At 45.0% G+C, this 72,089-nt stretch overlaps 2 protein-coding genes, 1 long non-coding RNA gene and 1 pseudogene across 3 annotated transcripts; 2 read left to right on the forward strand and 2 right to left on the reverse strand.

Annotated features, from left to right (window-relative positions):
- The first annotated feature begins 2,377 nt into the window (after window positions 1–2,377).
- On the forward strand, window positions 2,378–7,127 carry LOC108511747 (L-type lectin-domain containing receptor kinase SIT1-like). Its single transcript, XM_026809618.2, has 2 exons — window positions 2,378–2,993; window positions 5,870–7,127. Exons 1-2 carry the CDS (start codon window positions 2,771–2,773, stop codon window positions 7,045–7,047), a joined length of 1,401 nt encoding a protein of 466 aa, XP_026665419.1. The 5' UTR covers window positions 2,378–2,770; the 3' UTR covers window positions 7,048–7,127.
- Window positions 7,128–16,878: 9,751 nt separating this feature from the next.
- LOC113463587 lies at window positions 16,879–19,005 on the reverse strand. Its single transcript, XR_003388057.2, has 2 exons — window positions 18,674–19,005; window positions 16,879–18,435 (listed from the first exon to the last, which is right to left on the reverse strand). It is a non-coding gene; the product is annotated as an uncharacterized LOC113463587 (long non-coding RNA).
- A 1,244-nt stretch (window positions 19,006–20,249) lies between these two features.
- LOC120107261 lies at window positions 20,250–22,513 on the forward strand (annotated as a pseudogene).
- A 7,929-nt stretch (window positions 22,514–30,442) lies between these two features.
- Window positions 30,443–31,917, reverse strand: LOC103699937 (protein EXORDIUM-like 5). The gene has a single exon (XM_008781925.4). It carries the CDS (start codon window positions 31,724–31,726, stop codon window positions 30,665–30,667), a length of 1,062 nt encoding a protein of 353 aa, XP_008780147.1. The 5' UTR covers window positions 31,727–31,917; the 3' UTR covers window positions 30,443–30,664.
- Between the last annotated feature and the right edge of the window lie 40,172 nt (window positions 31,918–72,089).

The following is a 72,089-nucleotide window of genomic DNA, read 5'->3' on the forward strand; positions in this document are numbered from 1 at the left end:
CTTGCAATAGTTTTAATTAGTCATCCACAACGTTTTAAATATCCAAATTATTTTAAAACCTAATTCACCCCCCCCCCTCTTGGGTTGTCTATCTGGGCAACACCGGGATCCGGCCGGCCGTGGAGGAAGACCACTTCCCTTTGTCGAAGATTCCGACGGGTGAAGAAGCTTGGATCCGAGGGAGTTGCTCACGGGTTCTTCCACCCATCTCGCCGGAAAGGTCGCCGGAGCCCGTCGGGCTGAGGTAAGCATAGCTCGTCCCTTGTACTTCCTCTGCTAGGGGTAGGGCGGTGTTGGATGGGGATTTTGGCCGACGGATCGTCGGGGAAGAGTCCGAAACAGGGTACCCCTGTTTCGGCTCCTCTCCTCTGGAACCTGCCACCGTCGGCCGCCGGGATTGGCTGAGATCCATGGCATATGAGGGTTGTATCGGGACTATGGGTTGGTCGAGAGGGATTTCTAGGGTTTTAGAGGGGATGGGAAGAGGTGGACCGAGATCACCTTCCTCGTGATCCCATCTCCTTTCCTTTCCCTCGTTGGTTGGCCGCCGGCCGACCACCGTCTCCAGTGGTGCCACAGTTGAGGCCGTCACAGGCCGGCCGTCGTCGCCAAGGATGGGCACCCTAGTGGCTGTGCCATCCTAATTCGAGAAGAGTGGGAGATGGATCGGCTTCCCTCATTTTGAGGAGGAAGAGTTTTCTCTCTCCTCTCTTCTCTCTCCTAGGTTCTCTCTACTTGGATTATTTCTCTCACCATTTTCTCTCTCTAGATTGGAGTTTTCTCTCTCTAGTTTGATACGAGGAGACCATTGTTTGTAAGGATTGCTGGATAGTCGTAGGTCAATGGAGGGTTTTGGGTTGTCAGATACTCCGGATAATTTTTTAATATTGTCTTGGTTCTGTAGGAGAACAATCTGTTGGACGGAAGGACGCTGAGCAGGGTTCTGCATATCTGGATTTATAGATCGCCGTGAGGACGGGTGATTAGTCTGTCTGAGTTAACAAAGGTAAGAATCCTTGTACGCCAATCCTACATGATATACATATTTCTGCACTATATAGTTTGATATGCTATGATCCAAACAAAGCAAAATAGTTTTATATTTAATTATATTTTGATCGTGTTGGCTTGTGACTGGTATTATGATGGATGCATGTATGTGTATAACCTATATCTGCATAATTGAATTTATGGATGTGGTGGTATGGACTAACCATGTTATATTGATTGCCCTGTCACGGGCTGGAAACGTGACCATGGTTAGTCTAGGTTGGAAATAAAGTAGAAAGGGAATGGATGTGTGTTTGTGAATTGATTGAATGAACAGGGACTTTGGGCTTATCTCGTTATTATTGATTGCCCCATCACAGGCTGAAAATGTGATATTATCGATTGCCCCATCACAGGCTGGAAATGTGATACTATCGATTGCCCCGTCACAGGCTGGAAATGTGACACTATCGATTGCCCCATCACAGGCCGGAAATGTGATACTATCGATTGCTCCGTCACGGGCCGGAAACGTGACCGGGATGTAGCCCAAAGTCGGAAAGATAATTGATCCGGATCAAGTTAACATGGAATGGAAAGAAAAAGCATTGAAAAATAGTTATAGTGATTTATAAGCTATTATCTACTATATCATTCTTATGTGGCTGGACTTTCATTGATGCTTGATGTACATAATTATATTGATTATTTGAGTCTTTTGGAAACTGTTTATGATTTCATAAAATGTGCATCGATTTGTCGTGGTTTCAAACTCATATTATTATTGTGTTGGTATGGATGTGTAGGGATTCTTACTGGGCTGTAAAGCTCACCTCCTTCTTCTTCTTTTTCCTTACCAGAGTTGCAGGATGCATAGATTTGGATGGGATGGGCGCAGAGTGCAAGTACCAGAGTCATTAGTTAGTTAGTTTGTTTATCCTTCTTTGATGTTGATGAACATTTGAAGATCTTGTAATTGAACTAATTTATTTATTTGGACATGTCGGATTTGTCTATTTGAATTATCAATTTCTTGTGGATTTATTGGAATTTTTGTTAATCATAGGCCTTGCATGATCTTTAGGGCACTGCTCTAGAGCTCATGCGGCCGGCCGCGTACCGAACCTGGGTGCTGGGTTCGGGGCGTGACAGTGACGGTTATAATTCTGCAGGCAAAACCCAAGCACTTAAAAAGTTAATTGGCTTCTTATTATTACCTCATTGAAAGAATAAATACTTTTTCCTTTTTTTTCTTGTGATTTTTGTTTTTGCTTTGTTTGCCTGCTGCGTACAAGAGAAGCAAATGTTCATGGACACACATCCTAGAAATATCCGTGACACATAGTAGAGGTGACAGCTGCAAGGAAGAACGAGAGGACAGAATTCAAAGCATGCCTAGGCTCTCTGCTTGTTCCCTCACCAAAAGGGAAGTTACGTAATCTTTAAATCAATGACCCACTTGTTGATATGCATGAACGGGGGGTCGGACATCATTAAGGATGACTAAATCGGGGGCAATGCTATGCTGCACCATTGCTCCATTTTGCATCCAACATGGCAGGAGGGAATTGGTGCAAGTTACGAGGAACCATGTCGGACGAGGAACTTAATGGTGAATGTGCCCTTTGCTCTACTTCCTGTTTCTCTCCTCGCTTTCCAAGCATTTATGATCCATAAAATGGTAGGCAAGGGAAACCAATGGCACTTCTATGTTATTAATATCATAAGCAGAAGAGAAATCTCTCATATTGTCGAAGGCGAGTAAAGTTAGACCCGAGCCATGTTTCCAAAGAACATGTTCTTCTTTCTCATCCTTACACTCGCTACAGCATCAGCAGAAGATGACGATTTTACTTACAATGGATTCGGTTCTGCCAAACTGCGGTTAGATGGCATCGCAGAGATCACTCCCAATGGCCTCCTAATGCTCACTGACACTAGACAGCCAGCCAAGGGCCACGCCTTTCTCCCAACTCCCATCCGTTTTAAGAACTCGACAACTGGTAAAGCTCTCTCCTTCTCAACTTCTTTCGTCTTTGCAATGATCCCTAAGTACCAAGACTTGTTTGGCCATGGAATTGCGTTCGTTCTTGCACAATCGGTAGATCTGTCTTATGCCTTACCTAGTCAATTCCTTGGACTTTTCAATTCAAGCAACTCATATTCTTCAAACCAAGTTGTGGCCATCGAGTTCGATTCAAACATGAACCCTGAATTTGACGATATTGACAATAATCATGTCGGAATTGATGTTAACAGTCCAAAGTCTATTAGTGTGAGGCCCAATAGTCCCACATCGGAAAGACTCATTCCAGAGCCTGGGCATATGTGGAGTGATTGATTAAAACCCCATTTGATTTTGATGAGCTCAAAGCATTTGAGTATATCTTGTGATTACTAATGAATTCAATTGAGTGTTTCAGTGAAAATCCTGTCCAAGTGTCTCTAGATTTGGTTCATAGTATTTTGGATGAGGTAAGAAGTCTGCTGAACCAAAGTCTGAGACTCGAGTCGACTCCCGAGTATCACGAGTGGACTCCAAGCGTATCAAGTTCACTGGCACGAGCTCGAGTCGACTCCAAAGAAGGTAAGAGTCGACTCTCAGAGGAACACAAGGAAAAAGTCAGAGAACAATTTTCGGACTCTGAGATTCGAGTCGACTCCCGCAGTACGCGAGTCGACTCCGAGACTGAGCGACCATCAACAGACAGAAGACCATGTTACTGCCTCTGAGATTCGAGTCGACTCACAGACAGCTCGAGTCGACTCCGAGACAAGCTTCACGTCAAAAGGCAGAAGACCAACTTTCGGAAACTGAGAGCCGAGTCGACTCCAAGAAAGTTCGAGTCGACTCCAAGACTGGATGAGCCAAAAGACAGAGAATCGGGAGTTCGGGCTCTGAGATTCGAGTCGACTCCCAGGACAGTCGAGTCGACTCGAGTGGACAAAATTCAAAATTGGATCCACGGACTTCAGTGGATGAGCCGACTCCAAAATTGCCAGGTCAGCTCCAGAAGTTGGCGAGTCGACTCCAGGTCAAGACGAGTCGACTCCCAGTCAAGACGGCAACTTTAATTCAAATTTGGAACAGTTGCCGAGTCGACTCCGGAAAAGCGTGAGTCGACTCCTGCTACAGCCGAGTCGACTCCTGATCGCGCGAGTCGACTCCAACCCACCAACGGTCATATTGTCAGGCTGCGCAGAGTGTGCAGAACGGCCAGAAAAAGCAGAGTAACGGCTAGTTTCCGTGGGGGTTGGCTTAAATAGCCACAGAGGACTGTAGCAAGGCAGGGAACAGATATTCCACTCCAAGCATTCAAGTTTTCAAGCTCTCCAAGTGCTCTTAAACGAAAAAGGGAAGATCTGCATTTACTGCTCCAACAACTTCTTCCCAACAATCAAAGCTTCCTCCTCCTGCATTCAAGCCGACCACTCTTTCAAGAGGAGACCGGAGTTCCAGAAGCCATACCTCTTCACCAGCTTAAAAGTGTTTGAGGGCTTCTAACTCCTTTACGATTATATTGTTTTAAATCTGCTTTTTGAGAAGCTATTTTCTGTTTTCTTCTATCTCTTGTATTTACTTGATTCAATCGGGGGATTGAATCAAGGGGTTTAAAGTTGGTTGGTGAGCCAAGTTAAAACCAACGTGTGTAAGGGTTTGATTGTGAGCCCGGGAAAACAATCGGGGTTGGTTCTAGTCGGTGAGCCTGGGAAAACCGACCGAGTTCGTTGTGAGCTCGTAAAACAACAAGTTTGGTTGTGAGCTTGCAAAACAACCGGCTGTAATCCAAGGGGGTTATAGTGAAATTCCCAAGTGAGACTTGGGGAGTGGACGTAGGAGCAAGGGTTAGCTCCGAACCACTATAAAACTTTGTGTTTGTAGTGCATTGTCTCTCATCTTCTTCCCCGCACATTACTCACAGCACTAGGCTTTAATTAAATAACTTGCTATAGTTTTTAATTAATCATCCACAAAGTTTTAATTAGCCAAATTATTTTAAAAACCCAATTCACCCCCCCCCCCCCCCTCTTGGGTTGTCTATCTGGGCAACAGCATATGAGGCGGGTGACTCCAAATCCTGCAGACGCGTTTTGGGAGGAAAGCAAAACCGGAGAGGGGTGAAGGACGCTTGCGCGAAGCCCCAGAACCGGACAATATCTGGCAGGGGAGCCCCGTGTTGCCCCCTCATATGGCCACACGTGGGCACTAGGTGCCTCACGTGCTTCGCAGAGGCGGGGGCGTGACATTTGGTATCAGAGCCGAGGACGGCTCTTGTCCGATGGTGGGAAGGGTGTGAGGCCTAATAGTCCCACATCGGAAAGACTCGTTCCAGAGCCTGGGCATATGAGGCGGGTGACTCCAAATCCTGCAGACGCGTTTTGGGTGGAAAACAAAACCGGGGAGGGGTGAAGGACGCTTGCGTAAAGTCCTAGAACCGGACAATATCTGGCAGGGGAGCCCCGTGTTCCCCCCTCATGTGGCCCCCACGTGGGCACTAGATGCCTCACGTGCCTCGCAGAGGCGAGGACGTGATAATTAGCTCCTCGCATGCAGCTTATTACACAAATGATGACGGAGGTGGGTTCAAGAACCTGAGCCTTGTGAGTGGCAAACCAATACAGGCCTGGATAGAATACAATCACTTGGAAGGACTGCTTAATGTATCGTTGGCACCTATTGATGTAGCCAAACCAGGCGTTCCATGCTTGTCTTCAAATGTAACTCTCTCTTCCTTGATCTCAGACTATATGTATGTCGAATTTTCTTCTTCGGTAGGACCATTTATAACATCTCATTACATTCTGGGCTGGAGCTTTAAGTTGAATGGAAGGGCTCAAGCACTCGATCTCTCACGTCTTCCAACCCTCCCCCGCACAGGGTCTAAATCGAGCTTAGAGTCTTGGAAGATTGGGTTGCCGATAATCTTGGCAATACTCTTGTTGTTAATAATCGTAATTGGCATAATCCTTCTTGTGAATAGTAGGATTAAATTCAGAGAGGTGTTTGAAGATTGGGAGGTAGAATATGGACCCCAGAGGTTCTGCTACAAGGACCTATTCTTGGCCACCAAAGGCTTCAGAGACCAACATCTCTTGGGAGCTGGAGGTTTTGGTAAGGTCTACAGAGGTATGATGCCAAACACTGACACCCAAGTTGCAGTTAAGCAGGTCTCGCACGAATCAAGACAAGGTATGAGAGAGTTCATCGCAGAGATTGTTAGCATCGGCCGCTTGCGTCACCGGAACTTGGTACAGCTCCTTGGTTATTGCAGGAGAAAAAGGGAGCTCTTGTTGGTCTATGAATTCATGTCCAATTCTAGTTTGGACAAGCACCTATTTAACCAACCTAAGCCGATGCTTAGCTGGGGACAAAGATTCCAAATAATCAAAGGTGTAGCTTCCGCGCTTTATTATTTGCACGAAGGATGGGAGAAGGTGGTTGTTCACAGAGATATCAAGGCCAGCAACATCCTGCTAGATGATCAGATGAATGGAAGACTAGGTGATTTTGGCCTGGCAAGACTCTATGATCACGGAAACGATCCCCAGACTACACATGTAGTTGGAACTTTGGGTTACCTTGCGCCGGAGCTCGCCAAGACTGGCAAGGCAACTACAAGCACCGATGTGTTTGCCTTTGGTGGATTTTTGCTTGAGGTGGCTTGTGGAAGAAGGCCAATAGAGATAAGAGCATCAGAACAAGACATTGTGTTGGTAGATAAAGTTCTGGAGTGCTGGAAGGCAGGGACTATTTTGGAGGCAAGGGATCTTAAATTGGAGAATGAATATATTGCTGAAGAGATGGAGATGGTGCTAAAGCTTGGCCTCCTTTGCTCACACCCTAACTTCAGTTCTAGGCCTCCTATGCGGCTGGTGATCCGAATACTGGAACGCGAGGCTCCCCTTCCTGAGATGTCTGAAGATGGTTGGAATGCCGAGATTTCAGGTTTGGGGAAGGAAGGCTTTGATGATATTGGCATGTCAGATAGTTCACTGTTAACCATGTCTGCCTGCTCAGCATCAGCAATGGGATCTACTCTCTTGACAGGCCGTTGATAGTGGTAAATGTTTGTAAAAGTAATGCTTAAAGTATATCTAGCTTCATGCTATGAATGGTACAAATGCTTTTTATTGCAGTGTAGTTGTTTGCCGCAATTCAAGATTAAAATAGCAGCACCTAAATGTGATGCAGTTTGCTGAAAAAAAGAAATCCAGTAGATAAACAAAAAATGGAACGTTTATGCTAGAAAAGAATTTTCTCCAGTGTGGTGTAAAGTAGCATGCCTTGCATAGGTCAACTTGAGGTTCTCGGCAACTGTAGCTAGATATATGAGATGATTTAAATATAGATACTTATTTAGATTCCACTAACTTGCTCCAATGCATCCCCTTAATCTTTATTTAAAAGAGCATGAAGTGGACACTTGGGACAGAAATGAGCAAATTGGAAAACGAGCATCTCGAACTCCTAGTTTAACAGGATTAGTCTCACTGTCTCAGATCCCTTTATTTCTGGTGAAAGATATGAGCTTCTCCTTCTCTCTTTTTGTTGCTTTTTGTTTCCGGTATTGTTGAGGGAAGAGGAGGGCTAGAAGTCCGCCTAATTTATTTCTCACGGAAAGAAATACAATTAGAGGGATATCAGAAGGGAAAAAACAAAGAAACTACTAGGATAGACTCAAAAGATTAATAACTTGTTTAGAATTCTGGGCCTGTTTCGTGTTAACCAAAAATTTCCAATAATTAAGGAGTTTGTGTTGACCATTGTGGCCATGAAATCTAAATAAACGGAGTATCTCGGCACTCCACTGCAACAATTCCATGAGTCAGAAACTAACCTAGTCGTTGCAGAACTAATCTATCCATTGGAGAAGAGATGGAAAGGAGTTGTCAAAAATTTCCTCTGGTTATGAATGGAATGCTTCTATGTGAATTAGTTTTACAGTTTCTATAAAACTTTTCCACTCCAAGTCTTCATGAAAAGATGAGGGTCTTCTGGCAAAAAAAAATCAAAGTTTTATTACAGAGTCCAAAGATCAGCAACAGAAGAAAAAATTTCTGGGGGTAGCCTGCTAGATGAGAGAAAAAGGAAGCAAAGTGGTAGGTGTCCTTATTCTGCCTCAATCAGATAGATTTTACATTGAATGGTCATATTCTTCAAATCATTTTCTAGGAGTCTACTTCTGATTATTTATTATACACACTTACCTATAGAATATGTAACAGACTCTATCACTTAGGGTCTTGGATAGTCCAATTCTTACTACAAGATCTCCAATAAGCTCAATTGCCTTAAACACAGTGGTATGCTAAATATAACTTATGGCACTATCCATGTAAACAAAATATAAGGATTGAATGAAGGTCTTAGCGCCCTCATTTTCCTGATATATGGAGTAAATGAATGTACAATTGCCCATTATGTCAAAGTGTTTTAAAGTGATTAGTGCGGTGGGTTAAAAGAGACTGATATATCAAAACTTGCATTTTCAATTATTACCGGACATATGATATCTTAGGTAACAATCCTTATGATACAGAGAATTCTATGGACACAAAAATGAACAGGAATCTTTGAAAGATATTCCGATTGAAGACCTGATATAAGTTGAAAACTTCTCATAGGCTGGAGGTGCTAACTGGCAGAACTTGTAAAGGCTTCGGTCACATGATACAAGAGACCTAGGTTTGATCCCAACATCACTCCGATATTGACCCGGGCTTCTGTCCATCCTAGTTCAAAAAGGAAAAGTAAAAGTAAACTTCTTATAGGGTGGAGAAGTTAGCAAGTGGTACAACATCAGACATGGATTTAAAATAGCCTTTCTTCGAGGAAAATGAATATCATATCATGTTTTTAATTTTAGTATCTTCTCTTACATTTCTTAAATTTTAAATCATTGGCTAACCACTACCCTCCACTTGAAGGCGTCCTAGCTCTCAGAAGCAACAACATTGAAAGGCCCCGGAATAGTTCTAGCATTTTCATCCACAAAAACTTGCGTAGCCCATCGGCAAGCAAGTCTTGTCCAACGATGCAGCAATCTGAACTCTCTCAACGTTGAATTGGATGAATAGTTCTAGCATTTTCATCCATAAGGACTTGCGCAGCCCATAGACAAGCAAGTCTTGTCCATTGATGCAGCAATCTGGATCAATCTGGACTATCTCTCAACACTGAATTGGATGAATAGTTCTAGCATTTTCATCCACAAGGTCTTACGTAGCCCATAGGCAAGCAAGTCTTGTCCATTGATGCAGCAATCTGGATCAATCTGGACTATCTCTCAACGTTGAATTGGATGAATAGTTCTAGCATTTTCATCCACAAGGACTTGCGTAGCCCATAGGCAAGCAAGTCTTGTCCATTGATGCAGCAATCTGGATCAATCTGGACTATCCCTCAACATTGAATTGGATGAATAGTTTTAGCATTTTCATCCACAAAGACTTGCGTAGCCCATGAACAAGCAAGTCTTGTCCACCGATGCAGCAATCTGGACTATCTCTCAACATTGAATTGGATGTGGGTGGATGAACTAAAAAAGGGCTTCTACACATCATAATGTGTGGCAAATAACCACTGAATTGCTCAAAAAGAAAATCCCCATTCTTCTCCAAATGGAGCGAAAACTGTCCTTACTTTTGGTCATATGTCTGCTTACAGGAATCGCAGCAACCAAACATGATGAATTCACATACAATGGATTCCAAAGGAGTGAGTTGTACCTTGATGGCATAGCAGAGATCACACCCAATGGCCTTCTGAGATTAATCAACACTACAACCCACCAGCAAGGACATGCATTCCACAAAGTGCCACTGCATTTCAAGAACACCTCAGATGGTAATGTTTACTCTTTCTCCACTTGCTTTGTTTTTGCAGTACTCACCGAATATCCAGACATGAGTGGGCAAGGACTTGCATTTGTGCTCCCTCCAACCAGGGGGCTCCCTGGGGCTTTGCCCAAACAATACCTTGGTCTCTTCAACACTACCAATAATGGCAATTCATCAAATCATGTCCTTGCCGTTGAGCTAGACACCAACCAAAATATGGAGAAATCATGTCCTTGCCGTTGATTTAGACCCCCGCACAGGGTCTAAATCGCGCTTAGAGTCTTGGAAGATTGGGTTGCCGATAATCTTGGCAATACTCTTGTTGTTAATAATCGTAATTGGCATAACCCTTCTTGTGAATAGTAGGATTAAATTCGGAGAGGTGTTTGAAGATTGGGAGGTAGAATATGGACCCCAGAGGTTCTGCTACAAGGACCTATTCTTGGCCACCAAAGGCTTCAGAGACCAACATCTATTGGGAGCTGGAGGTTTTGGTAAGGTCTACAGAGGTACGCTGCCAAACACTGACATCCAAGTTGCAGTTAAGCAGGTCTCGCATGAATCAAGACAAGGTATGAGAGAGTTCATCGCAGAGATTGTTAGCATCGGCCGCTTGCGTCACCGGAACTTGGTACAGCTCCTTGGTTATTGCAGGAGAAAAAGGGAGCTCTTGTTGGTCTATGAATTCATGCCCAATTCTAGTTTGGACAAGCACCTATTTAACCAACCTATGTCGATGCTTAGTTGGGGACAAAGATTCCAAATAATCAAAGGCGTAGCTTCCGCGCTTTATTATTTGCACGAAGGATGGGAGAAGGTGGTTGTTCACAGAGATATCAAGGCTAGCAACATCCTGCTAGATGATCAGATGAATGGAAGTCTAGGTGATTTTGGCCTGGCAAGACTGTATGATCATGGAAACGATCCCCAGACGACACATATAGTTGGAACTTTGGGTTACCTTGCACCGGAGCTCGCCAAGACTAGCAAGGCAACTACAAGCACAGATGTGCTTGTGTCACGCCCCGAGCCCGGAGCGCGGCAGATGCCGCATGCTCACACGGCGGGCCGCACAGGCGTGCAAGGCATCGGAACAGATCGGAGCAAATACAGATGTTCAAAACTTATTTAAGGGTTAATCACAGATGCTTAAAATTAACATAAATAATTAAAGTCATTCAAAAGCAGTCTTACAAAATTTCAAAATAGCATATGCTAACATAATTCAAATGTCCAAACTAATCTAACTTAAATGCCAATAACTGAAAAAATCATCGGAAAATCTAACACACTCCCCAATCCCATACGATCAAGCCTCTGGATCTGAAAAACAGAGAAAATAAAATAATGAGCTATACTAGCCCAGTAAGCAACAAAATACCCCAAAGTGGGATCAGAGCATATCAGATCAAAATACAGAATAATGATTGGGATAAATCATAAATAATATCGTTTTACTGTTTTCAAAACTTATTATCATTTTTTCAAAAAAAAAACTCTGATACCAGAATCTCAACATAATAAGCTACGGCCACGTAACCCAATGGCATGGGTTGCACAAGGTGCCAAATCCACTATATTTATCCACCGATGGCAGCCGGGGTTGCACAAAAGTGCCAAATCCACTATATTTACCCATCGATGGCAGCCGGTGTCCAGAAACCACTATTCTAATCACCGGTGGCGCGGTGTCGAAACCGGTTCCTCACAGATTACAAGTCGACAGGTCCAACGTATAATCCCCATTGGCGGGGCCAGAACAGAACATAGCCATGCTGAGAATGCATATATATAAAAAATAAATTTCATAAACTGTCCATTCAAATTTCACGGATTTCAGAGCATATAACCTGATTTTCAAATAAAATTTAACATGCCTGACCCATTTTACTGGATACAAAATATATGTCAAAACTTAATCAGTTTATCAAATAATTTGGAAATCACACTTGAGGTATTAAGTTACTTACCTCTTCTCGCTTAATCCCTACTTCAGATAGGCGGATCAGGTTCACCTGTTTAAATTAAATTAATTTCTTTGTTAATTTCAGAGCTAAGCAAAAATCAAAAATAATACTATTAGGTTTCGGGTTCGGATTTCGGGTTTCGTGTTCCAGATTTCGGATTCCGGGTTCGGAACTGAATTGGGCCTAAGTTGGGCCTACAAGGGTACTACCCAACTGGGCCCAACCGGACTGGACTGGGCCCAAGTTGGGCCTGCAATGGAACAGGGCCCATCGGCCCATCATTCTACTCACGGCCCACAGTGGCCTTCTTCTTCACCGAGCTCCCCATGAACAGGGGAGATGGGAGAACGGGAGAGGAAGAAGAAGGGACTGGCTGGGGGGGGGGGGGGGGTCAGCCAAGGCGGCCGAGGGCTGTTGCCCGGCCGACGGCCGGCCGGCCGTAGTGGCGGCTGGCGGCTTCTGCAGCGACGGGCGTCGAGGGAAAACCGAGTGATCTCGGTTTGGGGCCAAAGCAAAGGAAAGGAAATCAAGCATGTTCCAGCTAGATCGAAGAGCAAAAAGGGAAGAGGGCTTACCGGCGGTCGACGGAGGCGGCGGATCCCGGCCGCAGGTGGCTCGATCCGGCAGCTTGCCGCGGCGACGGCGGTGAGGTTTCCAACGGCCAAACTAGATCGAAAAACAGGGGACTAAGAGAATCAAAGGAGCTAGGCTCCCGGGGTGGCTGAACTTGATTGGAGTGGTGCATGCGGTCACCAGAGAAGAAGGGAGAAGAGGGAGGAGAGGTCGGTGGTGGAGCAATCACAGAGGAAGAAGAATGGGGGGTTTTTAATAGGCCCCCAATTCGAACGGTGGACCGCCATGATTCTCACGCCAGCCATGATCAGCGGCCGCTCGTGCGGATGCGGAGCGGCCACAAAACGGCCGCGGGGCTGCCGCGGATTGTCCGCGGCGCCTCCGCTCCCGTCGCGCCCGGAGAAGGCGGAGGGGGATCGCATTTGCGATCCCCTGCTCTACCCTTCCAAAAGGGGCGTTGGGCTGAAGTCGGCTGGGGCTGCCGACTTCAGCCCAGTATCTCACAGTTTGCCTTTGGTGGATTTTGGCTTGAGGTGGCCTGTGGAAGAAGGCCAATAGAGATAAGAGCATCAGAATAAGACATTGTGTTGGTAGATAAAGTTCTGGAGTGCTGGAAGGCAGGGACTATTTTGGAGGCAAGGGATCTTAACTTGGGGAATGAATATATTGCTGAACTGAAGAGATGGAGATGGTGCTAAAGCTTGGCCTCCTTTGCTCACACCCTAACTTCAGTTCTAGGCCTCCTATGCGGCTGGTGATCCGAATACTGGAACGCGAGGCTCCCCTTCCTGAGATGTCTGAAGATGGTTGTAATTGTTAAAAGTTAATGAGATTGAAAATTAAAGCATCGTGATTGTTCAGAAAGTAGTGTACCAGTTCATGAAGCATTGCAACTCTACATGAAGGGATGCATCTATGATTGAAGCATTGCAACTCTACATGAAGGGATGCACCTATTCATGTCTACATATTTCTACAAATACTCACATTTGTAATCGTTTTAGCAGTGAAATTAATTATCCATTTCTCAAGTCTCTGTTTTCATAGGAGTGGAATTCTTAAGAAAGTTCATATTCATTCCAACAAAGTGGTATCAGAGCACGGGTTTTCATCTACAATGGAGAAGCTGTCGACGTCAAACTCATTAAATGCTCTCTATCCAATTTTTAATGGAGAAAACTATGAGTTCTGGCGTATTAAGATGAGAACTCTTTTGTTGGCAGAGGGTATGTGGAATGCTGTGGAGGTTAAATTCCAAGAACCAGAACAAGGAGTGCAACTCACAGAAGAAGCGAAGAAGCAAATAGATAAGAGTAGAATGGTAGATGCTCGGGCATTGGCTCGTATTCAAGCTGGAATTTCTCCCAAAATTTTTCCTCGAATTATGTATGCATCTACAGCAAAGGAAGCCTGGGATCGTCTTTGCCTTGAATACCAAGAAGATGAGAGACAATCTGCACTTAGATTACAAAATTTGCGCAGAGAGTTTGAAATGCTACAGATGAAAGAAACAGAATCTATGTCCGAATTCTTTTCTCGGGCATTTGAGCTCATAAATCAAATTAAGGCCGCAGGAGATAATATTACTGAACAACGTATTGTGGAGAAGATCCTAGTAAGTCTTCCTCCAAATTATGATAATTCAGTAATCTTGATCGAAGAGACTAAAGACCTATCAACTCTCACAGTCCAACAACTCATGTACTCTTTGCATATGCATGAGCAAAGAAAACTTCGAAGAGAAAGCAGATCAGCAGAAAGTGTGTTCTCGTCAAGAATACAAAACAAAGGGAAGAAGCCAGAATCTTCATGGAAAAAGAACTCTGCAAAACAAGATAGAAGTGGTCCGGCATCAGAAGGCAAGCAGTTGACTTGTAAAATTTGTAGAAGAAGCAATCATAAAACTGAGGATTGTTGGTACAAGGGTAAACCCCAGTGTCGGTTTTGCCAAAAATTTGGTCACATAGAACGTGACTGCAGGAAAAAAAGAGGAGAAGGACAACAGGCCAAGATGACAGAAGCAGAAGAAGAAAACTTTCTCTTTGTTGCCGCCATGAAAGCCAAAGTAGAAACTACAGGACAATGGTAATTAGACAATGCCTGTAGCAATCATATGAGTGGTAAAAGAAGTCTGTTTGTGGAGCTAGACGAATCCATCAAGCCAAAAATACAAATCGGAGATGGGACTTTCTTAACGGCAAATGGAAAAGGCACAATCAAAATTCAAACCAAGCAAGGAAGCAGGCATATCAGAGAAGTCTTATATATTCCTAATTTGGCAGCAGACTTGCTTAGTGTGGGCCAACTCATGCAAAATGGATATTCTCTTTCTTTTGCCCAAGATAAGTGCTTGATATATGACAAGCATCAAAGATTGCTAATTTCTGTTCAAATGACAGAAAAGAGATGCTTTCCTTTCCAAGTTACAACAAACAACTCTGGATTAGTAGCAACTGAAAATGAATCCGAGCTATGGCATAGAAGATTTGGCCATCTAAATTACAAATCTTTAAAGCTTTTGAAGGAGAAAAATTTTGTGCAAGGACTTCCTTATATTGATGACCTGAAGGAAGTTTGTGAGAGCTGTGTTATGGGCAAGCATTCAAGAGCATCTTTTCCTGACAAAGCAAAATGGCGTGCAAAAGCCCCTCTTCAATTGGTGCATACTGACATTTGTGGCAAGATGTCAGTCCCTTCCCTTGGAGGTCATTTCTATTTCTTAACCTTCATTGACGATTTTTTTCGAAAATGCTGGGTTTATTTACTTAAGGAGAAGTCAAAAGCTTTCCAAAAGTTTATGATCTTTAAAGCAGCAGTTGAAGCAGAAAGTGGATACAAAATTTAGACTTTAAGATCAGATCGAGGAGGCGAGTTTACATCAACAGAATTTAATGAATTCTATCAAAAAGCTAGAAGGCATAAGGAGGCAACTGACAACTGCTTATTCACCGCAGCAGAACGGTATAGCAGAGAGAAGAAACATAACCATTGTTGAAATGGCTTCCTCCATGCTTAATCAAGCTAAATTACCAAAGCCTTACTGGGGGGAGGCTATCAACACTACAGTTTACATTCTAAATCGATGTCCAACGAAGGTTGTATATGACAAAACACCTTTGGAGGCTTGGAGCAATCAGAAACCAAGTGTGGAGCACTTAAAGGTATTCGGATGTGTTGCTTTTGTGTAGGTTCCAAAAGAGAAGAGAACCAAGTTAGATCCAAAAAGTAAGAAGATGATATTTGTTGGTTATTCAGTTGAGTCTAAGGCCTATCGTTTGATTGATCCTAAAAACAAAAAGATTGTGGTAAGTCGAGATGTGATCTTTGACGAAGATCACTTCTAGAGTAATGACACAGCAAGGCCATCAACAGAGTGTATGCCACAAATTTTTGAAGAGCAGGAGAGCGATGATATTTATACAAGGTCACCTACTGGAACTCCTGCAGGAACCCCTGTTAGAGCAGACTTATCAGCGGGTTCTCCTAGCTCATCTACAAGGGACTCAAGCTCAAAATCTCCTCCTAGAAAGTTCAGATCACTACATGAAATTTATGAGCAATGTCAAATGATGTTGATTGAACCTACCACATTTAAAGAAGCCGTGAAGGAGCAAGTTTGGCAGCAGGCCATGGAAGAAGAGATCAATATGATCAACAAAAATCAAACTTGGATTTTTGGTTGATAAACCAAAAGATCGAGCAGTGATCCGTGTCAAATGGATTTATAAGCTTAAATTAAATCCAGATGGCACTATTTAGAGACATAAAGCCAGATTGGTTGCTCGGGGTTTTACACAAAAGGCTGGAGTTGATTACACTGACACTTTTTCTCCAGTTGTTCTTTTGGAAATAGTGAGACTTGTATTCGCTTCAGCAGTTCAAAGAAATTGGCAAGTTCACCAAATGGATGTGAAATCAACCTTTTTGAATGGAGAGATCAAAGAAGAGGTCTACATACAACAACCCCCCGGATTTGAAGTTCCTGGAGAAGAGAAGAAAGTCTGTAAATTAAGTAAGGTATTGTACGGTCTAAAACAGGCTCCACGAGCCTGGTATTCTGAGTTGGACAGTTACTTCCTCAAACACAAGTTCAGAAGAAGTGAGAATGAACCAACTTTATATTTGAAAGAGGAAGGTAATTCTATCATATTGGTTGCTGTTTATGTTGATGACCTTATTATTACAGGCAACAATGAACAGAAAATTGGAAGATTCAAGGAAGAGATGAACACAAAATATGAGATGACTGATCTTGGACATCTCAAATATTTTCTTGGCATGGAGATAGATCAGACAGCCGTAGGAATTTTTCTGTCACAAACCAGTTATGCAAGAAAACTTCTCAATAAGTTTCACATGCATGATTGTAAACTAGTGGACATTCCTTTACCAGTTGGAAAGAAACTGAATAAATCAGATGGATCTCTACTTGTAGATGCCACACAGTATAGAAGACTTATTGGGAGCCTTCTCTACTTGACTGCAACAAGGCCAGACTTGATGTTCGTTACTAGCTTACTTTCTCGATATATGCAGAATCCAAGGAATATACATTTTGGAGCAGCTAAACAAGTTCTACGTTACTTAAAAGGGACCCTCGAGTTTGGAATTTTCTACAACAACAAGGAGCAGTCTTCTCTCTCTGGTTTTACAGATAGTGATTGGGGGGGGGAAGCATTGATGATTCAAAAAGCACATCAGGATACTTGTTCATGCTAAGTTCGGGAGCCTGTTCATGGCTTTCAAAGAAGCAAAGTGTTGTTGCTCAATCCTCTGCAGAAGCTGAATATATAGCAGCAGCAAAAGCTGCATCACAAGCTATATGGATGAGGAGAATGCTTTCTGACATTGGGTTACCACAAATTGAAGCTACTATTCCTCATTGTGATAATCGATCAGCAATAGCCATTACTGAGAATCCAGTTCATCATGAGTGCACCAAGCATATCAAACTCAAATATCATTTTATTTGTGACGCTGTACAGAAAGGCGAAGTGAAGCTAAAGTACTGCAAGTCAGCAGAACAACTTGCAGATATCTTTACAAAAGCACTACCTCGGGACAGATTTTTTCAGATAAGAGAGAAGGTCGGAATTATATCCGGCAATCTCATTATGGGGGGAGTGTTAAAAGTTAATGAGATTGAAAATTAAAGCATCGTGATTGTTCAGAAAGTAGTGTACCAGTTCATGAAGCATTGCAACTCTACATGAAGGGATGCACCTATGATTGAAGCATTGCAACTCTACATGAAGGGATGCACCTATTCATGTCTACATATTTCTATAAATACTCACATTTGTAATCGTTTTAGCAGTGAAATTAATTATCCATTTCTCAAGTCTCTGTTTTCATAGGAGTGGAACTCTTAAGAAAGTTCATATTCATTCCAACAAAGTGCCGAGATTTCAGCTATGGGGAAGGAAAGCTTTGATGATATTGGCATGTCAGATAGTTCACTGTTAACCATGTCTGCCTGCTCAGCATCAACAATGGAATCTACTCTCTTGACAGGCCGTTGATAGTGGTAAATGTTTGTAAAAGTAATGCTTAAAGTTTATCTAGCTTCATGCTATGAATGGTACAAATGCTTTTTATTGCAGTGTAGTTGTTTGCCGCAATTCAAGATTAAAATAGCAGCAACTAAATGTGATGCTGTTTGCTGAAAAAAAGAAATCCAGTAGATAAACAAAAAATGGAACGTTTATGTTAGAAAAGAATTTTCTCTAGTGTGGTGTAAAGAAGCATGCCTTGCAGAGGTCAACTTGAGGTTCTCTGCAACTGTAGCTAGATATATGAGATGATTCAAATATAGATACTTATTTACATTCCACTAACTTGCTCCAATGCATTCCCTTAATCTTTATTTAAAAGAGCATGAAGTGGACACTTGGGACAGAAATGAGCAAATTGGAAAACGAGCATCTCGAACTCCTAGTTTAACAGGATTAGTCTCACTGTCTCAACCCTTTATTTCTGGTGAAAGATATGAGCTTCTCCTTCTCTCTTTTTGTTGCTTTTTGTTTCCGGTGTTGTTGAGGGAAGAGGAGGGCTCGAAGTCCGCCTAATTTATTTCTCACGGAAAGAAATACAATTAGAGGGATATCAGAAGAGAAGAAACAAAGAAACTGCTAGGATAGACTCAAAAGATTAATAACTTGTTTAGAATTTTGGGTCTGTTTCGTGTTAACCAGAATTTTCCAATAATTAAAGAGTTTATGTTGATCGTTGTGGCCATGAAATCCAAATAAACGGAGTATCTCGGCACTGCCCTGCAACAATTTCGTGAGTCAGAAACTAACCTAGTCGTTGCAGAACTAATCCATCCGTTGGAGAAGAGATGGAAAGGAGTTGTCGCACCTTCCTTCCCTCTGGTTTCGAATGGAACACTTCTATCTGAATTAGTTGTACAGTTTCCATAAAACTTTTCCACTCCAAGTCTTCATGAAAAGATGAGGGTCTTCTGAAAAAAAAAATCAAAGTTATATTACAGAGTCCAAAGATCAGCAACAAAAGAAAAAATTTCTGAGGGTGGCCTGCTAGATGAGAGAAAAAGGAAGCAAGGTGGTAGATGTCCTCAGTTTGCCTCAATCAGATAGACTTTACATTGAATGGTCATATTCTTCAAATCATTTTCTAGGAGTCTACTTCTAATTATTAATTATACACACTTACCTATAAAACAGGTAACAGACTCCATCACTGAGGGTCTTGGACGGTCCAACTCTTACCACAAGATCTCCAATAAGCTCAATTGCCTTAAACAAAGTGGTATGCTAAATATAACTTATGGCAACATCCATGTAAACAAAATATAAGAAATTGAATGAAGGTCTTAGCGCCCTCATTTCCCTAATATATGGAGTAAATGAATGTACAATTGCCCATTCTGTCAAAGTATTTTCAAGTGATTACTACGGTGGGTTAAAAGAGATTGATATGTCAAAACTTGCATTTTCAATTATTACCGGACATATGATATCTTAGGTAACAATCCTTATGATACAGAGAATTCCATGGACACAAAAATGAACAGGAATCTTTGAAAGATATTCCGATTAAAGACCTGATATAAGTTGAAAACTTCTTATAGGCTGGAGGTGCTAACTAGCAGAACTTGTGAAGGCTTTTGTCACATTGATACAAGAGACCTAGGTTTGATCCCAACATCACTCCGACATTGACCCAGGCTTCTGTCCATCCTAGTTCAAAAAAGAAAAGTAAAAGTAAAGTTCTTATAGGGTGGAGAAGTTAGCAAGCGGTACAACATCAGACATGGATTTAAAATGGCCTTTCTTCAAGGAAAATGAATATCATGTCATGTTTTTAATTTTAGTATCTTCTCTTACATTTCTTAAATTTTAAATTATTGGCTAACCACTACCCTGCACTTGAAGGCGTCCTAGCTCTCAGAAGCAACAACATCGAAAGGCTCTGGAATAGTTCTAGCATTTTCATCCACAAGGACTTGCGCAGCCTATTGGCAAGCAAGTCTTGTCCACTGATGCAGCAATCTGGACTCTCTCAATGTTGAATTGGATGAATAGTTATAGCATTTTCATCCACAAGGACTTGCGTAGCCCATAGGCAAGCAAGTCTTGTCCATTGATGCAGCAATCTGGATCAATCTGAACTATCTCTCAACATTGAATTAGATGAATAGTTCTAGCATTTTCATCTACAAGGACTTGCGTAGCCCATAGGCAAGCAAGTCTTGTCCATTGAGGCAGCAATCTGGATCAATCTGGACTATCTCTCAACGTTGAATTGGATGAATAGTTTTAGCATTTTCATCCACAAGGACTTGCGTAGCCCATGAGCAAGCAAGTCTTGTCCACTGATGCAGCAATCTGGACTATCTCTCAACATTGAATTGGATATGGGTGGATGGACTACACAAGGCCTTACTACATTTCAATGACATGTAGGTCAATAGCTACACACATAATGTGTGGCAAATAACCACTCAATTGCTCAAAAAGAAAATCCCCATTCTTCTCCAAATGGAGCGAAAACTATCCTTACTTTTGGTCATATGTCTGCTTAAAGGAATCGCAGCAACCAAATATGATGAATTCACATACAATGGATTCCAAAGGAGTGAGTTGTACCTTGATGGCATAGCAGAGATCACACCAAATGGCCTTCTGAGATTAACCAACACTACAAACGACCAGCAAGGACATGCATTCCACAAAGTGCCACTGCATTTGAAGAACACCACAGATGGTAATGTTTACTCTTTCTCTACTTGCTTTGTTTTTGCAATACTCGCCGAATATCCAGATGTGGGTGGTGGTTGGTTTGCACTTGTGCTCTCTCCAACCAGGGGGCTCCCTGGAGCTATGCCCAAGCAATACTTTGGTCTCTTCAACTCTACCAATGAAGGCAATTCATCAAATCATGTCCTTGCTATTGAGCTAGACACCATCTCCAATCTGGAGTTTGGAGATATTGATAGCAACCATGTCGGAATTGATGTCAATGGATTGAGGTCGACAGACGCCGCGCCGGCATCATATTTCGTTGAGAAAATTGGCAAGTTTAAGAACCTCAGCCTCACAAGCGAGGAACTAATGCAGGTATGGGTAGATTATAGCAATCCAGAGAAGAAGCTAAATGTCACAATATCCCCCATCAGTGTGCCCAAACCAAGCCGTCCGTTGTTGTCTTCTTCCATTAATCTCTCCTCGGTAATATTAGATACCATGTATATTGGCTTCTCTTCTTCTTCGGGCGCCATTCTAACATTCGCTTATGTTCTGGGTTGGAGCTTTAAGATGAATGGGCAAGCGGCTGCCCTCGACCTGTCCAGCCTTCCTTCACTTCCTTTGAAAAAGCATCGAAGAAAGCTAACGTCTCTGATAATTTGGCTCTCCTTAGGAGTAGTGGTGCTCATAGCTATAACCGCCTGCGGTATTGCTTACATAATAAGAAAAAAGGCAAGGTATGCTGAAGTTCTTGAAGAGTGGGAGCTAGAAAATAGAACTCATAGATTCTCATATAAAGAACTATTCAAGGCTACCAAAGGCTTTCCCGAGAAAAATCTTCTGGGAGTTGGCGGTTTTGGAAGAGTTTACAAAGGCAAGCTGCCCACCTCTAAAACTGAAATTGCAGTGAAGAGGATTTCTCATGATTCTAAGCAAGGAATGAGGGAGTTTGTTGGGGAGATTGCGAGTAACAGTCAGCTCCGTCACCGCAATGTGGTCCAACTTCTTGGTTATAGCCGTAGGAAAGGGGAAGTCCTTTTGGTCTATGAGTTCATGCCCAACGGAAGTCTAGACAAGTTCCTCTATGATGCAAACATGCCAACGACGCTTAGCTGGAGTCAGAGACTAAAAATTATCAGAGGTGTGACCTCAGGTTTGCTCTACCTGCATGAAGATTGGGAGCAGATTGTTCTACACAGAGATATAAAAGCAAGCAATGTCTTGCTGGACAGTGAAATGAATGGAAAGTTGGGAGACTTTGGACTATCAAGATTGTATGACCATGGTAGCGATCCCCAAATCACTAATGTGGTGGGAACTTTCGGTTATATAGCTCCAGAGCTCACAAAAACAGGCAGGGCAACTACGAGCACTGATGTCTTCGCCTTCGGGTTTTCATACTTGAGGTTGTCTGTGGAAGGAGGCCATTAATGCAACAAGAATCACTGGACCTTCATTTGGTGGACTGGGTGTGGAGGAGTTGGAGGAATGGAGTAATTTTAGAGGTTACAGATGCAAGACTGGGAGGTGATTACCATCTGGGGGAAGTGGAAATGATCTTAAAGATTGGATTGCTTTGTTCACATCCTGTGCCTGGAGCAAGACCAACCATGCGCCAAGTGATGCAGTTCTTGGATGGTAATCTTTCGCTGCCGCAAGTGCCCAGGGGTGGGAGGGGCATCACTATTTCATCACCAGAGCATGCTGAAGAATTAGAAGAATCATAATATCATAAGTTTCACTTGTAAACTGTTCCATCCACCGACAAAGAGTTAATCCTCTTTGAAGGTTTTTGATTTTCTTGAATTTAGGTAACTAGTGGAATTTGAATGTATGTGCTATATTTTGTCATTTCCTCTCTTCTCACTTCACTGAGAGACCTAAAATAACATCCAATTAAGTGGTCATATTCATCCTTTATTCTCATTTAAAGATGAACACGAACTGCGATGAGCACCAAGCAATTCTGAGCAAGTCATTCAGCTTCTTTGCCTTAGGTTAAATACTGTGACATTATGTTCTTGCTCCAGTCCATACTTTGTTGAAAAATAACAGTTGATGTTACTAAAGAAAAATGTTTCCATGGTACTGCTGTATTCCATCATGTAAGAATGAGCTCTCTGATTCCCAATTAAACCAGCATCTATCATTCTCAGCAAACAAAAGGCTATAAAATCCAGGTCATGATACTCAATACTAAACTCAAACCTATACATAAATAACTGAATGTTTGCAGGTTGTTTCATCCTGTTACCCAAGAATTTGGTTTTGGCTCTTCTCATGAAGCTAGTCAGCTTCTCTGATAATATTTTCATTCTCAGTGGATTCAGTGGAGCAAACATGGGTCTAAATGGGTCTAAATGGAGGTCACCTCCAGTGGCATATTAATGTCACCAATGACACCAGGGAAGCAGAGGACTACACCCATGCATATTAATGTCCCTCCCCGTGAAGCACACAACCGAGTTCTCTCTCTCTTTTCTCTTCTCTCTTCACTGGATTTTTCCTCTCCTGTCACTGCCTCTTCCCTCACCCTTACTGTTGCCCAAACCTCACAGGAACGAAGTATTGCCGCCCCCATTCAATTGATTTTTGCAGTCCCTAATTGTCCCATCAAGAACTGTTGCCATCGGCTAGTGTCTCACAGATGAGCATCAGATTTCCACTGTTCCAATCCTCCCCTATTTCACGAATCACCAGCCTCATCCTCTATTTTGAAGCTAAGAATTGCCACTCCCCTCCAACTGAACCCCTTCCAATCCTCCCTAGTTCACGAATCACCAGCAAATGTTAAGTGCTGTTTTATCTGCCCTGCCAATCTATTATTATATTTAGACTACTTTCCTTGGTGCTAACTGAAATGAAGTGAACTGCTTCTGAACTGGTTTGCTTGGCTATTCGGAATATAGTATGTAAAGGTAAAGAAGAGGTAAGATTGGGCATCCTAAACATGGAAAATACAAACTCTGCATTGCTATAATTTCAAGGATGGAGATTGTTGGGGGAAAAAATGGACCACCCCACAAATATAATTAAAGCACCCGAATCCGACAGCAAGCCTGACCTCAGAAGGCTGAAGGCCGAGCTCAGAAGGCCGAGCTCAGAAGGCATAAGCTCCGAAGGCCGAGCTCAGAAAACCGAGCTCAGAAAGCATGAGCTCAGAAAGCTGAAGGCTGAGCTCAGAAAGCCGATCTCAGAAGGCCGACCTCAAAAGACCGAGCTCAAAAGGCAAGATCTCAGAAGACCGAGCTCAGAAGGCCGAGCTCAGAAGGCATAAGCTCAGAAGGCATGAGCTCAGAAGGCTGACCTCAGAAGTCCGAGCTCAGAAGGCCGACCTCAGAAGGCATGAGTTCAGAAGGACGACCTTCGAAGGCCGAGCTCAGAAGACTGAGCCCAGAAGGCCGAGCTCAGAAGGCATGAGCTCAGAAGGCCGACCTCAGAAGGCCAACCTTATCGTCCACATGCTGCAGCCATGCCCTGCAGCAGCCTCACCGCACCATGCTTTGCTTGCCGGCCACGCCACGACATATCAACCAGGGACCATACCCTGCTACGACTGTCAACGCCTCATCGTTTCTAAGAATAGACTGCACTGCGCGCCACAAGCAAGCTCTGGCTGTGCGCCATCTCCGCCCATGATGGGAATGGGTCATATCTCCGCCACCTGGACACCTTTACAAGGACTATAAATAGCCCTATCAGGTAACGCCTAAAGGAGACTTTTCGCTAGGCCTACTAAACTCTACTCTAACTTGAGCGTCCCTCCTCACCGGAACCCCACCGGTGAGGCTTTGTGCAGGTCCTCCGCCGCACGGGAGGTGGTGCTCGTCCTCTTCTTCCACTCACTTGCAACTCCCTCGACCCCTCCAGCATCGTCACCCTCGAGCTAGATTTGAACCACAACATATTTGGCGCTAGAGGAAGGGACTGAGTCGTGATCATGAAGTTGAGGGGTCAAGGAGCTTCAAATGCGTCGAGGAGCCAGGCACCAGCTCTCGGCAACTCGCTCCAAAGTCCACCCCTTGTAGAACCGACGGACCAAATTTTTCAAGTCCTACCAGAACAGTTCGATAAAAAGGATTTCGGTTATAGTTTTCCTTGCGACGGCCCAGGACGCGGCGGTACTTGTGATATTTCTGCTTGGGACGCATTTTATTTGGCAGTTTTCTGGATGTTAATACCATTGGATGGGTTACTTTTTATTGGCATTGGAAACACATCACATTATGGCAGGGTAACGTTTCACAATTTAATGAATCCTCCACTTATTTGATGGGATGGTTAAGAGATTATCTATGGTTTGCGGCCGTTCAAGGCCTACAGCAAGTAGAAGACCAGCCTCTACTCCCTCCTCACGAGCATGAGTCCTCAGGACGCCGCTCGCGACGTCATTTTTCTATAGAGCGTCGCCACCACCGAAGCTCCCACCGAGCTCGACCCCAAGCCGGGAGGGCTTGTTGCACATCCATTATCTTGAGAGCTCGCGTCGAAGCCTGACGCCTCGAGCACGGGAGCACCCATCTGAGGCGGGGTCTGCCCCATGCCGAGCTACAACAGGAGTCCCACCCGAGCTCGGCAGAAAAGTCGAGGACTTAGAGCGGCAGATACAGATGCTTCGAGACCGAGGCCCGAAGCGAGACGCCGACCTTGACTTTACAACAGAGTCTCCATTCCCTCAATGAATCATGAATGAGTCAATCCCCCAGAGGTTCAAGATGCCACAGATTGAGCCATATGATGGCTCATCCGGTCCTCTGGATCATTTGGAGAGCTATAAGGCCCTTATGACACTCCAAGGAGCCACAGATGCTCTACTCTGCAAAACCTTCCCAGCGACTCTCCGCAAGGCAACTCGTCTTTGGTTCTTCGGACTAAAGCCCAGCTCGATTCTCTCCTTTGAACAGCTGGGCAGGCAACTCGCCATCCATTTTGCCGCTAGCCGGCGTCAGCGCCGGACCTCAGACTCCCTCTTCACCATCAAGCAGAAGAAGGAAGAATCCTTAAAAGACTACATCAATCGCTTTACCTCGGCCATATGGGAGGTTCGCGATCTCGACCAGTCAATCGCCATGTCAGCATTGAAGACTGAAGCTCGGTCCTACAAATTTTTCTTCTCCATTGAGAAGAGCTTCCCCGCCAACTTTCTTGAAATGTTGGCCCGAGCTCGCAAGTATGCCAAGGTTGAGGAAGCCTTGGCCTCTCGGCAAGAAGCAACCAAACGACCTGCCAAGATGTAGAAGAAGCGCCAGGAGGAGCACTCCCAACCAAGCAGCAGATTCCCCTGGCATGAGAAAGAGCCTCCTTGGCCCAAGAGCCTAGCTCGCCCGAGGTCTTCCCTCCAAAAGTTTCAGACATATACTCCCCTCACATCCACCCGAGCAAAGATCCTCATGGAGATTGAGGATCTGGGCTACCTCCGACCTCCATTGAGGATGCGACCGACAGAGTCACAGAAGCACTCGAAAAAGTACTGCCATTTCCACCGAGATCGCGGCCATGATACGGAGGATTGCTACGAGCTCCGTGATGAGATCGAGGCACTTATCCGCCGAGGTCGGTTGAGTTGTTTTGTCCGTGATCAGGCCTACAGGAGAGAGCCCGAGGAACAAAACCTAGTGCCGCGTAAGGAGCGGAACGACAACTGATCTCTCGCGGGCATCATCAATACCATCAGAGGACAGGCGAATAGAGGCACCTAAAGCATCGAGCTCGGAAGAAGGAGCTTCCTCAAAACATCTGTGTACTGCGAAAGTCATCTCCTTTTCCGATGTAGACCACAGGGGTGTTGAACCCTCTTTATGACGACAATATAGCTATTTCCTTCATCATTGTAAGGCTTTAAAAAGGATTTTAGTACATAATGAAAGCTCGGCTGATGCCTTATTTTGTAATGTCTTCCAAAGGATGAGCGCTCCTTTGGCCAGATTCACAGGAGATTCCATCCCAAGAAAGTACTATGAAGTTAAACCTTCTCATAGCCCAGGTCAGCTCAGCCTACAACGCAACTCTTGGCCAACCAAGGCAACAACGAGATCGGGTCCAGCCTGGCAAAAGAAAATGCTCTTGGGTAGCCATGGATCCTGCATGATCATGGCTCCTCGACCTCGAGGGGCAGCAGTACGGCCCAGAGCTCAACGCGTGCCGCCTAACGGCCTCCAACGACTCCCAGCCGGTGCTGAGCCAAGTCCTAAGGGACCTCGAAGCTCGGGAGCTGTCAATATATCTCCAAAAGGTACCTCTATCTCCAACATCGCCCCCCCTCGTCTATGTTCTCGGGTTGATGCTTACCTTCGAGCTGGATTCTTCTATTCTCGAGCTCATCCAAGTGATCGAGCTCTTCCGTTCTCGAGCTCATCGAGGTGCTCGAGCTCTTCCGTACTCGAGCTCATCCAGGTGCTCGAGCTCTTCCATACTCGAGCTCATCCAGGTGCTCGAGCTCTTCCGTTCTCGAGCTTATCCAGGTGCTCGAGCTCTTCCGTACTCAAGCTCAACCAAGTGCTCGAGCTCTTCCGTACTCGAGCTCATCTAAGTTCTCGATGCCATCTTGACGCCAATTCGACGCCATTTCGACGACATTCGACGTCATTTCGACGACATTTCGATGCCACTTCGATGACATTCGACCCCATTTCGATGACATTCAACACCACTTCGACGACATTCGACGCCACTTCGATGATATTTTGACGACATTCGATGCCACTTCGACGATATTTCGACGACATTCGACGCCACTTCGACGACATCTCGACGCCATTTCGACGACATTCGATGCCATTTCGACGACATTCAATGCCATTCGATGCTTTCTACGACGACACGCCCCGATCTGAGTGGGGGAACCCTGCTGAGTCGACTACAAGCCAAAGAAGGCCGCTGAAGGTGACCTCGGAACAGAGTCGCTTCCTTCGGCTTGGACAGCTCGGCTTAAGGACGTTAGCTCCGACTGCACGAGAGGTACATCCTACTTGGCACGTATATCTCCATAGATATTTGGCTATATTACATAACGATCGACGACTGGACTACTTCCTTCGCCCGTGCTAAAAAGCAGCTCGAACTCGGAAGTCGGGAGGTAGTGTTGGGGAAAAAATGGGCCACCCCACAAATACAATTAAAGCACCCGAATCCGACAGCAAACCTGACCTCAAAAGGCTGAAGGCCGAGCTCAGAAAATCGACCTCAGAAGACCGAGCTCAGAAGGCCGACCTCAGAAGACCGAGCTCAGAAGGCTGACCTCACAAGGCCGACCCTAGAAGGCCGAGCTCAGAAGACCGAGCCCAGAAGGCATGAGCTTAGAAGGTCGAGCTCAGAAGACCGAGCTTAGAAAGCATGAGCTCAGAAGGCCGAGCTCAGAAAACCGAGCTCAGAAGACCAAGCTTAGAAGGCATGAGCTCAGAAAGCTAAAGACCGAGCTCAGAAGACCGAGCTCAGAAGGCATGAGCTTAGAAGGCTGAAGGCCGAGCTCAGAAGGCATGAGCTCAGAAAGCTGAGGGCCGAGCTCAGAAGGCCGATCTCAGAAGGCTGAGCTCAAAAGGCATGAGCTCAAAAGGCTGAGCTCAAAAGGCCGAGCTCAGAAGGCCGACCTCCGAAGACCGAGCTCAGAAGGCATGAGCTCAGAAGGCCGACCTCAGAAGGCCGAGCTCAGAAGGCCGACCTCAGAAGTCATGAGTTCAGAAGGCCGACCTTAAAAGGCCGAGCCGACCTCAGAAGGCCGACCTTAGAAGTCATGAGTTCAGAAGGCCGACCTTAAAAGGCCGAGCCGACCTCAGAAGGCCGACCTTATCATCCACATGCTGCGGCCATGCCCTGCAGCAGCCTCACCGCACCATGCTTTACTTACCGGCCTCGCCACGACATATCAACCAGTGACCATACCCTGCTACGACTGTCAACGCCTCACCGTTCCTAAGAATGGACTGCACTGCGCGCCACAAGCAAGCTTTGGCTGCGCGTCATCTCCTCCCATGATGGGAACGGGCTATACCTCCGCCACCTGGACACCTTTACAAGGACTATAAATAGCCCCATCAGGTAACGCCTAAAGGAGACTTTTAGCTAGGCCTATTAAATTCCACTCTAACTTGAGCGTCGGAGGGCCCTCACCGGAACCCCACCGGTGAGGCTTTGTGCAGGTCCGCCGCCGCACGAGAGGTGGCGCTCGTCCTCTTCTTCCACTCACCGGCAGCTCCCTCGACGGCTCGACCCCTCCGGCGTGGTCACCCTCAGGCCAGATTTGAACCACAACAGAGATATTGAAGCAATGAGGTTTGTGTATGGAAAAAGTTTGTCAAATGGAAATATTACAGGAAGCAAAAGCTTTCGGCTTTTGCAAAGAAGCAGCGGAAGTCTGGCACATGGATGAAGGTTGTCACACTAACACATGAACTATGGAAGAGGATTCATTTTGTAGTTGGACAAGGCAAGTATATAAGATGCTGGGAAGATCCTTGTTCTAATAATCTCACAATTCAGTGGACTTTTCCAAGTTCATACCAGTGTGCAAGGAACCATTCAGTATCAGTGTCATCTCAATTCAATAGGACTGGGAGACGGGAGTTAAAAGTTCAACAACATATCACTTTGGAAGGAGACAATCCATCCTTCTGTCCCAAGATTTCAATGTACCATTTAACCTTGACATGGAAGTGTTATACTAAAAGATATTTTCAGAAGTGAGCTATTCTGATGTTATGGCTTAGTGAAAACCAAAGCACAAGGAGTCATAGAACTTTGGGCATCTATTGATTTTATGAAGGTTATCTTGGATCCTGGGGAGGTTTATATTCTCTTAATTTCCTCTCTTTTTTCTGTTCATAGATACTACATTGCACTGAAAGATGGGACATAAGGTAACTAGGAATTGAGCTGATCATTCATTGGAATTATAAATTTTACTCGATTTTGAATGGTAACAAGACTCAAGGTGGAAATTAGCAAACTTCATTGATTGGAATCCAGAAAAAGAACTCGCGGCCAAGATTAGAAAAAATGAAAGGTGAGCATTCTGTTGTCTGATGTTAAGAGGCGTCTGTTCCAATATTTTGGATCTTCATGGACTTTGATCAGGCTAGAAGCAATAATTGAATACTACTAAAAGGATGAAATGATTCTGGTCTGGTAGCTTAGGCTCCATCTTTACAGGCAAACATTGGCTTTGAATTGATTGCCAAAGCTAGCATTGAAGGCGAATTTGTCTTACATGTTAGGTTAAGCTAGCATTGATAGCAACAGAAGAGGGAATTACAGAGGAGTTGCAGCTCATTTTCATGGGAAAAACTAGTAGAGCAATTTAGCAGATTGAACACATTCCACTCTTTTACTTAACCAAGTCCATTCAAATTACCACAAAAAAAAATCCATTCAATTGATCTGCTACAGCCATATGAGTATAGGAAGATGAGCAGATCGGACACAGCTTAACACTGTTTTATGCAACCAATTCCATTCAATTTACCACAAAAGAAAAAAGAAATCATTCAATTGATATGCTACAGCCTCAAAATTCAGATGAGTATAAGAAAATGAGCAGATTGGACACAACTTATCACTGTTTTACTTATGCAATTCCATTCCATTTACCACAAAAAAAAAAAATCCATTCAATTGATCTGCTACAGCCTCAAAGTTCAGATGAGTATGAGACACCATAACATTTTTTAACAAAACAGCAGCCTTGGTCAATTGTCGTCAACAAAAAAAAAACAGTAACCGTCCTCCAGACAGAGAAAACATTAAGTTGATGTCCATCCATCAGTACCACATCAAAGAATTAGAAACAAACAACTACACCCCCCCCCCCCCCCAACCCCCACAAAAAAAAAAAAAAAAGAACTCCTACCAACATGAAAGTCATAAATCTGTTAATCAAATTCTAGTTCAACTCTCTCTTTTCTAGTAATTATACAAAAGTAATTAAACATATTTAATAGTAAGAGGGATCTACATAATTCAAAAAAAGGAGTTCAACGACTCCACCGAAAAGAAAAGAAAAGAAATAAAATATGTAATTAATAAGACAAAATCTATTTCAAATCTATATAGAGTATATATAGATCCAGAGATAGTGTGATCTAATCTAATCTAAACCATGGCATTGGGCCCCACACAAGCTTTGACCACGGGACTCCACACCCACTGCACGAGAAACCTTCTCCCTCCCCTCCCGTTGATGTTGTAGCTCCTCCCCTGCCCATCCTTGCTCATCTGCCCCGTGTAGCCCCCGCCGCCGCCGGTCCCGTAGACCCCCTCGCAGAGGTCGGCGATCTCCGTCGGCGCCGTTGGGTCCTCGCCGGCGTACCAGGCGTTCACCAGGGGGTTGGTCGACAGCTCCGCCAGCTCGTGCGCCACCACGCTCACCATCCCGTCCGTCCCCACGTCGCCGTTCGGCGGCCGCATGGCCGCCGCCCCGCCGCCGGCCATGTAGCTGGGCACGGCGAAGGGGTAGGCGCACATGCCCGGGCACTGGGCGCCGCTGTGGCCGACCCACGCGTAGGGCAACGTGTGGCCCACCAGCGAGGCGAATGTGAAGTAGTGGAAGCCACAGACGGCGCGGCAGAAGTCCTGCATAGCGATCTCCGGCGCAGTAAAGACGAGGTAGACGCCGCGGCGGTGGTCGACGGGGAGGGAGGAGGCCTTGAGGGCGTCGGCGATGAGCTGCTGGACGGAGAGGCGGGTGAGGGAGCGGCCGCGTGAAGCGGCGAGGTCAGAGACCTCGGCGGCGATGGAGAGGGAGCGGGATACGTTGGAGCCGGTCTGGTCGGTGTAGAGGGAGACAGTGGACCACCACTGGGCGGCGGAGGGGGCGGCGGCGGAGGTGTCGGAGAGGGAGAGGAGGAAGTCCCGGATGGGGGCCTGGAGGGCCGGGGTCCACCGGCCGTACCAGATGACGTAGAGCCTCATGGGCGTCGAGAGGACGGGGCCCATGTGGTAGCGGAGGTCGACCAGGTCGGAGGAACCCTCGTACCGCTTGGAATCCGGCAGAGTGGCCGCCGAGCCGCCGCCAGCAGAGGCGGAGGAGCGCTGGTGCAGGTTAAGCGGTTGCTTCTGCTGGGGTGTATGGTAAGGGTAAGTGCTTGCAGAGTAGAGGAGTGTTGGGAGGAGAAGAAAGGATAGAAACAAGGGGAGCATAGGAAGGAGAGACATTTTATGCTGCTGGAGTAGGATTGGATGGGACAGTGCCTTAGGTTAAGAAGGGAGGGGAAAGGAGGGGGCTGTTTATATAGTAGTAGAGAGAGAGATAAGGGGGTCGGTGGAGTGGTGAGTAGTAGCCAGCAGGAGTAGTGGAGAGAGTGATGAGAGAAGCATGGGCTGGCAGGAGGGACTAGGGGGCGGGGGAGCTGGAGACAGCTGCCCCTGTGGGGCTTTGGCTTTGGAGAGAAAAAAAAGGGAAGCTACAGGCATCGATATTCGTGCACATGTTGAATTTTTATGGGTCGTTTGAAAACGGTTCATGCGCCTCGTCATGGGAAGATTAAAGAAGTATTATACCAACGCCAGATTTTTCCCTTCTTTTCTTTTTTCTTGAAGCGGATGTATCGAGATATGAATACACCTAAAAAAATTAAAAAATAATAAATTCTGAAGTGCACCGAATAAATTCCTCCTCCCAACCAAAGGGTCTTTCCATAATGATTAGCCACGAAAGAGGATATCCAATCAACTGTCCCGTTGGCCTTACAGTACACATGTTTTGCGTGAACAGCCATCTCTCCATTCACTATTGTCCAAATATTCCAAAACAGCGGATGGTTGTCGCCCACCCCACCCACACTCTACTGAATTCAATCAGATTTTGAATAGCAGCGTTATGGTTACTGTTCCAACAGTTTTGTTTATCGACGAGCCGGGCTAGATTCAGGCCGAAACTCGAGCTTTCTGGATTCTCAAGAGAAGGAACATAGCCACATTGGCGAAAGCCGAAAGCCATAGTGGCCGGGGGTTGAGAAGGATTGAGTTCCATCTCGGGCAGCATGGAAGCTCTTCTCGCCCATTGCTAGAGGGATTTCCTCCTTCAAACCCTAAAACCTAGCTTGAATTCTGGTGCCGTGCTCTAAGAGCCTTACAGTTATAGTTAATTTATATATAATGTAAATAACTGAAGCTGTCAGAAAAACAAAAAAAATAAGGTTTGGATCAGGTGCGAGTTGGGCCTACATAAACTTGAGCCGAATTTGTTTAATGGATGAGCTCACTTTTAAGGCTCGACCCTATCCAACGGACAAGCCGCCCCAGATTTGAGTAGATATATTTGGCATCTACTCATTATATTATATATCATAAATTAGAAAAATAATAGTCAATATAATCCATTATTTTGCATTTTATGTGTTTATTATGATATAAATATTGGCAGTTATTTTTACATATACCTTATATATATTATATGCGACCTCTTGTATATAAACATCTCAGGTGGGGATAGTGTGAGTCGTGTCGTTTGGTGGAGGATTTGGGTGTCTCGGAATCGTTGCGGTGGTCCCGCATTACCATTTCCTAATCTAAGAAATAATTCCTTTCTCATTTATTCCGTGTCGGGGCGGTTTCGGGTGGATGGCTGGATTCCCTTATGCGGAAACAGATGCGATGCCCCGAGCCCACCATCAGGAACCGTCCGATGATGATGGGATGGCTAGTACAATAATTTCAACTTCTTGGGTACACGGATGGGGACCACGCGGCTGCCGTCGATTGGAGAGCTCACGGGACCATCATAATGTAGAAAAAGAGAGTTAGGGCTTGAGCTGGGGAAGTTCAGCTTCTCGATCAATCACAAACGTCCATCTATTTTGCAATGGCTGTGATTGAGAGGATCATGTACATATAATGGTGGACTGCATGATACCACGTTGGCTCTCTCAGTTATAATTATTATGCGATACATGAATAATCATAATTGAGATATTAAATCTTTCTAGTTTAATCTCAAATTATCTCTCTTGTCAAAAGAAGAATTTATAACAAACCAATTGAGATTTCAATCAAAATTTTAAATAATAATTATTATAATATTATCATAATTATTTCAATAGTTTCAATGTGTTAAAATGCAAAATTACATAATAGCTGTAAGGCAGTCATTGTTGTCTTAAAATGTATATTGCTTAAGTAGATAAGTGGCAAAAATTTTGAAAAATTTTTCATTATTAATATATAACAAGAGTTCCTCAAGACCATGTAATACTTATTAGTTTTCGAGCCTTAGTCCACTAAAATAGAAATAAAACAAGAAAAATGTTGCAGTGGCTGGAATGATGAGCATTAAGATGTTCTACACCAGTTAGTATTTGGAATGTTTTATGGGGGTGATAGGGTGTATAAATACTTTAAGGATATCTTTGGTTCAATCGGAATTGGAATCGAAATTAAAATGAAAATCAGAATGGTCATATTTTTTGATGCATTTGGTTCAGAATTAGAATCAGAATGAAAATTGAATAATAGAGAAGAGCCGAGATTGGATTTTAGAGAATTGGAACATAATTTTCAGAATTGGAATGAGTTTGGAATTTCTCCCAACCAAATGGGTGAAATGAGAGTCATTCACATTCTCTTTCTAGAGCCCAGCCCTCCTAACCAAACATGCTCTAAATAATTACAATCACTTTATCTGACAAACTAATATATATATGTAGATATATAGAATTTTAAGTTCACTTTTTTTTTTGGAGAGATTGAGTTAAGCCTGTGATGGGGAGATTTGTGTTATTATAATCATTTTTCATATAAAAATTGTTAGATTTACATTCGAAGGTTAATGAAAAAAATGGAATATATAATGAGGATAGTGACTTGTAATCGACTGTCGGACCGGTTTAAATCAATCGCGAGCTGTATGATTAACTATATTGGATCTATACTATAGAATTTTTCTACACGTCTTCTATAGTTATTTTTTAATATTTTATTTTAAAAAAAATTTTATGAATGTATTTACATTCATTTTAAGTAATCAATTCATCCATTCTATCAATAGTAATAATAATAATAATTATCAACCAAAAAAGAAAGGGAAGGGGAGACTGACTTGCACACCCCCCCCCCCCCCCCCACACACACACACACCCCTTTTTTTTTTGGTAATCATAAATAATCCTTTTCAATCTCCTTTCTACTTCATCTAAAGCATGAGTAAGGCACAACCATTCAATTGTTTAAATTTGCAAAGGACTCGGATAATAGATCACATGCTACTTAATAGTTTGTTAGTAGCTCTTTTTTTTTGGTACACCAGCAACTTACAAATCTCGCGTGAGCACTGCCTATTGAATCAAAGGCCAAAATACTTCACATCGGTGGAGGGATTGGTACACACCGGGTTACAATGTCTTCGGAATGATAAGCAGCGAAGGAGGTGATCCAATCAGTAGCTTTGTTCGCCTTCCGGAATACATGCACAACCTGCAAGACATCACACTCCTGCAGTAACCATCGGACGTCTTCTAAGAGCAGATGGTCGAAGACCTCCGACCCCTCCTGTAGAATCCACTCAACCACATCTACCAAGCCCCCCTCTAGGATGATACACCGGGCCTTCAGAACTCGCCTCGCATAGGAAACACCCTTCTATACGGCCCTGAGTTCCGCCGCCAGCATAGATGACTCAAAGGAGTAACGCCCTCCCGCTGCAATCAGCTTGGACTCATGATCCCTAATCACAAAGGCAACACCCGTGCCTTCTCCACTAGTGGACAAACTGCTCTCAAAGGTAGCTTATTTAGATATCATAATTATTCACATAAGAATTTTATACATTTGTTATTCATTTATCCATTTCATAGGATTGGAGCGGCGAAACAAAAGAAAAAGAAAAAGAAGATTGGCACATATCGTATGGGGGGTTGGCCAATTACACAAGTCCTAGGATTGGATATGGGTCGGGCCACACACTTTGGGGTATTATGTTGTTTACTAGGATAGTGTAGCTCATTATCATATTTTTCTATTTTTCAAATCCAAAGGCATGATCGCACGGGATTGGGAAGTGCGCTAGACTTTCTGATGATTCCTTCAGTTATTAGCATTTTAGAAAGACTAGTTAGAGTAATTAATTTATGTTGTCATATGATATTTTGAAACTTTGAAAGTTTGTTGTAAGTAAATCATTGATTAAAAAAAGATAAATTTTAAGAATTTATCATTGCTTTGATATGATCTGTAGCTGTGGAGTGATTGATTAAAACTCTATTTGATTTTGATGAGCTCAAAGCATTTGAGTATATCTTTTGTTTACTAATGAATTCAATTGAGTGTTTCAGTGAAAATCTTGTCTAAGTGTCTCTAGATTTGGTTCAAGATAGTTTGGATAAGTTAAGAAGTCAGTTTGAACCAAAGTCTGAGACTCGAGTCGACTCCAGAATATTACGAGTCGACTCCAAGCATATCAGAATCACTGGCACGGGCTCGAGTCGACTCCGGATCATTACGAGTCGACTCCGACTAAGAACAGACAGACGAACAGAAAGCATCAACTCAAAACCTATCAGCGAGTCGACTCCTGAAGTGCGCGAGTCGACTCCGGAGTAATATGAGTCGACTCCAAGGAGTTACAGACAGAAAAGTCAGAGAGCGATTTTCGACCCTGAGATTCGAGTCGACTCCTGTAAAACGCGAGTCGACTCCGATGGTTGGCAGGTCGACTCCAAAGAAAGCGAGAGTCGACTCTCAGTGGTTCACAAGGCAAAAGTCAGAGAGCAGTTTTCGGACTCTGAGATTCGAGTCGACTCCCGCAATGCGCGAGTCGACTCCGAGACAGCGCGATCCCAAAAAGACAGAAGACCAAATTATTGTCTCTGAGAGCCGAGTCGACTCCCAGACAGCTCGAGTCGACTCTAAGGCAGAAGGGTATGTTTCGGAAACTGAGAGCCGAGTCGACTCCGGAACAGTCCGAGTCGACACCAAGACTGGACGAGGCGAATGACAGAAGATCGGGAGTTCGGGCTCTGAGCGCCGAGTCGACTCCCAGGACTGTCGAGTTGACTTGAGTGGGCCAAGTTGAAAATTAGCTCCATGGACTTCATGGGATGAGCCGACTCCGAGAATGCCAAGTCAGCTCCAGAAGTTGGCGAGTCGACTCCAGGTTAAGTCGAGTCGACTCCTAGTCGAGGAGGTCACTTTAATTCAAATCCGGAACAGTTGCCGAGCCGACTCCAGAAAAGCATGAGTCGACTCCAGATCGCGCGAGTCGACTCCGACCCCCAACGGACATATTGTCAGGTTGTGCAGAGTGTGCAGAACGGGCAGAAAAAGGTGTCTAACGGCTAGTTTCCGTGGGGGATGGGTTAAATAGCCACAGAGGACTGTAGCAAGGCAGAGAACTACCATTCCATTCAAAAAGATCAAGCATTCATTCTCTGCAAGTGGTTTTTCAACGAAAAGAGGGAAGAGCGCCATTAACTCCTTCCAACCACATCTTCCCAACATTGAAAGAGATCTCCTCCTGCCTTCAAGTCGTCCAGAATTTCAAGAGGAGACCCAAAGTTCAAGAAGCCCTTTCTCTTCTCCAACTTAAACGCGTTTGAGGGCTCTTAACTTTGCTTTTATTAATATTGCTGTATATTTGCTTTTGAGAAGCTCTGTTTTTCTGTTTGTCCTCATTATTAGCATATTGTCTTAGCTTGGTTCAATCGGGGGATTGAATCAAGGGTGTAGAGGTTGGTTGGTGAGCCTAGGTTAAAACCAACGTGTAAGGGTTCGATTGTGATCCCGGGAAAACAATCGGGGTGGTTCTAGTCGGTGAGCCAGGGAAAACCGACCGAGTTCGTTGTGAGCTCGTAAAACAACAAGTTTGGTTGTGAGCTTGTAAAACAACCGACTGTAATCCAGGGGGTTATAGTGAATTCCCAAGTGAGACTTGGGGAGTGGACGTAGGAGCAAGGGTTAGCTCCGAACCACTATAAAAACCTTGTGTTTGTGATTGTTTGTTCCTTTCTCTTACTCTCATCTCACTCACAGCACATAGCAACTAACTAATCATCTTGCTAAAGTCTTAATTAGTCTTCCACAAATATTTTAGTTGCAAATTATTTTAAAAACCCAATTCACCCCCCCTCTTGGATTGTCTATCTGGGCAACAAGTGGTATCAGAGCCTAAACTCTTCTACCCTAAGAGTCAAAGATCAAAATGACAACCCCATTTGGATCTTCCCACATCGAGGGTCAGTCCACCCAAAGACCCCCATTCTTTAATGGATCCGACTACTCATATTGGAAGGCTAGGATGAGGATATTTATCCAAGCCCAAGATTATGAGATGTGGACCATCATATTGAATGGACCATACATCCCATCCATCCATGTAGAGGGTGTCACAGTACCCAAACTAGAAAAGGATTGGGATGACCATGACTTTAGGAAGGCACAACTCAATGCCAAAGCAATGAATGTGCTCTATTGTGCACTAGATAGGAATGAATTCAATAGAGTCTCTACTTGCAATTCTACAAAAGAGATTTGGGATAGACTTGAAGTGACCCATGAGGGCACAAATCAAGTCAAAGAATCCAAAATAAATATATTGGTTCATAAGTATGAACTATTTAAGATGGATTCTAATGAAACAATCACATGCATGTTCACTAGATTTACTGACATTATTAATGGCCTAAAAAGCCTTGGCAAAAACTATACTAACAGTGATCTTGTCAGGAAGATTCTTCGCTGCTTACCAAGGTCATGGGAAGCTAAAGTGACGGCAATCCAAGAAGCAAAGGATTTGAACAAGCTTCCTCTTGAGGAGCTTCTTGGATCTCTAATGACGCACGAGCTAACCATGAAGCAACACAACGAAGAAGAGTCCTCCCATAAGAAAAAGGTAATAGCTCTTAAATCTACTTCAACTAATAAAGACTTGTCTTACAGTAGCAGCAGTGAAGAAGAGGATCATGAGGGAGATGATGATGAGGCTCTTCTCGTGCGCAAGTTTAGAAAATTCATCAACCAAAAGAAGACCTTTCATCAAAGGAGAGGCCCCTCAAATTCCTATCGCAAGGATAAAGGTAAGGAAATGGAAAATGAGGGGATTGGGTGTTATGAGTGCAAGAAGCCGGGGCACATCAGAGCTGAGTGTCCCCTACTGAAGAAGGGGAGCAAGTACAAGAAGAAGAAAGCTCTTGTCACCACCCTATCGGACTCCGACGCATCATCGTCATCATCGGATGAGGAACTAGAAGAAAAGGCCAATTTCTGCTTCATGGCCAATGACAATGAGGTAACATGCACACCACATTTAGATTTTACTTTCGATGAACTATATGATGCTTTCAATGAATTAATGGATGAATACAAAATAATAAACGTTAAAAACAAAGAACTAAAAGTAACTAACCAAACTCATCTCCGTAAGTATGATTCATTAGTTAAGGATAAAGATGTTCTTATCAAAGAGAATGCAGAACTTAAAACAAGCAATCAAATCTTGGTACAAAAGAATAATACCTTAACTAAAGAAAATGAAAGGCTGAACAAAGAAACATTAGAACCCAAAAACAATAAACATATAAATGAGAGTATCACAAAAGAACTAAATGATCTAAAAGCAGAAAAACAAACACTAACTAAAGAACTTGAAAAATACAAACCCTTGGTTGAAAAATTTACATATAGTTCAGAAAAATTGAATATGATACTTAATAGTCAACGAGCGGTATTCAATAGAGCAGGTTTAGGATATAAACCTAAAAATAAGCAAAAACTTCTTAGTAACTTCTTTGTTAAAGCAGGAGAAAGCAAAACTAAGAAAATAACCTGTTTTTGTTGTGGAACTTTAGGACATAAAGCAAATGTGTGCAATTATAGAAAAGGAAAAACAAAAAGAAAAATTAAAAGGGTATGGGTTCCAAAAGGAACCAACATGACTAACCATGAAGGACCCAAGAAAACTTGGGTACCTAAGATTATATGATTTGCTTGTGTAGGAGGTCTTGCAGCCAAGGTCAACAAAAATTGCTGGTACTTGGATAGTGACTGCTCAAGACACATGACGGGTGACAAGGATCAATTCTTCACCCTTGAAGCTAAGAAGGGAGGTGCTGTGACTTTTGGAGACAATAACCAAGGTCACATCATTAGTATAGGTAAAGTTCAAATTACCCCTTCTACTTTTATTGATAATGTTCGATATGTTGATGGTCTTAAGCATAATTTATTAAGCATTAGTCAATTATGTGATAGAGGTTATAATGTTATGTTTAAACCATCACTATGCATCATAACAAACCCAAATGACAATAGCTTAGTTTTTAAAGGAATAAGACGTGGAAATGTGTATGTTGTAGACCTTGAGGAGCTTGCCAAACACAAGTGTTTTTTTGCCCAGGCAGCTATGCCTGAGGACTGGAAGGCCACATTCATCACGCTAATACCTAAATGCCAAAATGCGGCCGAACCTTGTCACTTTAGGCCCATCAGCTTGTGCACAACCCTATACAAGGTTGTCGCAAGAATTATGGTAGGCAGAATGAAGCCCCTCCTGTCTGGTATCATTAGCCAGGAGCAGGGGGCCTTTGTGGCTGGCAGAAATATTTCTCATAATATTATGCTGGCCCAGAAAATGATGTGGGATCTCCGACGCGCATCGAAGCGACACAGTCTAATGGCAGTCAAGCTGGATATGGAACGGGCTTACGACAGGATCAGGTGGAGCTTTCTTCAGCAGGCGTTGGAGGCTTACGGCTTCCCCAGGCAGTGGATCGGCTGGGTTATGGGGTGTGTTCGGGGGCCAAAGTTCTCTATCTTGGTCAACGGCACACCGTCACCTTACTTTGAGTCCTCCATAGGGCTACGGCAGGGATGTCCTTTATCCCCTTACTTGTTTATTATTTGTGCTGATATCTTATCTTGGTCTTTGCAGAGAGTGTGCGCCAGCCGTGAGTTGGAGGCCTATACCCCAGCCACGGGGGCTCGCCCTATCACACATTTACTTTTTGCTGACGACTGTCTTCTCTTGGCCAGGGCACGGACTACAGAGGCTCGGGTCCTTCGCAGGGTGGTGGCGGCATACTGCGCGGCGTCCGGACAGAGAGTGAACTTCTCCAAATCCACCATCTCCTTCAGCCCCAGCACAGAGAGCGGAGTCAGACAGGAGATCAGAGGGATCCTCCAGATACCGGAGCAGGAGGGGATGCTTACCTACCTAGGCGTGCCTATCACTGGCCGGCGACTGCAGGTGGCAGAGTGCTCCGGGTTGGTACAGCGAGTCCAGAGCAGGCTGGAGGGATGGAGGGTGTCCTCATTATCCATGATGGGGAGAGTGACACTGGTCAGGGCAGTGCTGGGATCTCTACCGGTTTACCTCATGGCCAACACAGTGGTTCCCAAGACGATCCTGTTAAGGATCGAGCGCCTTCTTAGGGATTTCCTGTGGGGGTCATATGGTGGAGGTCACGGAGTGCACCTGGTTGCCTGGGAGCAGGTCTGCCGCCCCACTAGTGAGGGCGGTCTGGGAGTGCAGTCCCTTATTGAGAGGCGCGAGGCTTTCATTGCCCGGCATGCGGCTCGGTTCATCTTAGAGCCACACGGCCTCTGGAGTCAAGTGATGGCAGCTAGATATGGCCGAGGGGTTTCAGGGGTGGCACAGCGGGGCCGCCGAGCATCCTTCATGTGGCGTGAGATCGGGAGGCACCTGCCGTCAGTATCGGCACACATCAGGGTTCTGATTGGCGACGGCCGGAGTATTGAGGTGGCTAGCGACTCATGGGTGGACTCCTTGGCCCTGAGCCGCTGGCCAACTATGTTTGACACAGAGGCAGTTGAGGGATTACGGGTGTGCGATCTCTTTGTACCAGGAGGGGCAGTATGGGATGAGGCCAGACTCAGGCTATTGTTCGGGGTACACCTAGCTGCGAGGATCCGATCCCTCCCATTACCAGGATGTGGGGGGCCAGACGTCAGGGTGTGGGGCACCTCGAGCCAGGCCAGTGTCAGGTTGAGAGACATCACGCGCGCCATTCAGTCAGGGTATGAGCCGAGGCCGGACTGCACCTGGATTTGGAGGTTCGGACTTCATCCGAGGGTTGCTCTCTTTCTATGGAAGGTGTTCTGGAACCGACTTCCTACGAGAGCAGAGCTGAGCAGGCGAGGTTGGGGGGTCCCTGCTGAGTGCGGGACGTGCGGAGTTGAGGAGTCAGCGGACCATGTGCTCTTCCAGTGCACATGGGCGCGGACGACATGGCAGTGGGCTGGGACCCCGTGGGGGGCCCGGAGTGAGCGGCTACAGTTTCTCAGGGTGACACGGCAGTGGTTAGCCAGTTCACGGACCCGTGAGGAGGGCATTAGAGCTACTTGCACAGCGCTTCAGATCTGGCTGGCAAGGAATGCCCGCACTCTCGGTGAGCGCAGGGTGTCACCGAGGTTTGTGGCAGAGCTTGCTAGAGCACAGGCCTTGGAGATCAGACCTGGCCTCTCCACAGATAGACCTTTGACAGCTCGGGACACCTGGGGTTCCCCCCTGCCTCGGCAGCTTCCCAGTTGGTGTTTTTCACCTGGGAGCCCCCACCCCTGAGCTTCCTCAAGGTCAACTTCGATGGGTCGGTTCTGGATGGCGGCACGCGGGGCGGTGCAGGCTTTATCATACGGGGCCCACACTCCAGGGTAGTGGCCGCAGGTGGGTGTCAGTTGTTCGATACATCGGTGCCTGGAGCAGAGTTGCACGCCGCCTGGGCAGGCCTTCGACATGCGAGGGCAGTACTGCGGGCCAGCTCGATTATTTTGGAGGGGGACTCGGTCACTGTTGTCCGATGGATACAGAGGGGATTGGGGGGTGAGACCATAGACCACCCCTTGATTCGCGATATTGTGATGATGAGTCAGGGAGGGGCCACTTTGGCCAAACATGTATTCAGGAAGGCCAATGGGGCAGCCGATTGGGTGGCTGGCCATGTGGCCCACCACTCGAGGTATGCCCTCTGGGCAGGGGAGGCGGAGTTGCCATTGGCACTCCGTGAGGTCTTGTATTTTGACTTTATTGGGTGTATTCGTACCCGCACTGTATGAAGCACCCGTTTTCAGCAAAAAAAAAAACACAACCCGTGTCTAGTTGTTAATGAAACTAAGGATAATGATGCTAGTTGGTTATGGCACCGTAAGTTAGGTCATGCAAGCATGGACACAATATCTAAACTAGTTAAAAGAGATTCTGTGATAGGTTTGCCAAAATTAAAGTTTGAAAAGAATAAAATATGTGAAGCATGTCAATTTGGCAAACAATCAAGGAACTCCTTTAAATCTATAAATTGTGTCTCTACCTCTAGACCTCTAGAACTACTACACATGGACCTATTCGGACCAACTAGAACAACAAGCCTAGGTGGAAATAAATATGGTCTAATTATTGTAGATGATTATTCTAGATACACTTGGGTCATGTTCTTAGCTCATAAGGATCAAGCTTTTTCCGTTTTCAAGAAATTTCATAAAGAAGTAACCAATGCTAGAGATACTTCAGTAGTAGCTATTAGAAGTGACCATGGTACCGAATTTGAAAATCATTTATTTGATGAGTTTTGTAGTAAAAAGGGGATAACACACAATTTTTCTGCACCTAGGACACCACAACAAAATGGAGTTGTGGAGAGGAAAAATAGAACTCTAGAGAAAATGGCTAGAACTATGTTATGTGAAAGTAACCTCCCTAAGTACTTTTAGGGAGAAGCCATTAATACTTCTTGTCATATATTAAATAGAGTTTTATTGAGACCTATTATAAAGAAAACACCTTATGAACTTTGGAAAAACAGAAAACCAAAGGTAAACTATTTTCATATCTTTGGATGTAGGTGTTTTGTTCATAATAATGGGAAAGATAATCTAGAAAAATTTGATTCTAAATCTGATGAGGGCATATTCTTAGGGTACTCTACAACTAGTAAAGCATATAGAGTGTTGACCCCCTAATGGATTTTGATGAACACAAAACACTAGAGTATAATTCCCTTTATCTTAACAATTTATTTGAGGATTTCAGGTGTTTAATTAAGAATATTGTTAAGAAATGTCTAGGCAAGTTCCCATATTTTTCAAGAATTTATTGAAGAATTTTTGAGATGAAGAAAACAGATCAGGGACAGCCGAGACGACTCCGATTTGTCACAGAGACGTCTCTGGCACGAACAGAAAGAATTGGCACGTCTGGAGACGTCCCCGGCACCTGGCGAGGCGTCTCGCAGGGTCGGAGTCGACTCCTGACTCTGCGGAGTCGACTCTCTCAGAGGCGGCAGAAAGACCAATTTCAAGGGATGCGCGCGAGTCGTCTCCGAAGGACGCGGAGTCGTCCCCACGCATAAAAAGCAAACTTCCCGAGACGTCCCCAGAAAGCACGGAGTCGACTCTCAGGGAATTCCAGAGGACTTGTTTTTCGGTGATAAAACTGCGGAGTCGTCCCCGACGTCGCGGAGTCGTCCCCATGCAAAAAGCGCAAACATCCCGAGACGTCCCCGTAAAGTGCCGAGTCGACTCCAAACAACGTCAAAAGAAATTTTATACAGCCGAGACGTCTCGCGTTCAAGCGGAGACGTCTCCGGAGCGCCTGGGACGCGACTGACACACTTTTACAGGTTTGTTTGAATTTCAAACGGTCATATTTTTGTGTCTAACGGATCTATTGCTTTTTGGGCTATAAAAGGGAGCTTTTAAGTGCCTTCAAGCAACTTCTCACCAACCAAACACAAGATCATTCAAGAGAGAAGAAAGAGAAAGAGGTTCAAGGGAGTTAGTGCTTTCAAGAGGAGAAATCAAGTGCATTCAAGCTTTTCCATCTGATTTCGTGCTCATCTACTCACTCCCACTTGGCAATCAAAGCTCGCATTCAAGCCAACGTGATCCACATCGGAAGAACCACCATCATCCACGCTTCCAACGGCAAAAAGAGTTCTTCCGATTTTATTGTTTCTCATTGTTATATTTGCTTCTTAAGAGCTTTCAAATCTTTTGTAAAACGTTTGAATATTTAGCTTGTTTTAGTCAAGGGACTTGGAACAAGGGATAGGCGTCCCAAGCCTAAGTTAAAATTGGGGGATTGTAGGGTTCGTTGTTAGCCCGGGGTAAAACAACGAGTTGGGTAGTTCACTCAAAAAACTACCGGATTGTAGGGTTCGTTGTTAGCCCGGTGTAAAACAACGAGTTGGGTAATGCACTCGCAAAACTACCGGACTGTAATCTGGAGGATTATAATGAAATTCCCAAGAGGTCTTGGGGAGTGGATGTAGGTGCTGGGGTGCACTGAACCACTATATGTTTGTTGTGTTTGTTATGCTTTTTGTCATTGTCTAACTTGCTCACTTACTTACTTAGATAAATTGCTTGCTTAACTCTTATCCGCGCATCCTTTAGTTGCAAGCATATTCAATTTACTTAATCAAGTCTCATTCAATAAATCAAACTGTTGCTAAGTTTAAATTCCACTGTGCATCTATACAACTTAGCATAATTAATTGAAAAATGTTAGAAGTAGCCTAAAAGTTTTAAAAGACCCAATTCACCCCCCCTCTTGGGTTGTATCTACTGGGCAACAAGTGGTATCAGAGCAGGTGCTCTATAATTTCTTGCCTTGTGTTTTTGACCTAACCGTTAAAGAGCCAAAGATCATGGCAACTCAAATAGATAGTTTTCTAGGAGAGGGACAATTAATTGATAGACCTCCACTATTTAATGGCATAAACTATACACATTGGAAAGCACGCATGTGCGTTTTCATACAATCGCTTGATTATAATTTATGGAGCATTATAGTCAATGGAACACACACAAACACTAATCATAATGAGAAAATGGCTCAACAAAATTCAAAAGCCATGAACCTATTATATTGTGCATTAGATAGGAATGAGTTTAATTGCATATCTTCTTGCATAACTGCTAAAGACATGTGGAATATGCTAGAGGCTAAATATGAAAGCACTAATATTTTTAGTGAATCTGAAATTAGCTCTAAAGAAAAAGAGAAACAAGGTGATATTGAAAACCTATGCCTTGTGGCACACAAGGATGAGGTATGTATTGAAATGCAAAGTGTCTTCTCTTCTGAATATGAAGTATATGATAAACTTGAAAATGATTTTACACTTGATGAGTTACATGATGCATTTCTTGATCTAATGAAAGAACATAAGAAACTCATTTGTAAAAACAAGAACCTGAAGAATGAAAAGAAAATCCTAGTAAATAAAACTGAAATCTTAATTAAGGAAAATAAAGAACTAAATCAGAAAAACCAACTTCTCACTGAAAGCCATGATAAACTTAAAAAAAATAATGAATTGCTTTCAGAAGATAACAAAAGATTAACTAAAGAAGTTGACAAATTAAAACCTGTTGTTGAAAGATTTACTTTGAGCTCTGAAAAGTTGAATCTAATGATAAATAATCAAAGAGCTGAATTTGATAATATTGGATTGGGATGTCAACCTTGGTACACCCAAAAATCTTTCAAGAATATGGTTGTTAAAACAGTTTCTAATCATTTTAAAATAGATTCTTATAATGCTGATAAACAGGAACAAAGGTTATGCAAAATCTCTTCTATTCCTAAATCTGTACATTACAAATTTGATAAACCTAAAAGGCAAAAATAGAAAACTGAAGGGTTATCTACCACTCATGTTAAATTCATGTTTGTTAAATTTAATAAGAAGATGCAGAAATACACTTCTTGTAGTCCTAAAATCTGCAAGCCTATGGACAAAATAGCTATTAAGAAAATATGGGTTCCAAAAGGAACAATAATAGCTAACCTGCAAGGACCCAAAAGAGCTTGGATTCCTAAGTTGAAAATCTAAATATTTTCTGCAGGTGTGTCTAGCACTCAAGGCTCCAACAAAAGATGTTAAATTGGACATTGGGTGCTCTAGACATATATTAAAGAATGAAACTTAAAATATACTTAAGAAAAGTGACTAAAATGGAAGAAATAATGAAATTAGTAATTCTTGCATCCTCTCATACTGAAATTGTTTTATTAGTTGATTAAAACATAACTTGCAAGTATTAATCATTCTTTTCTTGTGATATAAGTGATATTTCTGATATGAAAAGAAAATATATCTGTTGGGGGAAAAACCCCAAGTCATACATCCACGGAGGCGCTCGGCCAAAGAGCGCCGACCGGAAAGCTGCTCGGCCAAGGAGTGCCGACCAGAGAGCTGCTCGGTCAGAGAGTGCCGACCAGAGAGCTGCTCGGTCAGAGAGTGCCGACCAGAGAACTGCTCGGCCAAAGGGTGCCGACCAGGGAGGTGCTCGGCCAAGGGGTGCCGACCAGAGAGAGCGCCAAGAAGAGGCGCCCAGCCAAAATAATCAAAGTAGGGATGCTCGGCTAAAGAGAGCCGACCAGGGGGCAAAAAGCGCCGAATAGAGGCGCTCTGCTAGAAGGTGCTTGCCTAAAGAGCGCCGACCAGGAGTACTCAAAGCGGCCCCGCCACAGGGCGCCCATTGGGCGACCAGCTCGGCTCGGCACCCCTGCCGAGCCGATGCCTTAATGTTTAACCTCCGCCTAAAGTCCAAGTGACTTGACAACTCTTACAGCTTGTAACCTGCCGTTATCTCCAAGCCATCAAGGCATAAGATCTTCGCAGGCATTCGCCACGACCTGCCATTAATGCATGAGACTCCCTCAAGTCTCCAATGCACTCAGTCATTTAATGAACACGGCCCAAGACGATCTCCGGATCACTGAACCATCAGAGCGTATGGCTCTACCTGACCGCCGGTTCATTCGGTAATAAATTTACTTACCATCCACGGACCCCAGGCCCACCACGGCCGGTGGTTCAACAACTCCAACAGGTCCGATCGACCGTGACAACTCCCTGGTTCCGGTCTGATCCGGTCCCGTTCTCCACTATGCCATTAATGGGCTAAATCGTGCCCAATTATCACAGAACAGGACAAACCTCCTGTCACCTCCCAGGTAACCAAATTCTTTTATAAAAGGAAGCCTGGGGGGGAAGAGGAAGGGGACGGACTCGGGGGGGGACCCTCAGGACTCTCGAGACTGGACTCTGAGAAACCCCTAACAAAAACTCCCCGGACTGAACCCTCCGGGACGGGGTGGGAGGAAGCACAGACACAATTGATGACATCATCCCTTTCATCTTCTTGATCTTATCCAAATATCCTCTGTGTCTTCTCCACATACTCTCCTCCCCGCTCTCTCCACATACTTGCCCCCTCTGACTTAGGCATCGGAGGGCCGGCGCCGGGGAGCCCGGCCACCGGCTTTTTTGCAGGACAGGACAGGACTGGACGCACCACCCCTCTTCGGACGCTCCCACGCCCCACGGTGGAGGACGCAGCCGGCCGGCGCACCGCCGTCCGCCTCCTGTAGCAGCGGAGCTCCTCCTTCTCCGGCTTCGCGGTGGCCCCCGGGTCCAATTTCCAGCAACAGTTGGCGCTAGAGGAAGGGCCCGAGTTCGCTGCCATGAAGCTAAGAAGCAAAGGGGCTTCCAATGCCTCTCAACATCCTCCACCTAGCCCGGAGCGTTCCGTCCGAAACTCATCACCTCCGACCGAGTCAGTTCATCAAGTTCGGCCAGAGCAGTTCGATGCCCTGGTACAACAGGTGCAGGCCCTGGCTACCGCTGTCCAAAGCCTGCAGCCCGGGGGCATCCCAACGGCACCGCCTCCTCCAGCTCTAGTTCAGCCGGAGCCTCCCACAAGTGGACTTCCCCTTCAAGGTCAGGACTCCCAAATCCAGGCCTCCCTCTGGAGAGAGCGCCCAGCTAGAGGCCACGGAGGTTGGCCACAGCCTTCAGAAGCTGAGTCGGTTCCAGGGCAACCTGCGCCCGAACGAACCGCTGCAGCGATCCTCCAGAACGATGAACTCGACCGGAAGGTCGAGAAGCTGGAACGTCAAATCCAGGCACTCCATGGGAGGAAGTCAGGACATAACGACGACTTCGAGTTCAATACAAAGTCGCCCTTCTCCCAGGAAATTGAAGATGAACCGGTTCCGTTGCAGTTCAAGATGCCCCAGGTAGAGCCCTACAACGGCAAGGCTGATCCCCTGGACCACCTGAAAAGCTACCGGGTCTTAATGGCCCTACAAGGAGCCTCGGAGGCCATGATGTGCAAAGCTTTTCCGGCGATACTCCGAGGACCAGCCCGGTTGTGGTTTACCGGGCTGAAGTCGAGTACTGTCTCCTCCTTTGAGCAGCTCGGCAAACAGTTTGCTGGCAATTTCGCCGCCAGCCAGCCCCAGCGGCGGACATCCGACTCCCTCCTTGATATCAAACAAAAGGAGGGAGAATCCTTCAAGGAGTATTTGGATCGGTTCACCTCCGCAACATGGGAGGTCCGGGAGCTTGACCAGTCAATCGCCATGTCGGCGCTGAAGACTGGAGCCCGGTCCTACAGATTTCTCTTCTCGATCGAGAAGAGTTTTCCCGCGGACCTCACCGAAATGTTCGCTCGGGCGCGGAAGTACGCCAAGGCAGAAGAAGTCGTGGCAGCCAGGCGGGGTGGAGCCGAGCAGAACCCCAAGAAGAGACGCCGCGAGGAGCATGGCCAGCCTAAAAGCCCGTCTCCGCAACGAGCTAAGAATCCGCCCCGCCCAAAGAGTCCACCCCGGCTGAGGGGACCGCCACGGCAGAGGTCACCACCCCGCCCGAGGTTCCCACTGCAAGCCCCTGCACCTGAAGGGAGGTATGAAAGATACACTCCCCTCAACGCTCCTCGGGCCGAAATCCTCATGGAGATCGAGAGTCGGGATCGCATCCGGCTCCCACCTCCGAAGCCTGATACCCGAACCCGGCGCGATAACCGGAAGTATTGCCGTTTCCACCGGAATCAAGGCCATGATACCGAGGAGTGTTACCAGCTCCGAAATGAGATCGAAGCACTCATCCGCCGGGGGGTGCTCGATCGGTTTGTGCAAGGGCGGCGTGAAGAGAAGCAGCCCGCCGAAGGAGCAGCACAGCCTGAAGGTTCGAATGCCAACAGGCCCATCGCCGGCGTCATCAACACTATCCGAGGAGGAGCCTCGGCTGGAGAAGCTTCGGAGGAAGAAACCTCCTTAAAGCGCCTGCGCGCCTCTGAAGCCATCTCCTTTTCAGATGATGATTTAGAGGGAGTCGAAACTCCCCATGATGATGCCGTGGTCATCTCCATGATCATAAATAGATTTGATGTAAAACGCATCTTAGTTGATAATGGAAGCTCGGCGAACGTTTTGTACTTTGGTGCATATTGTAAAATGGGGATGACTAAAGAACAGCTGCGGAGGATGAATGCCCCGTTGGTTGGATTCACTGGGGATTCAGTCCCAGTAGAGGGCGAGATCGACCTTCTGGTCACAGCCGGGCTCGCCCCCCGTGAAAGTACCGTGGGGATGAGCTTCCTCGTGATACGCCATCCCTCGGTCTACAATGCCATCCTCGGAAGGCCAGGCCTCAACGCCCTCCGAGCGGTGGTTTCCACTCACCACCTGCTCATGCGATTCCCCACCAGCCAGGGGGTCGGCAAAGTCCGAGGAGATCAAATGGTGGCAAGGCGATGCTACCTGGCGACCCATGAGGCAAAGCGACCCGCCAAGGTGCCTGCCCCAGCGACTGACCAGCCCTCAACCGAGGTTATGGAGGCACGGGTCGACCCTCAGAAAGAGCGGGTAGAGCCTGGTGAGTTACTGATCCAAGTTCCCTTACAAGAGAACTTCCCTGAGCTAACCGTGCAGATCGGTTCTGGCCTTGATGAGCACGAGAGGAGTCGTCTCGTCAATTTCCTGCGAGACAACATGGATGTCTTCGCATGGTCGCCTGCAGACATGCCAGGGATAGATCCAGAGATCATGGTCCACCGGCTCCAAGTAAAGCCGACCAGCAAGCCTGTGCGGCAGAAGAAGCGAGGCGCCGCCCCTGAGCGCCAGCGAGCAGCAGCCGAGGAGGTCAGTAAGCTCCTTGGAGCCGGCTTCATCCGGGAGATAGCCTACCCGGAGTGGCTCGCCAATGTGGTCCTCGTCAAGAAGGCCAACAGAAAGTGGCGTATGTGTGTGGACTACACCGACCTGAATAAAGCCTGTCCGAAGGACAGCTTCCCACTTCCCAGCATCGACCAGCTCGTGGACTCCACCTCGGATCATGAGCTGCTGGCATTCATGGACGCCTTTTCCGGATACAACCAAATCCGCATGGCGCCAGAAGACGAGGAGAAGACCGCCTTTATCACCGATGGGGGAACCTACTGCTATAAGGTGATGCCGTTCGGCTTGAAAAATGCCGGGGCAACCTATCAAAGACTGGTCAGCCGGATCTTCAAAGATCAAATAGGCCGGAATATGGAGGTCTATGTGGATGACATGTTAGTGAAAAGCAAGGTGGCGCAAGATCATATAGCCGACCTCAATGAAGCATTCTCCACACTCCGAAAGTACCAGATGAAGCTCAATCCAGCCAAGTGTGCATTCGGGGTCACCTCCGGCAAATTCCTCGGCTTCATTATTACACAGCGAGGAATTGAGGCCAATCCAGAGAAGATCTGAGCCCTCCAAAAGATGACGCCCCCCAGGACGGTCAAGGAGATACAACGGCTCACAGGCCGAGTTGCAGCCCTCGGGAGATTCATCTCCCGCTCGGCTGAGCGCTGCCTTCCATTCTTCGCAGCCCTCAAGAAGCCGAAGAACTTTTTATGGTCGGACGAGTGCCAGCAATCTTTTGAGGAGCTCAAGCATCTCCTGGCTTCCCCTCTCCTGCTCACAAAGCCTCAACAGGGCGAGCTTCTCTACCTGTATCTGGTCGTCTCCCCTGTGGCAGTAAGCTCGGTCCTGGTCCGAGAGGAGGGCAAACTTCAGAAGCCAGTATATTACACCAGCCGGGTCTTGAGGGATGCCGAGACCCGATACACCAAGCTCGAGAAGACCGCCTATGCTCTGGTCATCTCGGCTCGAAGGCTCCGACCCTACTTTCAAACCCATACAGTGGCTGTGTTAACCGACCAGCCGGTCAAGCAGATCTTACAAAGATCAGACCGTGCGGGACGGATCACCAAATGGGCCATTGAGCTCGGAGAATTCGACATCGAGTACCGACCTAGACCGGCAATCAAAGCACAAGCACTCGCAGACTTTATAGTCGAGTGCACCATACCGGATGAGGTCGAACCCGGGCCAGAGCCACCCACGGAGCAGGCCCCGAGTTTGACATGGACTCTGCATGTCGATGGCTCTTCAAACTCGGGGGGTAGCGGAGCAGGACTCATTCTCACCAGCCCAGAAGGGGTGGTCGCCGAGCAAGCCTTGCGCCTCGAGTTCCCTGCTTCCAATAATATGGCGGAGTACGAAGCGCTCGTCGCCGGGCTCAAGCTAGCCAAAGAGCTAGGAGTGAAGGACTTGAAGGCCTTCAGCGATTCTCAGCTCGTCGTCAACCAAATTGTGGGCGACTTCGAAGCCAGAGACCCGACCATGCAGAAGTATCTTCAGAAGGTACGGGATCTCGCCTCGATCCTGGACTCTTTTCACATTCAACATGTTGCCAGGTCGGAGAACCTCAGGGCCGACCAGCTATCAAAGCTGGCGTCCTCTCGCATGAGCGAGCTTCCCAAGGAGGCAGTACTGGAGTATCTCCAAAAGCCTAGTACAGATGAGCCCGAGCAGACCCTCTGCACTGAGTTCGAGCCAAGCTGGATGGACGAACTCATCGGCTACCTACAAGACGAAGTCCTCCCCACCGACGAACAAGAGGCTCGCCGGATCAAACGCCTCGCTACCCGGTACATATTGTACGAGGAAAAGCTCTATCGGAGATCCTTCACCTCTCCCCTCCTCAGATGCCTCCGCCCAACGGAGGCTGATTATGCCCTACGCGAAGTCCACGAAGGGATTTGCGGGAACCATTTGGGAGGGCGAGCATTGGCCCATAAAATTCTGCGCCAAGGATATTATTGGCCGACACTCCGGAAGGATGCTATGGACTTCGTCCAAAGATGCGACCGGTGCCAAAGAAACGCCAATGTTCAGCGCCGGCCTTCGGCTCCTTTGACTTCTATCAGCTCCCCTTGGCCCTTTGCCCAGTGGGGAATTGACATCCTAGGGCCATTTCCACTGGCCACCGGGCAAAGAAAATTTCTGGTCGTCTCCATCGACTACTTCACCAAGTGGGTGGAAGCCGAGCCCCTTGCCCGGATCACCGAGCAGAAGATGCGGGATTTTGTTTGGAAGTCCATTATCTGCAGATTCGAGCTTCCCCGCATCCTCATCTCTGACAATGGTCGCCAATTCGACAACATTCACTTCAGAGAGTTCTGCTCCGAGCTTGGCATTGACCACCGCTTCACCTCGGTCGCGCATCCTCAAACGAATGGAGAAACCGAGGTAACAAATCGTACTATTTTGCAGGGTCTCAAAGCCAGGCTCGACAAATCCAAATGACAATGGGTCGAAGACCTATATAATGTCCTGTGGGCTTACCGGACCACGTTCCGTGTCCCCACCGGTGAGACTCCCTTCAACCTAACATATGGAACGGAGGCCGTCATCCCACTGGAACTTGGGCTTCCCTCTCCAAGAGTCGAGCATCATGATGCCGGCTCCAACCCTTCGCAGCTCAGAAGCAACCTCGACTTGATCGAGGAAACAAGGGAGGCCGCCCGAGTTCGTATAGCGAGGTACCAGCAAAAGACAGCTCAGTACTACAACGCCAGGGTCAAAATCAAATCTTTCAGACCAGGGGATCTTGTCCTCAGAAGAGCTGAAGCCTCCCGACCAACTGAGCAAGGGAAGCTGGCCCCAAACTGGGAAGGACCATACCGAGTCACGCGCATCCGCCGACCCGGGACTTATCAGCTAGAGTCCCTAGACGGGACTCTTATTCCACGGAGCTGGAGCTCTGAAAATCTCCGCGTGTACCATCAGTAGAACCCTAAGGGGTTCCCCATTATTCAACTATTGAATTTCGTTTTATGAATTCCATTTTATAATAAACTTATGGTCCGCATACTCATTTTGAGCTCACTGATTTTCCTGATTATCTCATGGTGTCAGGATTATTTCTCCTACCCTGACCACGGTCAGGATGCCCTGCCGCAACGGGAGGCCCCGGCTATAGGGATGCCCGAGACGCCGAGATATGAGTTAGCGGTCCTCTCTGACCGGACGAGCTCGGCTCGTGCTCCATCGGCTATGAGTTAGCGGTCCTCTCTGACCGGACGAGCTCGGCTCGTGCTCCATCGGCTATGAGTTAGCGGTCCTCTCTGACCGGACGAGCTTGGCTCGTGCTCCTACCCTGAGACGTCAGGATGCCCTGCCGCAACGGGATGCCCCGATCCGTCGGGATGGCCCGAGACGTCGGGATATGAGTTAGCGGTCCTCTCTGACCGGACGAGCTCGGCTCGTGCTCCATCGGCTATGAGTTAGCGGTCCTCTCTGACCGGACGAGCTCGGCTCGTGCTCCTACCCTGACCACGGTCAGGATGCCCCAAGACGTCGGGATGCCCCGATCCGTCGGGATGCCCCGAGACGTCGGGATGCCCCGGCTATAGGGACGCCCGAGACGTCGGGATATGAGTTAGCGGTCCTCTCTGACCGGACGAGCTCGGCTCGTGCTCCATCGGCTATGAGTTAGCGGTCCTCTCTGACCGGACGAGCTCGGCTCGTGCTCCATCGGCTTCAGCAAACGAGTTCGGCCTGCTCTTCATCACCGGATCTCTGCCGACATCCCCAAAGAACGGAGTCCGAGCAGAGAAGTGTCTTCAGTCGCCTCGGCGCAAGGACACATGGTACAAGAGAAGCGTCTTCAGTCGCCTCGGCGCAAGGACGCACACGGTATAAGGTACCCATTTATGTAATGCTTTTACATTATTTTATCTATTTTTGGATTTCTCTGCCGGCGTCTCCAAAGAACGGAGTCCGAGCAGGAAAGTGTCTTCAGTCGCCTCGGCGCAAGGACATATGGTACAAGAGAAGCGTCTTCAGTCGCCTCGGCGCAAGGACGCACACGGTACAAGGTACCCATTTATGTAATGCTTTTACATTATTCTATCTATTTTCGAATTTTTCTCTGCCGACGTCCCCAAAGAATGGAGTCCGAGCAGAGAAGTGTCTTCAGTCGCCTCGGCGCGAGGACACATGTTAAAGGTACCCATTTATGTTTCTACATTAATGTTTACATTACCTATTCTGTTCTCAGATTTTCTCTGCCGATGTCCTCAAGGAACGGACACCGAGCAGAGGAGCGTCTTCGATCGCCTCGGCGAAGGAGTGCTCGTGACACCAGCACATTATCATACAAAGTCCGGCGAATCCCCGTCACAAGCTGACGGGCATTCGACTTGTTCGTTAGAAACGAACGTGGTCCGCCCCGGCAACGCGAGGATTGAAAATAGGTAACTTCGCTGAAGTTTGAGTCCTGGTGACCGCCTTAGGGCTCGGTCAAGTCCTGGACTAGGCACCGAAAAACTCTCCAAGCCCGAATCCTTGGTATAAGCTCAAGCATTGCTATACCACTGGTTGAAGGACCGAGCAATGGAGCTCGGCAAGCCAAACTTAACTCAAACCCTGTGGCGGAAAAAGCTGAGGCCCTAGAGCCTATATCCTCGGAACCTAAAACGGATCCGAGCAGAAAAACTTGGACTACGACAGACGAGTTTCCAAAAAGAAATGCATATTCATTTCAAAAAGGCCCGTAGGCTTAAGTACAAAATTCGGGTTTGGCCCTTACAAGTATGGGAGGCCATCCCGACTTTACAAGAAATAACCAAAATTACATCAAAGGCTCGAGCTCGACCACCTCGGCCTCGGCCACCTCGGCCTCGGCAGTACCGGGACTGGTTGGCTCAGCACCCGGGACCTCTTCGGTGGCCTCGGCAGCAATGGGGGTAGCCTCGGAGGCGACCTCGGCAACTTCGGGGACGGCTTCGGCCGCCTCGGCCAGACCTCCCTGGTCGACTTCCAGAGTTTCTGCCTCCGCCTCCGCCCCCGGCCTTTCGACCCCTGCTCCCGATTTGAGCAGGTTTACATCGAAGTCCGGGAGAAGCCGCCGCAACTGGTTGCGGAAATCCCGGAAGCCTTGGATCAGCCCGTTCACGCCCTCCTCTGCCATGAGTTCGCAAAACTCCTCCGACTCGCGGAAGAGCTTCACTGCGTTTTGGGCGTTCTCCCGGGCCTCTATCTCCCGGGCCTCGTGGTACGCGGCTCTCCGCTCGAGGCCCCTCAGCTCCTGTTCGAGCTCCGAATGTCGGAGGCGGGCATCCCCCACCTCCTGCTCGCGGGAGGCCAACGCCTGCTCGGCTTTGGCCAATCGAGCCTCTGCGGCGCGCAGCTCGGACCTCGCCAATGCGTGCGCGCCCTTCTCTTCATCGAGCTCAGCGGTCAGAGCTCGAATCTTTTCATCAAATGCTCCGACTTTCCCTTGGAGCACCTGCTGTTCAGCCTCAGAGGCCTGGTATTTCTCCTCGGAGGCCAGGTACTTCGCCTCGGCGGCCATGTACCTCTTCTGGGCCTCCTCGTAGCTGCGCTGGCACCTCCGGGCTTTCTCCCGGTACTCTTGAACCAGGTGCATCAGCATCTCCGTCTCGTGCAAGTGCTGTAAAAGAGAGACGTAAGGCGCCACGAGTAAAAAATCTCTACAAATCACATAAGAGGAAAATTTTACTCACCCGGACGGTATTGCAGCGGGTAATGTCCATGAAAGCGTTGTAGCTCATGGACTGCATCATGGCCCGGTCAGCCGGGAGCAGCGCGAGCCGAAATACCTCGCGCGCCACTTGTGGGTTTTCGAGGGCTGAGTCACCCTCGAACACTGACCAGGTGGGTGCATAGAGCACCAGTTCCTCCGAGCCTGATAGGCCCGGAAGGCCAGCATCGGCTGGCCTAGGCAGAGCCGACCCCGGGGCTCCCTGACTGCTCCCCGCCGCGGAGCTAGGGGGCTGGGGTCGGATGAGCGGCCGATCTGACCGCCGCACAACTATAGCGGGGTGTGCAAGCACGAGACCCGCTGAACTCCTCCCCTGGTCGGCAACTGGAGCGTCCTGCCGACCAGGGACCTGCGCCAAGGGCGCCGGGCATAGGGGCGCCATCGGGGCTCTGGAGCCCGAGCCCCCGGAGCCCGCGCCCTCTCTCCAATCAGCCTCAGGGCGCGCGGGCTGAGAAGGACCCGCCTCGGAGTCAGCGGGGCGAGAAGGCCCCGCCTCGGGATGCGCAGGGCGAGAAGGCCCCGCCTCGGGATGCGCAGGGCGAGAAGGCCCCGCCTCGGGATGCGCGGGGCGGGAAGGACCCGCCTCGGCCACCACTGCCGCCGAGGGAGTCGAGGTTGCCAAGACCTTCTGCTTCTTTCTCGACTCGGTGGGCTCTCCTGAGAGCTCGGCCGCTCTCTTCTGGAAGCGAGCATAAAGAACTTCGCTCTTCGTCACCATCTTTGCGATGTCTGCAAAGACGAACAAAATTAGAACATTAGAACAATTAAGGAAATAAAAGGTTGCTGTAACTATCCTTACCCTGAGGACGTGCCGAGCTCAGGCCCACGTTCATCAGAGCGTCCTCGCTAATGAGGCCGTTCAGCAAAATCCCGTCCCCAAGGCTGCGGATGGTGTCGAGGATCTCCTGCTCACGCGGAGAAAGCTGGGGGGGCCTGTTGATGGACTTAAGCTGGGCCGGCCTCCACCTGGGGTCAAACCTCCAGGACCGTTCAGAGCCCAGGAAGAAGAATTTCTCCTTCCAACCATGAATGGATGAGGGGGCACCATGGAAGAGTGGCCGACCCGCCCGAAGGGCGATGTAGAGCCACTCCCCGTCTTCCGGATTCGACTTAAAAATAAAAAGTCGCCGGAAGACGTTGACAGAGGTAGGAATCCCCTGCAGTAAACACAGTGACAGGAAGCCCATCACTGTCCTCCAAGCGTTCGGAGTAAGTTGCGCCGGAACCAACTGACATACCGCCAGCAACTCATTCACGAAGCTGTGAAGAGGAAACCGGAGGCCGGCCCAGAGTGACTCCGAGTGCACTCCGATCCGGCCCACCGGAGGATCGGTTATCCGATCCCTTCGCCTGGCGGGTTCCAAACGGAACCCGTGAAGAGGGAAAAACCACTCTTCGGTCATCTCGACCTCCAGAACACTCATGGTGGACACTACTTCACTAGGCAAAGAACCCATTGCAAGAGAGAGAAGTCAAAAAGAAGGGGGACCTGGGGAAGATGCCGGAGAAAAGGGACTTCGGTCTGAGGAAGACTGGAAGAATAGGAAGCTGGAAGCAGAAAGCAATAGAAAGAGGACAGGGGGCCGGGGGAGAGTTTATATAGACCTCCCCAATGGCCCGAATCAGCGAAGAAAACACTGCGTCCCGGTTAGATGATAACACGTGTCGGCCTAAAAGACAGAACGACGCATTTAATTAGGGCTAGCGCTTCGAACATCGAAGCGCCCCATCAGATCGTGCGGAAAGGCGTCCGCAATCGAAGATCGTGCGGCCCCATCATGAGCCCACGACGCGAGGACGCTTCGCAAAAAGTGTCCCAATAATGAGGCTTTTCGGGAAAGAAGAGACGCCGCCTATTAAAGGCACCTCGAAGCTTCCGATAATTCAAAACGCGCAGTAAATCGAAATTTTCGGAATTCGTAATGACCCAACTAAAGCTACTTCCCGCGCTCCAGCTGGTAGCCAACTAGAACTCGGAAGTCGGAGGGTAGTGTTGGGGGAAAAACCCCAAGTCATACATCCACGGAGGCGCTCGGCCAAAGAGCGCTGACCGGAAAGCTGCTCGGCCAAGGAGTGCCGACCAGAGAGCTGCTCGGTCAGAGAGTGCCGACCAGAGAGCTGCTCGGTCAGAGAGTGCCGACCAGAGAACTGCTCGGCCAAAGGGTGCCGACCAGGGAGGTGCTCGGCCAAGGGGTGCCGACCAGAGAGAGCGCCAAGAAGAGGCGCCCAGCCAAAATAATCAAAGTAGGGATGCTCGGCTAAAGAGAGCCGACCAGGGGGCAAAAAGCGCCGAATAGAGGCGCTCTGCTAGAAGGTGCTCGCCTAAAGAGCGCCGACCAGGAGTACTCAAAGCGGCCCCGCCATAGGGCGCCCCATTGGGCGACCAGCTCGGCTCGGCACCCCTGCCGAGCCGATGCCTTAATGTTTAACCTCCGCCTAAAGTCCAAGTGACTTGACAACTCTTACAGCTTGTAACCTGCCGTTATCTCCAAGCCATCAAGGCATAAGATCTTCGCAGGCATTCGCCACGACCTGCCATTAATGCATGAGACTCCCTCAAGTCTCCGATGCACTCAGTCATTTAATGAACACGGCCCAAGACGATCTCCGGATCACTGAACCATCAGAGCGTATGGCTCTACCTGACCGCCGGTTCATTCGGTAATAAATGCACTTACCATCCACGGACCCCAGGCCCACCACGGCCGGTGGTTCAACAACTCCAACAGGTCCGATCGACCGTGACAACTCCCTGGTTCCGGTCTGATCCAGTCCCGTTCTCCACTACGCCATTAATGGGCTAAATCGTGCCCAATTATCACAGAACAGGACAAACCTCCTGTCACCTCCCAGGTAACCAAATCCTTTTATAAAAGGAAGCCTGGGGGGGAAGAGGAAGGGGACGGACTCGGGGGGGACTCTCAGGACTCTCGAGACTGGACTCTGAGAAACCCCTAACAAAAACTCCCCGGACTGAACCCTCCGGGACGGGGTGGGAGGAAGCACAGACACAATTGATGACATCATCCCTTTCATCTTCTTGATCTTATCCAAATATCCTCTGTGTCTTCTCCACATACTCTCCTCCCCGCTCTTTCCACATACTTGCCCCCTCTGACTTAGGCATCGGAGGGCCGGCGCCGGAGAGCCCGGCCACTGGCTTTTTTGTAGGACAGGACAGGACTGGACGCACCACCCCTCTTCGGACGCTCCCACGCCCCACGGTGGAGGACGCAGCCGGCCGGCGCACCGCCGTCCGCCTCCTGTAGCAGCGGAGCTCCTCCTTCTCCGGCTTCGCGGTGGCCCCCGGGTCCAATTTCCAACAACAATATCCAAATCACTCCATCTTTCTAGATTATGCTTTACTTATAGATGGATAATTTGGTAAATCAATTCTCCTAAGAATAACTCTATGAATTCTCTATATGCTTGACTGAGAGTTTTTATCCATGGCATTATTGTTCATTGATCATAGATATGAAAATGTGTACTTGGTATATCTTTGAATATATGCATTATAAATACTATGATCAAAGAATTCTTTTTGGCATATAAAATTAACTTATGCTAGTATGGACCTAATCTCAAAAGATCTTGTCATTGGTTTACTTAGATTATCTTCTGCAAGGTCAAAGTTTGCTATGCATGTTAACTAAGAAAACAAACAAGAATCAATTTCTAAATCTAAAGATGTTGTTTCCATCACTAAGTTTTCACAAGCTTACATTGGATTTGTTCTTGGCAAGTAAAATTAAAGTATTTTCTGCATTTGCTAAATCTTGTGAAAGGGATCAAATGAAAAAAGATTTGCAAACTATGAAAGTAAAAGAAGTATCATGGCATAGTCTTGAAAACCAATTTTTTTTTAAGTTGTGCACAGAAAATAATATTGAATACAATTGTTTCTGCACCAAGAACACCATAAGTAAAATAGGATTAATAGAATCCTTGAAGAAATGAAAAAGGCAATGATGTATGATCGTCATCTACTTAAATGATTTTTTTTTACAAAGCTATCATCATTGCTTGTCATATATATGGTTTCTATTAGATCTATTTTTGATGAAAACTCCATTTGATCTTCTGAAAAATAGAAAATGATCTGTTGCATATCTTTCATATTTTTCAGTAGTATATATTATGCTTGATATGGTTTCTTGAAAACAATGCCAAATCTGATAAAGATATTTCTATCTTTGGATATCATTCATCAAGCAATGCATATAGAACATTCATGAAAAGATTCTAGTTGTAGAAATATGAACTCATTTTATTCTTTATGAGACTAATGATTTATTATCAAGATACTAAAATTAAATTATATATGTATATGGTTAATCTTTTACATATAACAATCTGAAAACTTGCTAATAATTAGAACCAAATTGAGTTTTTCAGAAATACACTTAATGAAGTAAAATTGATGATTACTAAAAGACTAAATTAAGAAAAGATGAAATAGATCTTGATGAAATTCTTGCATGATTAGAAGTAAAGATCACCATTATCATTTGCTTGCTTTATGAGCTTTATATTCTATCAAATGAATGTGTAGAATGCACTCCTAGGTGCTTATTTTATTAAAGAAGATATATGTTAAATAACCACCATATTTGAAAACACTCATTACAAATATGATAAAGCAATATATGATTTGGAACAAGCATCAAAAGCATGATATAAAAGTTTGAGTAACTTTTTGATAGCAAGTAATAGTGATAAATCTATGCATCAAAAAGAAGAATTTGTGATATCTTATTTGCTCAAAGTATACATTGATGATATCACTTTTTGGTTCTACAAACGAGGATTTATATGAAGATTTTACTAAGCTCATGCAAGGTGAGTTTGAAAAATGTATGATGAATGAATTAACATCTTCTCTCAAACTCCAAATTAAGAGAAACAAGAAAGAGGATCTTCATTGACCAAAGTTAGTCCACAAGAAAACTCTTATAGAAGATTGGCATGAAGAAGGTATTCTATGACCTCATCTTGTAGAATTTGAAAAGAATGAGCAAGGTAGATCTATTGTTTTTAAAGCTGTATTGAAGCATGATAGAATACTTATTTTATCATACAGCTAGTAGACCAGATTGTATGCTCATTATGTGCAAGATTTCAATCTAACTCTAATGAATCATAATTTATTGATAACAAATAAATCATAATCTGAATTTTGATAGAAACAACTGTTTAAGATAAGTTGATTAAAACTTAGCTAGCGTGTCTTATTGATAATTATCTTAAGCAAATAAAATTTAAACTAAATTGATTTTGAAAATAAGAAATTGATTTGACCTTGATAAATCTTCATATTGCCTCACATGCTTGTCCTTGAACCATCTTGGTTAATGAAACTATCTCTTTAGTTCAAGTGATATGTGCTTGCTTATACTTAGGCAATCTCTTGAGTAAAGTGACTCAACATTCAACTAGTGTCATATCTTGTATTGAGTCATCTAGTTAAAAATATGGTAGATGAATGTTTTGTATCTTGAAGAAACTAATGACTTTCTTTCAAGAAAGAAAAGGAGTTTGCAGGATCCTTGAGCAAGAAAATGGAAGATTTCAACTTGAAGGACACCTCCATAAAAGGTACAATAAACATTCACATGCAAACAAGAGAGAGGACTTTCTTTAGCCAAAAGGTTACACATAAGAAATCTAGTAGGTATTTGACTTGAAGAATGCAGAATGATTCGGTAATTTTAGATACCTCTCTCATAAATTAGCTGAGCAAAGTCATTAACTTAAATCTTACTATGGCATGATTAAAGTCTTTAATTATTAATTTCTTGATATCATGTCTATATATGTATTGATTGACTTGTGCTTTTAGAAATTGTTTCATGGTTTGCCCAAACTAAAATATATCTTTACCTATGTCATAACCATGAACTACACAAGTTTATACTTAGAATTTTGATTTAAAATGACTTGTGAGAAGCTATGAATTCTTGAGCATAATGAAAATGTGTTCGCATGATATACCTCTATATGATACATTTGATTATTTCTTTATTCTGCTCTTTCAAGAAAATTACTTGAGAATAACAAAAAGAAAGAGAGATAAAGGAGAGATAATGGATATTATTCAAGAGAAGTAAAATCTAAGTAAAGGCAAATACTCCAATCTTAAGAAAAAGCAAAACAAGCGTAATATATTCACCACATTTGTAAGACTTGTGTGAGCATTCTTTTGGAAGGATAAAATCCGTAATGAATTATACTTAAATAGAGGGAGAGTTTAAAGTAAATATTTTAACCTTTCTATATTGCTCATCATAGGGATGGTGCCAATGGGGAGGCTAGTGGTAGTACCCGGCACTATTTGACCCAACTATTCGGTGTAGGGCATATTAGGGACGGCACAAGAGGGAGGCTAGTGGTAGTACCTCGTGCCCCTTCCAACTCCACCAGATAGGGAGCAAATAGAGTATAGAGCATAAGAAAGTAAAAATGAATGACAAAGTAAATGAAAGTATATAAGAAGAATCAAGTCAAGCTTTAATCACTTGAAAACACATTTCAAGGATGAAATCAGTGCAAAATTATATTTAAATAGGGGAAGTTTATTTGAAAAGAATTGATTTTGATCCTTGACATTCTTTTTCTTATTATTTTAATGCATGACTTAACACATAATATATTTTGCATGTGGCATGATGTCTTGAATTATGAGTTCTCAATATTTTGTAATGCTCCATGCTTGGATAATTTGATTGAATGTTTGAAATACTATATGAAGTTATTTTATGGTATTATTGAAAAGAAATTTTAAATTTGTCGTTCACAATCATCTTTGAAATCTGAAAGTTGAATAAATTTGTAAAAAGGAGAAGAGAAGTATATCTCTAATTAGGCAAAATGAATTGATTTTGTTTTATCTTTCAACTTGCCTAACCTTGGTATATAATGTTCTAATTCATACCAAAACTCAACATAAATACAAATATTCTGAATATGCTCTTATATGTTTGAAATATGTGTTTTCAATAGTAATGATTTAAGATGAGCTACAATGTGGAAGATACATATCTCAAATTATGATTTTGAAAGCCTCTATTGAAAATCTTTATAAAATTCAGAATCTGATTTTGTATAAAAGCTTAAACTCAATATGATTTATAGATAAAAACTACAGTTTAAGAAAAATAGAGAAATTCTGATGCCTTGATTGTTTGCCCCGATACGCATCTGAAACATATCATTTCTTGTCATTAAAGTGTACTAATATTGGTCCAAATGATGTGTCTTTCGATGATCTTGATTGCAAACAAAAAAAAAATTCTTAAATATATGATTTTATTTTGATATTAAAAGATTTATTGTGCTTCATGTATACATTGCTTTGAGCTCTATAAATATATATACCTCAATGGTAATCTATATGTTTTTCTCTCCTACATTCTTAAAGACTTCCATCAGAATATATATAGAGTGAATGATCTTAAAGCTAGAAATATTTCAGCTCACTCAAACGATTCTAAAAGAAAGAAAATGTAAATGCTTTTGAAAGAAACTGAGCTTCAAATGAATCATTTTCTGATTAATATTTCTATACATTTTCTCTAAGATTAAGAGAAAGCATAACTTGTTCTTGAAGGATTAGAAAGAGTAATTGCTACAAATTTTGAATAACACTAGATTACTCTACATTCTCGATATCATAGAAAAGAATGATTAAAGAAGAATGCATCTTTTGAGGGGGAGCTTTAGATATTCAGTTTCTCATACCTTGATTTTTATGGATTGATTTTGATGAACCTCCTTATATTGCAAGACTTGCTTTAATTATATAATAAGTTTATACCTTGTGATGAGTTCTATAAAGGTTATCTTATCTCAAACATTGAGTCTTATGAAAATAAGCTGAAACTTATAGAAAATATATTTTTTTTTGAGATTGACAATTTTATTGAACATTATCTTCAAATTTTAAACTCTTAAATGGAATGATCAATTGAGGGGGAGAAAGAAAATCTCAGAAGGAGAGATCTTATGGAACTTAATCGCATAAATCTATAACTAAAGGAGAGAGAAAGCATACTAAATGAAAAGTGATCCTAATGCTCTCCAATATGTATCATCTAAAATTTAAATCTGAAAATCTTTATGATACACCTTGAGGCTTATTATTTGGTTAATATATCTTATGCATAAATCATGAACCAAATTGCAATTCAAACAGTTGATCTTAAGAGCCTCTAACTTAATGAAAAAGGGGGAGAATAATGTGTTGAATCTTCTTGAGTATCTCTTAGAAAACCAATTTTTGGAATTTACTGATGAGTTCTTATTGGCTTGTTCTCTAGAACTTCAATTTTTATGCCAATTCATTATTATATGTACCAAAATGTGTTTCCTTTTTAAAGGATTAAAGTCTTTATAAGAACCTTCAAAGCTTTGATTTTATGTATGCTCTAAGATATATCATAAATTGCATGAATTCATGTTTTTGGCATTTATGCCACAATATTTTTACACCATAAAAGAACTTTGCAATCATACTTAATATACTGCTCTTATACTCTGAAAATTAGTTAAATTGCTCTCATGTTGATAAAATACTTAATATATTGGGCAAAAGATCTTAAATGAACAAGCTTTCATACTTATTATTGAAGAGAGGTTAGATTTCCATTCGTGCTTTCCTTGAATATCATTTGTGGTACTTCTTGAATTAACTTAAGAAAGATTCCATCTACACTTGAGTTGAAAACTATCCTTGGAATCACATTAGATGTGCTCTCATCATAATTTGCTCTGAAATTATCCGAAATGGCTCTGATCTATGCTCATTTATCTTTTTCTAACATTATTGCCTTGAGCATTCTTATCTTTATGCTTAATGTTTCACTATCTTTTTGATGTTGTCAAAAAGGAGGAGAAATATCTGAGTATATGCTCATAATGCTTTATGTGTTGCATTTACTCCAAGTTTTGTCAAAAAGGGGGAGTAGAACCAATATGGAATGCAAAATGCAAAATTTAAACTCATACTTGAAATTTTAATTAGAATCAACAAAATGAAAAGATAAAATTGAAGAATATTGGCTTTAAGACAATTGTCCTTCTGGAAAAGAAAGGGGGAGTCAAAAGTATTTGGTTTTTAATTGTTGTTAGCATCAATATTTCATTAATTTACATCTTAACTTGGTTCAAATTCAGTTGATATGCTAAAATTGCTCAAGAGCTACTAAGATCAATACTTATGCATAAGGATAGAACTGAAAGTTGACTATTTTGAATTATGCACACTGTATCTAGCTCTAACCAAAACACAATACTTGTACATCTGATCAAATACTGTGTATATGTTTAAATTTCGAATTTTGCATATACTCAGTATTTTGTCATCATCAAAAAGGGGGAGATTGTTGACCCCCTAATGGATTTTGATGAACACAAAATACTAGAGTATAATTTTCTTTATCTTAACAATTTATTTGAGGATTTCAGGTGTTTAATTAAGAATATTGTTAAGAAATGTCTAGGCAAGTTTTCATATTTTTCAAGGATTTATTGAAGAATTTTTGAGATGAAGAAAACAGATCAGGGACAGCCGAGACGTTTCCGATTTGTCACAGAAACGTCTCTGGCACGAACAGGAAGAATTGGCACGTCTGGAGACGTCCCCGGTACCTGGCGAGGCATCTCGCAGGGTCGGAGTCGACTCCTGACTCTGCGGAGTCGACTCTCTCAGAGGCGGCAGAAAGACCAATTTCAAGGGATGCGCGCGAGTCGTCTCCGAAGGACGCGGAGTCGTCCCCACGCATAAAAAGCAAACTTCCCGAGACGTCCCCAGAAAGCGCGGAGTCGACTCTCTCAGGGAATTCCAGAGGACTTGTTTTTCGGTGATAAAACTGCGGAGTCGTCCCCGACGTCGCGGAGTCGTCCCCATGCAAAAAGCGCAAACATCCCGAGACGTCCCCGTAAAGTGCCGAGTCGACTCCAAACAACGTCAAAAGAAATTTTATACAGCCGAGACGTCTCGCGTTCAAGCGGAGACGTCTCCGGAGCGCCTGGAACGCGACTAACACACTTTTACAGGTTTGTTTGAATTTCAAACGGTCATATTTTTGTGTCTAACGGATCTATTGCTTTTTGGGCTATAAAAGGGAGCTTTTAAGTGCCTTCAAACAACTTCTCACCAACCAAACACAAGATCATTCAAGAGAGAAGAAAGAGAAAGAGGTTCAAGGGAGTTAGTGCTTTCAAGAGGAGAAATCAAGTGCATTCAAGCTTTTCCATCTGATTTCGTGCTCATCTACTCACTCCCACTTAGCAATCAAAGCTCGCATTCAAGCCAACGTGATCCACATCGGAAGAACCACCATCATCCACGCTTTCCAACGGCAAAAAGGGTTCTTCCGATTTTATTGTTTCTCATTGTTATATTTGCTTCTTAAGAGCTTTCAAATCTTTTGTAAAACGTATGAATATTTAGCTTGTTTCAGTCAAGGGACTTGGAACAAGGGATAGGCGTCCCAAGCCTAAGTTAAAATTGGGGGATTGTAGGGTTTGTTTTTAGCCCGGGGTAAAACAACGAGTTGGGTAGTTCACTCGAAAAACTACCGGATTGTAGGGTTCGTTGTTAGCCCGGTGTAAAACAACGAGTTGGGTAGTGCACTTGCAAAACTACCGGACTGTAATCTGGAGGATTATAGTGAAATTCCCAAGAGGTCTTGGGGAGTGGATGTAGGTGCTGGGGTGCACTGAACCACTATATGTTTGTTGTGTTTGTGATGCTTTTTGTCATTGTCTAACTTGCTCACTTACTTACTTAGATAAATTGCTTGCTTAACTCTTATCCGCACATCCTTTAGTTGCAAGCATATTCAATTTACTTAATCAAGTCTCATTCAATAAATCAAACTGTTGCTAAGTTTAAATTCCACTGTGCATCTATACAACTTAGCATAATTAATTGAAAAGTGTTAGAAGTAGCCTAAAAGTTTTAAAAGACCCAATTCACCCCCCCTCTTGGGTTGTATCTACTGGGCAACATAGAGTCTTTAATAAAAGAACCCTAGTTATAGAAGAATCCATACATGTTGTCTTCGATGATTCTAGTGATATCTCTTCTAGTAAGAGAGTTAATTTTGATGATGATACGGAAATTCTTGAAGAAAAGATTGACGAGATGACATTACAAGATAACAGTCCAAAATTAATTGAAGATGCATCATCAAGCCAAGAGACTATAGTAGATCATGGGCTAACCAAAGCTTGGAGGTATGCTCACGGGCATCCTAAGGAATTAATTCTAGATGATCCGTCTCAACCTATTAGGACTAGAGCATCCCTTAGGAACTTAAACAATCATCTAGCTTTCGTTTCACATTTTGAGCCTAAACGCATAGAAGAAGCTGAAAAAGATGTAAATTGGATAAATGCAATGCAAGAAGAATTAAACCAATTTACTAGAAACAAAGTATGGAATCTAGTTGAAAGATCTTCTGAATATCCAATTATAGGTACCAAATGGATTTATAAAAATAAACTTGATGAAAATGGAATCGTCATAAGGAATAAGGCTAGACTAGTAGCAAAGGGCTATAATCAAGAAGAAGGTATAGATTTTGATGAAACCTTTGCTCCTGTAGCTAGACTTGAGGCTATTAGATTATTATTAGCATATGCATGCTCTAAGGACTTCAAACTATTTCAAATGGATGTAAAAAGTGCATTTTTAAATGGGTATATTAATGAGGAGGTATATGTAGAACAACCTCCTGGTTTTGAAAATTTTCAATACCCTAATCATGTATATAAATTGAACAAAGCACTTTATGGTTTGAAACAAGCACCTAGAGCATGGTATGAGAGGCTTAGCAAATTCCTATTAGAACATGAGTTCTCTAGGGGTAATGTAGATACAACACTATTTCTGAAAAAGCAAAATAAAGATATGTTATTAGTGCAGATTTACGTTGATGATATTATTTTCGGTGCTACTAACAATCGCCTCTGCGAAGAATTTGCTGATTTGATGCAGAGTGAATTTGAGATGAGCATGATGGGAGAGCTGAACTACTTCCTCGGGCTTCAAATCAAACAGTCCGAAGGAGGCATCTTCATCAATCAAGCCAAATATATCAAGGAGATACTTAAAAAGTTTGATATGGAGGGGAACAAGTCAATCAGCACCCCCATGAGCTCTTCATGCAAATTAGACCAAGATGAATCAGGTAAATCTGTAGATCAGAAAACTATATAGAGGTATGATAGGATCTTTATTGTATCTTACTGCAAGTAGACCTGATATCATGTTTAGTGTTTGCATGTGTGCTAGATATCAGTCTAATCCTAAGGAATCACATTTAATTGCAGTTAAGAGAATCTTTAAATACCTAATAGGAACTAAGAATATAGGTTTATGGTATTCTAAAGAATCTAGCCTGATCTTAATAGGATATACAGATTCAGACTTTGCTGGATGTAAACTTGATAGAAAAAGCACCAGTGGGTCATGTCAATTCCTAGGAGAAAACTTAATATCATGGTTTAGCAAAAAACAAAACTCGGTTGCATTATCTACTGCTGAAGCTGAATATGTTGCAGCCGGGAGTTGTTGTGCTCAAATCTTGTGGATCAAACAACAATTAGAAGATTATGGCATTAAACAAGATAAAATACCCATTAATTGTGATAATACAAGTGCCATTAATCTAACTAAAAATCCAATTCAGCATTCAAGAACTAAACATATTGAGATAAGACATCACTTCATAAGAGATCATGTACTGAATGGTGATGTGACACTACAATTTGTTTGCACTGATGATCAATTAGCTGACATTTTTACAAAATCCCTAAGTGAAGAGAGATTTAGTGTGCTTAGGAGGGGATTAGGAGTGATTGATCCATCCTAGTGGTATTTTCCACTAGTTCATTGATTTTGATGATTAGATCATGGTTAATTTAGAGTTTCTTTACAATGATCATCAAATCAGATCATAACTTAGTGATTTTCCCTCATTCGGCACGAACATAGCATGATTTTTAGGTGCGTACCAGAGTTCGAGAAGACTCGAGCAAGTTTCAGAGTCGGCTCGTAAAGGGGAGTCGACTCGCACATTTACGGGAGTCGACTCGAGAACGATGGCAGCAGAGGGGGAGTCGACTCGCATACAGTCGGGAGTCGACTCGAGGTAAACAGGCGCATAAGGAGAGTTGACTCGCGCATATTTTGGAGTCGACTCGAGGTCGAGTCGACTCGCGACTCAGTGGAGTCGACTCGCAGTCGGGATCCGACTTTTTAACCCTAACTCCATCGTTTAGAAAACACATCTTTTCACCGCCGCCACTGTTCAAACCCTAGAGTCGACTCCTAGAACGTCTCCGGCCGCCTCTAGGTCCTTTTTCCGTCGATTTTTCATCGTCCATTAGGTTTTCATCCCGTTCTAGGTCAACCATGCCTCGCAAAACCACTGTCCCAAGCCGGAAGAGGCCCCATTCCGCGACCGGTGCCGAGCGGCGTTCCAAGGTCCGGAACGACCCCGTGAGGCCACAACCTCCGGCTCGTTCCCCGCCGAGGGCCGTTCCCTCGAGGCCGTGTGCCGGGAAGGCGGTCTCCACCGGAGATACGTCGATTTCGACTATCTCTCTCGGGAGGGCTTTACGATAGGAGAGAGGTTGCGAGTCCAGAGACTAGAGTATTTCCTTACCCTAGATCTCCCCACATACCCTGGCCTAGTTAGAGAGTTTTATGGTACCGTCCATAGGGGAGATGGGGGTATAGAGGGCACGGTAGCCGGTGTCCTTTGTTCGTCTCGGAGGATATCATTGCCCAAATCCTCCACCTTCCACAAGTAGGGGTGGCTCCCACACACCCCGAGGATAGGACTGAGGCCCTTACGGCCATTCTAGGTTGTCCACCTCAGTCCCCCTTAGTTGAGGTATCCGCTAGCTCACTTCCAGTTGAGGTGCGGATCCTCCTGAGCATCCTGTCTAGGTCCCTCTTCCCGAAGACTGGCCGCTTCGATTTTGTTTCTGAGAGGGACCTCGCCCTTATGTTCTATATTCTCCAGGGACATCCCAGTCAACTTCCCAAAACTTATTTATAGATATCTATGTGAGCCACTAGATAGACCTAGGCTCACCCTCCCCTACGGCATGATGTTCACCCTGTTGTTTAGGGAGGCCGAGATCCCTATTCCTGAGGGGGAACCCTCTCGTGAATTGCGATGGACAGATCGCACGCGAGCGGGAACCCTGCACAGGATGGGCTTTCGGAAGGTAGAGGGGACATGGGTTAGGAAGTCTTCTACCTCCACACATACCACCAGACATTCTCCTAGTCCAGACCCTGATTCTGATTATCCCACTCAGCCTTCCACTCCAGTACCCTCCACCTCAGCCGGACCCTCCTCCTCAGCTCCACCTACTCAGCCCATGGAGGTCCAGATCGCTCCTGAGCAGCTCCGAGAGTTGCGGCAGGAGATAGTTAGAGATCTCCGGGACGACCTACTTAGGGAGCTCCGGGGTTCAGTGCCTGCTCCTTCTCCTGCACCTTCTTCAGCGTTGGTCCCTTCCCTGTCCGCCGTGGCTGAGATGACGGCCCATGTGCGGGAAGAGATCGACAATGTAAGGTTCCTGGTCCAAGCCCAGTTCCATAGCATGAGCGAAGTCTCGAGCACCACTCGGAAGATGCGCGATAACGTCCGACAGGATATGGGCACCACTACCCAGGGGGCCGAGCGCTTGGCGAATGTGCTCATCGACAAGCTGGACACACTTCAGAAGTCGGTGACCGAGCTCGATACGACACATAGCAGGGCCACCTCGGCCATTATCCGACAGCTCGAGCACGTCACCAATGCAGTCACACTACTTGCAGAGCGCATGCCTCGGGGACCCGCATCCTCCTCGAGGAAGCCTTAGATCATTTTGTGTTATTTTGACATGTATTTTTTTTTTGTTTTACTTATTGTATTCTAAAATGTCTTTACATACAAATCAATACAATGAGTAGACATATTCTCTTCAATTCTGTGCAATTTGATCTATGATTGATTGTGTGTTCTGCTTACCTCCTTTTGATACGATGACAAAAAGGGGGAGAAATACTTAATAGATATGTAAATGGAATCAACATAAAAAGAATCAAAATGAAATTTATTCTTTAGTGGATTTGGTACCTCGAGGCTCATTATCTCTCTGTTGGGGCTCCTAATGGAGTAATCTCCAGAATCTATTCAAGGGATATTCGGAGATTAGTTGAATCCAACTCAAGAACAAATTGACAGATTTTCCCTCTAAAAACCAAAAATTTCAGTCCAAAAACTTCAATGCATTAAAAGAAAATTCAGAGAACCAAAACAAAGATGAATGCATATGTTGAGGGGGAGAATCTGAATTTTCTTAAGAAAGCTAAATCATTAAATATATATAAGCCAAACAATTGATTGCATGATATGAAGGCTTATATAATTCCAAATGAAAGGGGGAGCTTTAACTCCAAAATTTATTGTTTCACACCTTTCAAGCTTGGATAAATTAAATAACCAGATACTTGAATTCATTTATGGATTTTATTTTCCTGTTTATTGAGCAATTCACTTTACATATACTCAATGTTTTGTCATCATCAAAAAGGGGGAGATTGTGGAGTGATTGATTAAAACCCTATTTGATTTTGATGAGCTCAAAGCATTTGAGTATATCTTTTGTTTACTAATGAATTCAATTGAGTGTTTCAATGAAAATCTTGTCTAAGTGTCTCTAGATTGGTTCAAGATAGTTTGGATAAGTTAAGAAGTCAGTTTGAACCAAAGTCTGAGACTCGAGTCGACTCCAGAATATTACGAGTCGACTCCAAGCGTATCAGAATCACTGGCACGGGCTCGAGTCGACTCCGGATCATTACGAGTCGACTCCGACTAAGAACAGAC

Source organism: Phoenix dactylifera, unplaced genomic scaffold (assembly GCF_009389715.1).
Source record: "Phoenix dactylifera cultivar Barhee BC4 unplaced genomic scaffold, palm_55x_up_171113_PBpolish2nd_filt_p 000807F, whole genome shotgun sequence".
Taxonomy (NCBI): Eukaryota; Viridiplantae; Streptophyta; class Magnoliopsida; order Arecales; family Arecaceae; genus Phoenix; species Phoenix dactylifera.

What these genes read in the sequence shown, in the direction of transcription:
- LOC108511747 (XM_026809618.2), top strand. Translation starts at nt 2,771, where the DNA reads ATGTTTCCAAAGAACATGTTCTTCTTTCTCATCCTTACACTCGCTACA. An exon ending in TTTTAAGAACTCGACAACTG is followed by an intron (nt 2,994 to 5,869) that starts GTAAAGCTCTCT and finishes TCCCCCGCACAG; the next exon opens with GGTCTAAATCGAGCTTAGAG.
- LOC103699937 (XM_008781925.4), bottom strand. Translation starts at nt 31,726, where the DNA reads ATGTCTCTCCTTCCTATGCTCCCCTTGTTTCTATCCTTTCTTCTCCTC.